Source organism: Rissa tridactyla, chromosome 2 (assembly GCF_028500815.1).
Source record: "Rissa tridactyla isolate bRisTri1 chromosome 2, bRisTri1.patW.cur.20221130, whole genome shotgun sequence".
Lineage (NCBI taxonomy): Eukaryota > Metazoa > Chordata > Aves > Charadriiformes > Laridae > Rissa > Rissa tridactyla.
The window spans coordinates 39,789,486-39,861,201 of NC_071467.1; the positions used below are offsets into that span (position 1 = coordinate 39,789,486).

Sequence of the window (71,716 nt, forward strand, 5' to 3'; positions counted from 1 at the left end):
CTCTCAAAATAGATCATTTTCCATTAGTATATTTGGCATTTGAAGAAGTAGTTTATGTCCAGATTCAAAGTGATTTGGATAAGTAGTTCTTTAAATATTTTAAATAAAGATGATATTTGGCATTACCGAAGTGCCTCATCAGTCCTGAAAGAAGTTTAACTTCCAATGAGAAATGAAGGAAGACCTTTGCGATGTTACTGCTCATGGCCAGGGAAGGGGGCAGGAAGGCACGTATGGCTGGTTTTGCAAGTATGAATTACAGACACTGTGCCAAATTCCTTGTGGAGACCAAGGCTTGTTTTCTCAGGTTATTCTTCAGCCATTTGCTGTGCAAGCACTCTCCTAATGTCAACCAGCTTCCTTAGAGCTTTGAAAAAAGCACAGCTGCTACAGACTTCTCAGCCAGCCAGTTGCCTCATAATTCCCCTGCCTTTCAATCCGACAGTACAAGCATGTAGCATAATTCTTTGTTCCCAACATTGCTTCTCTGGCAAACACCTGCCCAATGCCCTGGTGGGAGCTCTGGAGCCCTTCTAGCTGCCAGGAGAAACTGTGACACCTTCAGCCCATGGGCCACTAGGATGTCCCCTCCCTCTGCCTTGAAGGTGAAATTTTGGTGATCCAGGCTTCACTTGGCATGTGGTTTTGAGTGGAGCGCAGCTCAAAAGGCATTTCTCTGGTAGGAGAACAAACTCCTCTAACCCATATGGTGAGTGGGGAATAGACAGAGGAGGAGAGGGAGGAAACACGATGAAGGTGTTCCTGTCCTGTTTGCTTGCCTACGGTGGCAGGCAGGTGGCCGAGGGCCACTGTGCTGACACTCGCACAGCCCGTGCAAGTCTTGCCCGATAAGTAGGCCAGCAAAGGTGAGACCCATGAGAGGGCTCTGATGGCCAAGGCAGGTCTAGGAGGGCTTCAGCTCTGGGATGGGGGAGCTAGAGAGCTGAAGTGGGGGAGCCTGGTGGGAAAGTGAAGGCAATACTGAGGGCTGGGGAGGAATCGGAGGTGCTGCACTGGCAGTTACTGAGGATTAGGAAATTGGAAGTTACCATAGTTGGAATAGTTTTAGAGACACAGGACAAATTTAGAGTAAGCCAGGCTTCTGTTGTTCATAGAAAAAATGTTTAAAATTAATGTTGAGGCCGGGTGTGAAGGAAAAGCATGTGTGAATTGCCAGTGGTAGAGACTCTAGATACTCTTCTAAAAGACTCTAAAGGATGCACATGTGAACCCAGAGAATTCAGGACTAGTTATTGATAAATGCACTGTAGTCAAATGTAACATGTCATTTAGGTGTCATGAAACATCTGGTTTGCTCATGGCCAAAGCACAAATGCTCTTTTCACCATAAGGGTGGGAAGCAGAGTAATATATATAAACCAGGGTGATGTACATGAGAAGCTAATCTTTCACTCATAGTATGCTTACATCATGTCAGGCATTTTTCATATTTAAAACATAGTCTATGAAGAGACAGCCTAAGGATATTGATCTTACAGGAAAAAAAAAGAAGGATTTAGGTCACTGGAAATATATAGAGAAGAAATTAATCATATTTGTGCAAAGATGATTTACAGGACATGAAAAAATAGGCTTAATTATCTGCAATGCATATTGGAATAATGCTGATATCAGTAATCTGAAATATGCAGATTAGAAAATATTAGTGCAATCCTCAATTAATATAGATTTGATAGTTCAATGGTTTTCTCTTCTTTTTCTTTGTTATTGTAGTTCTGAAATGGATACACAAGTTTTATATATATACTATTTTCTTTCCTCAGTTTGTTGGTGCTGCCAAAGTTTAACACCAGTTTTATTTTTGTATCCGAGTATCTTCATTTTTCAATATGTATACTGACAAAAATTAAAGTTTTTTTTTTTTCTTAAACCAGCAGTCACATTTGGGTTGATCAGGTTAGTTGATTTTATTTAATTAGTTTATGTATTTATTGAATGATTGTGGGGGGTAACAACTTAATTCTTATTTTACCGCTTCTGTTTCATTTTCATGGCTAAAGAAGAGGCTGATAAAATATTTGCCGAGATGACGTCAGTGGCAGAATCACCAGAAGAACCACCGACCAGTGGCGCGAGTCTGCCGCCCAGGCAGGGCCAGAAGCACGGGCGGTCGTCTCAGCAGAGCGCCAAGAAAGAAGCCCTCTGCTCTGTGAGTCCTCAAAGAGGGAGGGAGCTACTGCCTGTGCCAGGCTCAAGATAGAGCATCTCCAAATCCAGGAGCAGAAGGAATGTACTCTGGTCTCTGAGCTTTAACGTCGCACTTACTGTTATCAGCTGTAATATGATTTGAAGAGAGAGAATTCAGGTTCAAGAGCTGTCAAAGCACCGAATGGATTGTATTCACCTTGGTAGGACCTCAGCTAGGAACAGGAAAGAGTTAATTTCTATTTCAGTTGGCATAAGGTTATGTAAATTTTTTTCTTGATTCAATAAGTAGTTTAGTTAACTTGTAATAACTTCTTGTAAAAACAACTAAAAGCAATAATTAAGCTTCAGGATCAAAAGAAGAAAATGTGGCTTTTTTAGTAGTTAATGTTAAGGTAGGACAAATGACGTTTGCTTCAGTAACTTTGTAAATTTTCCAATGCAAGCTAACTAGAAATATGTTTAGGTTAAGTAAAGAAATTTTTTCCCCTGCTGTGTTCTGAAATTACTATTAAACTAGGCCAAATTTGTTCTTGGTGTAACTCCACACAACTGAGCGATGTCAGTGCTTTACAAACATTTTCTGGGGCGATCTGTAAGACAGAAAGTAGAAAGTTTAGAGAGAAGTCAGCCTGAGGAGAGAACTGCAGAAGCATACCATGGTAGAAAGCCAGACCAACACAGCCGTTATCAAGGGCAAAAATAAATGTTTTGCTTTGCAGGCTTTTTAAAAACTGAAATAGCAGGTAAAGGTGTCCTAAAAGCATCACTTCTGTAGTTTTTCAACAGGCTCTCTCACAGAATGAAGATGATTAAAGAGGATGAATAAGCATGGGGTTTGCTATGAATTAAACATTGAGTATGTAAGGAAAACAAGCAAACAAAAAGCTAGAGTGAATGTTTGTTTTTCCAAAAAGAAGGAGGTTAGTTACAGGCCATCCCAGGGATCTGCATTGAGACCATATTATTTTTGTTTGGAAGCAAAATCTTTTACCCACTTAGTCTAAAAATAGGCTAATATGAGATGGAAATAACTCTGTTAGAAATCAAAGATGAGCTATCTTCCTCCTTTGCAACAAGACAGAGTTGATTAACTACTACTCTGAGATAGAGTATGGTATGTGCTCTGTTTTGTGATTATATTGGCTTCTCAGATACATATCAAATACCACTTATTTCTGAGCAATCAGTCATGCTCATTTAGGATTGTCACATCCACTTCTCACCTTCAAAACATTTATTACTGGCAACTAAAATATTAGCATGTCTGCCTGCCTTCCTCTCATGGATGATTAGCCAACAGTCTCCCCCTTGCAGCCCAACCCTTCCCTGCCTCTTTGATGCCGTGGCAGGTGTCATCTCTCTGCCTGTCATTTTGGCTATACCTGAACATCTATCAGGCTCCTCTGTGTCTTCATCCCTAGTTCATACCTCTTTTTTTACTAATTCCCCCTGCATAACATGTACAGGATAGAATTCTCTTTGTCTATTCACAAAACCGAACTTCTCATTTAGGTTATGGTTGTCTCATTTATTGAGACCTTTTTCTGGTCTTGTCAAAATCACACCCTTGCCCTGCTCACACCTACCCATGAGGCTGCTGTAAAGACTGCTTTGCTTTTTGTGCACAGCTGAAAGTGTTAGCTCTCTGTGTGCATCCTTATGCTCACATTTCTCTGTCACATCAAACCTAAGACTCTTATCCTCAAATCAACGCACTTTTTACTGCTGCCATCTAACCTATGGCACCAGCTGTTCTTTAGTAGTGAGCTAGAATTAGGTGCGGGTCCCCTTTTGCCCTCACTGTTCCTAAAAGCTCCACAAAAGGAGTTTTCTCCTTTCAGTCCCTCCTTGAAGCTCTTGCCTGGGACATTTCCAGGCTTCTCAAGACCTAGGTTGCAGACATGCGATTTCTTAGGCTTATTGTTTTCACCAGTATGGCTTCACTGTTTTCTTATCCTCTGTCTAACTGTGTCCTTTTGTGTCTTTTTTATATGTAGATGCATGCTGCCTGAGGCCAGGGACCAGCTTTTTCTGTGTCTGCACAGAACCTAACAGAATAGAGTAATGCAGTAAAATCAACCATAGTAGTAATACTATTAATGCATTCATATTATTCATCTTACATGTTTTTTCGGAGTGACAGACATCTTTTTGAGTTAACCTCTTCATGAAACTACCTTCTCAGTCCCTCTGTGCTCATGCCTTTCATTTAATTTCAACTGATATGATACCAGGTTCCCCTGCCTGGACAGCTGAAAGGACAGGGGAGGACTATTTCAATATCTAAGGATAGTTCTGTCCTCTAGCTACCTTCATGCACTAAAAGAAAGGAAAACATTGACAGAAGACAGAAGTGGCTGTAGTGTATTTCCTGTAATGGTGCCACTATGGAGACTCTGAATAGGATTAGTATAGGCCATACAGACAGCATCATCATTCTTTTTAGTTGAATTCACTGAAGAAACAATAAAAGAATCAAGAATAAAAAATACCTAATTCATTTATAATCTCAGCTGAGTCAGTGAATACCCAGTGATTGCCAACCTGGATTAAAGCTCATATGTCATTCAAGAACTCAAATATTGTTTCACTTGGCAGGCAAGGATCTAAGTAAACAGGATTTCCATGAAGGTAGCAAGGAAAGATGATGCAATGTGGTTATTTATTAGCTTTGGTTTTACTGTCAGGGAGATGGGCAAATAATGCCCTAATGCTTAGAATTTAAATGGGTCAAACTATTTGCACTGCTTAGTCTCTGCCTAACTTCTTTATAAGTTCCTAGAGATAAGCTTCTCAATAAACATAATAAATTTGGGGAGTTCTTTACTCTCTTTTGGCTCTTTGTACCCGTTTAAGCACTTTTGAAAACCAAGCCCATTCATTTAGGTTTTGCAGTAAAACTTTTCAGAAGATACTCCTCATTTAAACTGAAAGCTTTCACAGAGATCTACCAGTCTGGATTGAGTTTTTTCCTGAAATGTCCCATGTTGACTGTCTAGTCACTGCAAGAGCGATATCTAACTATACATCTGACATTTTAAATCCAAACCCAAATATTTTGACGCAGTATGCTCTCATAAGTTTTGGGGTATACAGAATAAAATGAAAGCAAATTTCTTAATCTTGGAATGTAGTAAATGGATGGATTTATTTTGATCCCTAGCTTAAACTAGTTATTTGGCAAAACATATAAAAAAGCCCCTGGCCTCAGTTAATTGTTATTAAAAAACAACAATTTAAAACTTTATCAGGAAAAATAGTGAGGGTGAGATGTTGGACCCACTGATGGAATCTGCATTCCATTTACTAGAAGAAATTAATTTTGATAGTGATGCATACTAGTCTTACTTTCACAATGCCCAGAAGACACAGGTATCGCATCTATACTTGTAGTCACTCTGCGCACTTTCCTCTGCAATCCTTCCTGCAAATACTTATCAGCCAGAATTTGCTCACACGTCTTGACAGCATCAGTACACCTTATCTACCATGGCATATAGCTCTTTGCTACACACCTTGCCTGTAGAAGTACTGCAAACCCAATGAAGACTTGCCTTGACTGTGCCCTTGCAACATTTTGTCTTCTCTGACATACCATATGTTTTAAGTGGTTATAGAAAATGGGAGATCTCTTACCCAATATATTTTTTCATTTGCGTGGATCAATGTAAAAACTTGTAGGAACAATGCTTCAATGTTGACTGTTTGGCACCAATCTAAGGCTTTTTTAGATTTTACTGTTAAGACAATATGTGTGAATTAAGGCATCTGATGTAACTTTAAAATTTTCAAGATTTTCAGACATTATCGTTGCTTTTCTGTAAGCTTTATAAAATCATAGAATCACAGAATCATAGAATCTTCATGGTTGGAAAGGACCTTTGAGATCATCGAGTCCAACCAAACAACCTACAATCTCTGCCACTAGAGCATGCCCTGAAGTGCCAAATCTACACGTTTCTTAAACACCTCTAGGGATGGTGACTCAACCACCTCCCTGGGCAGGCTGTTCCAGTGCCTGACCACTCTTTCAGTAAACTCATTCTTCCTAACGTCTAATCTAAACCTCCCCTGCCGCAACTTCAGACCATTTCCTCTGGTCCTGTCATTATTCACCTGGGAGAAGAGGCCAAAATGATAGACTCTCTTAAATCAGTGCCAAAACTCCTATCACCTACCATGTTAAATACAGCAAGTGGGATTAAGGCTACTCAAGTGATACAGCAAATCCTATTAAAGTAATTAAGGTTAGACTTTTAATATTACTTAGGTACCTAATTCTCCTTTTATCTGAGTTAAGATGAGGCGCATAAATAAATTTGCTGCTCTGGGTCTTAGGGGCTTTTGAAAATCCCACCCATCAATATACGATCCACCATTTTGTGGTGGACTTACAGATCTGATTTCCTGAGGAAATAAATGTGATCACATTGCCTGTCCATCAGTCAGTCTCCGATCTGTCTCTCCCCCTCACAATTTTTGAACCTGACAGATAATGTTGACTACATTTGACAGAAAGGCAAGGGCCCAAAGGTCCTTACAAAGTACAAGGACTGGAGAAAGGGCAGAGGCAACCTTCTCTCTCCCCTCAAGAGCCACAGCACGAACTCAGCTGTCCTCATTTCTCTCGTCTGCTCAAGTTTACCGGTCAGCGCATGTGGGTCACAGCCAACACAGCACCATCATCTCTGCCAGATGGAGGGTCTGACCTTGGCTCCAGGAACAAACCGCACAGAGAAGGCAGCTGCCACTGCTCTGCTGAGGATGGTGGAGCAACTTGAAACATAGGTCCACTGGAAACTAGGTGCCACATTCGTTTCATCGTCTGAAAACAGTCACTTGCGAACTTCCAAAAGCCAACAGTGAAGAGTAGCTCCTCAACACAGCTTCTTGAAAAATGCCCTTGAAAACCACTTATTTCCTCTGAAAGGGGATCAACAGAATTTCTTTAAAACTAGTTGTTGTCTGGACCTCCACAATTTTGCTGTCTTGCAAAGGGAAAAAAAAAAGGTGTGTCCCAGTGGCAGCAGCTGTACTGAAGAGTTGACTTTGGTGCCTACCCTGTAGAAAGTTCTCCAATCTAGATTGGCTCTGTCGTGTGCCACCAGCAGGAGACGCACTGTCATCTAGTCTTGGTTCACACTGGGTAGTATTTCTCATGCCCCAGGTGTACCTCATCTTGATCCCAGGTGATCAGCCGGCAGGACGGGTACCGTGTTGGGAGGAACGGAAATCTGTCCAGAGGCTGTGGCTCTAAATTGACTTCTCACACTTGGGCTTTTTTGTAAATAAAATATTAATGCCCAGGCCCATGAAGCCTTATGTCGTCAAAGCAGTGGACAACGCTATTACATGCTCAATAAAAGTACATTCTGAAAGTCAGTAGAGACGATTAACCTTCAGCTGGAAACAGAGAAGCTGGTGTTAAATGAAATTAGGTTGTCAATGGCTCATCTTAAAGATTTCTTTGTGTTGAGGCAGAACCATTTGGAGGCAGCACAGACCACTTTTTAATACAGTATGTGGTAGGAAAATTAGGATAAAGGAGTAGCTATTTTTCTCACCTACTTAAAATAATATTTGTAAAGAGTATTTATAGAGAGTTGAAACCACTGCGAATCTGGAATCAACCAATTTTTTTTTCCAGTAAAGACACAGCACTTATTGATGCCTGATTTTTATCTACGTATCTAAATAATGACAAATTAAAATATTTTTATTTACTTGGAGTAAAAGGCAATAATGCAATATATTCCTCTTCACCTCACAAACCTGTTTCGCAGTAGGGACAAGGCCTGGGAAATACCTGCTGCATTGATGCTTAGTACATAAAGAGATGTGAGGGCTTAAGTTATTGGTTTAGTCCAGGCATAATGTAAACAATGCATAGATTCTACCTAGCCCTTTGTTATAGCGGCCTGATTCTGGTCACAGCACTTATGTTTTGGCGGTCCAAAGCTTGTCTAGGTGAGAAGATGCCCATTGTTTCAAATAGGTGATTTGGTTACACCTGGTTGGCTTGACGTATCCTAGAACTGCTTGTTAAAATACCTTCAAACAGAATTGATTAATAGCATGACTTAAAAAAATAAAATAAACACGGGTTTCACAAGAGAAAATACTTACATATTTTTCAAAACGGAAAAAGAAAAAATAAATTGCAATACTGCATTTTCTGCACTGTGAAAGGGATCGTTATAATTTTAAATACAGTATAATGTCTGGGTTTTGTAAGAATTTATCTGTACAGGAATATTCTTGAATATAACTCGAACAGTATCAGTAGTAGCAGACCATAGCTTAATACATATCTCAGTGTTTTCCAGAAAAAAAATCATCTCTCTCTTCCATACAGCTTAGGGAAAATGACAGTGTTGTCTGTCTCTCATACTTTTACAGTATGATATACTGAATTCTCTTCTATTTTGAATCCGAATGACAGCTGCATATATTGATCAGGAGACATGATTTATTGAAAGCATAGGCAAAATAAAAAACTAAACCCTAATAAAATGCAAGACTCAAAGAAATTTAGTTTGCTGAGGTATATAGTATTATAATAGATAAAAAAACTAAAAGAAGGACAGGAAAAATGCATCGGATTAGCTGGTATGGAAGGGAAAGGTAACCAGGCATGCTTACTTTTTGTATTTCTGCATGCACAAATGTGTTCGTGGTGCACTTGGATACCTTTTTGCAGTATTTGCAGGTGCCCTTTTCAATGTTAAGTTTTTATTTACAGGCTTCGGCTTGCAAACGGTTTTCCCAGTGTCTCAGAGAACCAATGCTTTATATTCTCATGTGAAAAGCACACAGTAGATGTGACTCTGCTTTACTCAGAATCTTTAAACTCACAGATTTCGGAGGAAGGTGAACGTCTTCAAAGCTTCACAAACAAAGTTTGCCAGGTACTAATTAATTCCCTGGAAATCCCTAGTAGTCTTTGCTGTGCCATCTTATTTGACAAAAAAAAAATTTTTTTCTGTGACTCTATTTACAAATAGATCAGATCAATGAAAATCATATCAATGCAAATCTCGTCCATGTCATCCTTACTTCCACAGCATGGTAATCAGAAATATTCATTGATCACCAGAGAAAATGCAGACATGTTGAGGATATAAAATGAACCACTATTTTTTTTCTGGGGTTATTGAGCTGAATAGCACTGCGATCAGTTGCTTTCTAAGGTTTAAATTTCTACAGTAGCGGTTCTCAAGCTTTTTCGCTCCTGAAGCCCTTTCATTCTTCATCTTCCAGTACCCTTCTCATTTACCTGGAATCTAACCCACACTCGTAGCCCATTTAGCAACGTGCCTGATACGGGGTGGGTTTGGGTGTACAAGCTGATGATAATAAAATTATGATTACGAACATTTCAAAGCTGCTGGACAGTACAGAGGCAATGTCTATCTGAGAGCTGACTTGTTCCCTGTTCTGTTTTTATTACAGTCTAAGCAGAATTGCACTTTCCTGTTCGAGAATTATGAAGTGCAGTATTTCATGACCAAATCACTGGAGAACTTCAGGTGCCTTAGATAAGAATTATGTTGCCATTAGGTATTTAAATCCCAATAGCTAGGTCTTAGAGCTGCTTGTGTGACTGCCTAACCCAACTGCAGGGGCTGCATTTAATGGATGCCCAGAATTGTTCAGTCCTTATAGTACTAAGTAAATCAGTACATACCTCACGTATAAACCCCAGTTGGGTCCACAAACAGGTTCAAAATTAGGCTTTTTGTCAGGAGGCTGATATGGAAAAGGTATGGAGAGGAAAAAAAAAAAAGCAGGAAAAAAAAAAGGAAACCCCAGAAACTTTGAAGGCAACCCTTTTGTAATGTTTTCTCCTTCTTTTTAAGGTCAGATTTAGAAATGGCAAAAATTTCAGAAGCTTCTAAATGAAGTATTTTTGCTTGCAGTAAAAAAAATGAATAGTAACTTTAAGATCGTGATTTGACTGCACTTCAGTTATAAAAATGTCTTCTACATATATTTTATTTACAACATTTAAAATCTTGTGGGTTCAGACAATTAGAATCCTTGCATATTATAGGCTTATATAGTCTCTATGTTTGTGTAACGTCTAGAGGCTGCTTGTAATATATAGAGATCATGCTCATTTTTAAAGCTTTTCCTCTAGAAATAACTTAATTGGAACTAGAATAACTTTGTTCAGAATCTGTTTTATAACATTGGATATCTAGTTATAAATCACTGCTGAGCTTCATTCATTGTAATCTCCATCTATGTTTACTGACAACAGTACTGATGTTCTCTTATTGTTATTTTCTTCCTAATTTTTTCAGACAAAAACCTTATTTTCTTCCTAATTTTTTCAGAGACAGAAGACCTTTGTGGGAGGTACACTTCTGTTTTTAGACGGAATACAGTGTTTTAATTTAAAAGTAAACTTTTTTGGTACATCTCAGTAGTTTCTAGGTATTAAACTATATTGAATACATTTCTTATTTCTAAAGTAATAGTTTGCCAACAATTGCTGCAAAGAACTACTACAGATGTTTTATTTTTCCCTAAATGTCCCCTTTTTGAAGGACAAAAATAACATTTTTCTGTGCCTTTGAGATTTCCATGCCTCATGAAGGCTTCCAACGCAACAGCAATGTTTATTCAATGACAGGAGAACTGTTTGGCAGTCCTTCCTTCTGGATATCTTTGTGTATGACTTGTGAAATACATCAACAGTTCTTGGAGCAGGATCCTGAACAAAAATTCCTAGTCCTATATGCTATTTAGTAGCCTGATTGATATGCCCTCAACCCCAAAAAATCCTAATGAACGATGTGTACTATAGCTGAGGGACAGAGTGTTCTCATAGTATTCTTTTATAGCATTAAGGCATTTTTTTTGAGACAACGATTTGGAAGCAGAGAGAGGAATCAAACCTGGAAGTTTTACAGTACTGGCAAATGTTGTAACCATCAAGTTGGCATTAATATGAAACAACACGTCCTGTTCTCCAGTGACTATGTTTTAATGACAGAAATTTATTTCCTTTTTTGTTTGTTTTTTTTTTTTCCTTTTGACATATTTTAGTGCAGAATTCCAGCACAGGACTCCAAGATGAGCACATCTGGAGAGCGCAGAGTCAGCACCTAACTCCCTGGCTAGTAAAACTCCATTTAGAGTCATCTTCCCAGGCAAAAAATTGTTAAGTCAGGGCATTGGATACTGCTTCTGTGCCAGGGCTTGTATTTATTACCCCATGTCTCCTGCTGCGTATAATAAACAGGACAAAACAGTTGACAGTTGCAGAGTGCAATCAAGTTTAATACAAGGCAGCAAAGAACCACACCTTGAAACAACATGCTTTGATTGAGTAGTTGGCGTTAAAGGTAAAAGAAAAGGGAACGGCAAATCATAACCCACAGGCGGCTGCTGCTGCAGCTACACTGCAGGCAGTGACCATATGCTGGAATGCGGGCAGGAGAGACAAGGCGGGTGGATGCACAAATATTCACTCTATCGATGCCGCTTGTTGATTTCCCTCACAGCTTTCCAGCGGCTGCCAGCCCCAAGCAACCTGAGTTAGCATCTTTTATCACTCCCATTTTTACGCAGTGGAAATGTTGACAAACCGCAAAAGCGGCAAAAAAATTGTGAGCAGAGGTACCAGGGAGGGACGCTACAGCCAGCCAGACCAAGCACACGGTCACAGACAGAAGTTGTGAAACACACAGATGCAGATGCAGGGAATAACACGAAGTTTGCTGAAGAGCTGTTGTTTACTGGTTTTTCTTTTCTTTTTTTTTTTTTTTTTGGCTCCTCCTCACCACCAGTTTACAGAAGCTCTTCAATGAAGACCCAGTGAAATCAGTTAGATAAATTTAAACTAAAAATGAGTGATAGGTGGAAAACTGCAAAAGGTGAAATTAAAGCCTGAAATATTTAATCAAATATACAGACGATGGGCAAATCCTTCCCTGTATGTGTGGGCACAGATCTATTTGAAAGAAAGAAGAGACAAGGGTTAAGGAACCTACGGAAGTCTTTCCTCTTTTTAAACACATATAGTGCAATGCATATTCTCCCAGCCACCTGGCAGGGCTGGGTCTATCTAGCCCTTTTTGCTTCCATAACATGCCCAGACTTCGAGGGGATGCCCATAAATCTGACAGTAAATAAACCATCACTTCTGCAAATGCTTTGCTGCAGATGATTTATACTCTTGCTACAGAAAGACAGCAGGATAAAAGTCTTTCCCGTTCATTACTCACTCAGTCCTTGAGTTACCCTGCCACTTCCTGATCACGAATGTTTCTCATCATCTCTTCCCACACCAAGGATTGCAGTGTCTTACGCAGCAAGACAAACTAGATAAAATTTAACTAGAAGCTTGGGCTGTGCTTATACTATACTTCCCCCCCCCCCCCTTATTTTTACACCAAGGTGGTTTTGCAAATAATCTATGGTGCTGTAAAAGGAAAGACAAGTTCTCTGCCAGTGTACCTATCATCAACTGTCTGCTGAGATTGCTGAATTATATTATATTATAGAGCAAGACTTTTAAAGGCTATTGCTAAGTTGCTGAGTCACCAGCCAACCCTGCTAAACAGTATGTTATAAACTTTAAGGTCCAGTACAATAGGAAAAGGTTTGCCAAAGTTTTGAGCAAAGCAATCAGACAAGAAGAAGGATCATGGAGAAATTCAGACAAAAACCAGAAAGCATTTACTGCAACAACCAGACCTGTTACACCTTGGGGTTTAAGTTTCATTGAAAGGCTGACATCTTCAGCACCGCCACATCCTGAACTGAGGCATTCCTACAGTAGTGATTCAGAGAAGGATGGCAACTATTACACACTTTTTTTTTTCCTGTACAAAACGGTCAGCCTTCAGTACAGTAATGGGTTCTAAAATAAATTTTGCTTAGCTTGAAAGATTTATTTCTTCCACAGTAATATTCCAAAGCCCTTCACACCAGCAGACTCCCATGACAAACTGGGGCTTCCACTGATTGCTCTGTCTGCTCTGGATTTCACTGGAAGCTTGCGTTTGTACAGGACTGTTTTTTTTTTCATCTGTACATAATAAATACCAGAGTGATAAATAATATTTTTTTCCATGTGACATACAATTTCATGTCTCTCTAGTTAATAAATGGTAATGTAATTCTTCCCAAATACCTATCCATCCTGGAATACGTAATAAGCTTGAGGAAGAAATACTCAAATTTAATTTTTTTTGTTGTTGTTGTTACAGTAGGGTTATTTTGTTTTAGCTGTGGATGCTTCTTTGAGGAGAAAGGCAAGAGGAAAGAGCAAGCCATCTGGCATCCTTTAAAACAGCTCTCACAATTATTGTCTTGATTTCCTGACTCACACCTCTACACCTACACTTTGGAAATACGTGAATTCTTAATAAAAAAATCCAAGATCTGAAAATTAGATATTGCATGATGGCTTTCTCTGCACAAGTTTAGGCAAGTTCACTAGAACTTAATTTATAGAGATGCTGACTACCTGTTATCCTCACTCACTGAAATTTAGTGTTCACCATCTATAAAAGTCAAACTCTTAATCTTGATCCTATTGAAATTTGTGTGCTAATGCTAGTTTAAATGTGTGTGTGTGAAAGACAAGGTCCCTCTATTTATCCGGACCATTCACAGAAAAAACATGCAACTACTACTGCAGGTCTGAAACTCAAAAACCTTTTATGATTTTTTATAGTGTCCTGTAAAAAAAGGAGCACAGACTCGTGCTTCTTAAGGAAAAGACTTCAGTGTTGAGCTTTCTTTTCCCATTCCCTTCAGAAGCTTTGCTATGGATTTAATACTAACTTTCACAGCTCCTGTGTCCCCTGACCTTTCTGAACTTAGAATCATACAATCATAGAGTCATTTAGTTTGGAAAAGGATCATCAATTCCAACCGTAAACCTGAGACTGCCAAGTCCACCACTAAACTATGTCCCTAAGTGCCACATCTACACTTGAGCCAGGTTGATTGTTAGGTTTCCCTTGCACTGAGTACTACGGAAATACACAACAAATTTATTTCAGTAGCTTCAGGATTTCACCCAAAACTGTACATTAAGAGGCTGGAATCCTTGTAACATGCGCCCTGTTCTCAGTTTAATTAACCAAAGGACTATTTCTAACTTACAGATATATTTAATGCCCTAGAAACATCCCATAATATAATAGTTATACATATTTTCTTATTATATACAGCATATTGGAAAGGTGATTTTTGGGTTGTACGAAAGAACCCAACCTCACTGTAAATGTTTTTTTCACATGTCTTTGCCTGGAAAAAAGTACCTTTTGAGTCATAGATAATGTCTACAAAATCTCTGGAAAAAAATGAAGTCTGCCTGCAACATCAGTCTGTGAGCCAAGACTTCATTTCTGGTCTGAGTGCTCACTTATGCTGCATACCCAAAGCTGTTTCAACCATTTTGCAAATGCGCTCCGGGGATCTTCGGTGCAACTGGCCAGTGGATGGGAGTTTGGAGGGCATACCACAAGTCTTCACGTACAAAGACAGGTAAAGAAAAAAACAGCTTAAGCACATAGAGGTGAATTCTTTAAACTCCAGAAAGGTTTTCTTCCTGTCACCTTTCCTATGCATATACATATATGTATAGAAAATGTACATGTATGTCATTTTACAGTCAGTCTAAGGTAGTTGCCTACACAACCCTTGAACGCTTGCCACAGAAGACCTGTTAAAGTTATGATATAGGTTTTACATAGATGTAAAGCTTCTACTGAAGGAGGGCAAATTCCAGCTATCTGGGAAAAGTATGTTTGTCACAGGAATACATCAAAACGGAACATCTAAAAGATACTGCCACAATTTCAAGTCTTTGTCATAGCAGTAATCATCATAGTCCAAGGACACAAACAAGGCAAAGTTTACAAACAGGCATATTTTATTTAGACAGAGCTTTCAGGCACTTGAGCTCTTTTCCACATGTAATTAAACAAAACAAAAGCTTTACCTACAAGCCTCATCTTGCAACAGGTCTTAATTGCGCTGGTGAAGGGTCAAGTATTTGATATGTCAGCTCCTTTATGCGAAGCCCTGATGATATCACATCTTCACTGTCAGAGACAGGAGCTCTCATTAGTGTTACAAATTCAGTCTCACTTGTGAAATTTTTAATAGAAACCTTAAATTTCCAGATATTTTTGTAGCTCAGTCTTGAGGGAAATCACTGAAACTACCTTTGGTCAAACACGAAGCCAAAATTGCAATGTGAATTTTGTAGAAAAGCTAGCTAAAAGCTATGAGTTGCTCAGCTGAAGGGTGTTCTAAAAGGTATCTGTATTTTCTCACCCTTTATGTTTTACAGACAAAACCCTACGTTGTAAGAACACTGTGATGGCAAAACTAAGTGCTCAAAAAATAGGATGTGGTGTTTAAAAGCATTGTATGACCTTCCTGTGATATCCCTTTGTGTTTGTCCTGCCACCCATGGTTGGGTTACTCTTTTACATGCTATTTTTCCCATGGAAGCTCTGTGCAGCTCTGCCCAGAAATAACAGGTTTAGCACAACCCGCTGGTACTGCCCTCTCCACGTTCTGTTCTCTTTGTTTCTTCTTGTATTTCCAGCTTGCTTTTTCTTCTTGATCTAGGGCAGGTCCATACTTCCTCACACCTTCGTCCTCCCTGCCATTTTACAGGTCCACCTCTATATACCCTTGACCACCGCATCCATCCGTTTCCCAATTTTTATCTTTCGCTGCAACACTTTGCCCCTGCAATTACATCTTTCCTGTTCAGTCCCTTGAATTCCTGCTTTAATCTCTTTTTTTTTTTGGCATGATTATTCACACTCCTCCCACTCTTTACCTGTATGCATTTAGCGAGGTAGTTTTTGTTTTACAATCATAAAACTGAGGGGGATATTTGTAGACATTTCAGCAGTTTGTAAGAGTCCAAGAAATGGCTAGATGTAACCAAAACGCTAATCAAAAAGTACGTATTAAGTGTACACGTAGAAAACCAGAGAAGGGGAAGATAACCTGGAACAAAGTTTTGTAAACCTTTTAATAAGCCTAAGTATGCCTTATAAAGTGCATGTTAAATGAAGTAAGCTTTTAGCCTAAGTAGGCCAGAGAGATCTCAAAGGAAACCGAACCAAAGGAAATGGTTATCATAAAAATACTAATAGCAGCAATGAACTCTTCACCTTCGATAACGGAACTCACTGCTGGCCAGCAAAGCTGGACTAAAGCTGAATCCAATTTCCCCGTGCTTTCTCCAGGCAGAACGGACGTATTTCTATCACCGCATCTTCACGTTAATGAAGAGGTGCTCCGCGGCAGTTTCGCCCCAGCCCCGGTGCCCCTTTGCCCCGCAGTTCCCCGCCTCAATGAGAATTACAGAATCATAGAATGGTTCGGGCTGGAAGGGACCTTAAAGATCATCTAGTTCCAACCCCTCTGCCATGGGCAGGGACATGCTTTTTGCCATTTAATCTCTGAGGATGGATTATTTTCTCCCAAAAGGCAGATCACCCCCCTCAGCGGGTTTCAGGGCCGGGGGATGACCAGCCTGCGGCCGTCGGTGCGGGGCCGGGCCGCGCCGCCGGGTCTCCCTGCTCCGGGGAAAGAGCGGGGGAGCCGCCACAGCTCCTTTTTGGAGCTGTAAGCGAAAAAAAAAATCCCAGGAGATGGGCTTAAAGCGTAAAATTCTAAAAACCGGTGAAGCCCATAAAAGTGGAAAAAAAAACCCCAAAAGACTGACCGCTGCAGCCGCGCCGGGCAGGCACGTCGCGCACCTGCCTCCTCCCCTTCTCGCCCCCGTCCCGGGAGGGTGCTGAGGGGTTAAGCCCGCTCGGGGGCGGAGGCAGGCCGGCGGGGCTCCGCCGCGGCTGGGTTTCCAATGGGACCAGCGGGGCGGCGGGGCTGAGCGCGGCGCTGGCCTGAGGAGCCGGCGGCGTGAGGAACCGGCCGGCGGCGGGATGTCGCAGGGGCCGACGGCCGCGGAGCGCCTCAACGACCTGCCCGACCACTCGCCGCGGGTGCGCAGCGCCGTCGCTGAGCTGCGGCGGCGGGCGGAGGCAGAGCCCGGCCAGCGCTGGCTACAGCCCCTCACCGACTCCTTCCTGGTGAGGTTCCTGCGCGCCCGGGACTTCAACCTGGACCTGGCGTGGAGGGTAAGGAGGGGGGCCGGGGGTCAGCGGACGCCGCGGGGCTGAGGGGCTGCCGCCATTCGGTGAGGGCGAGGAGCGGGCGGCAGCTTCTCCCTCTGCGTGAAGAGCCACCGCGGCGGCGGGTAGCCAGGCGGGCCCGGCCCGGGGGCGTCGCAGCCGTCCGCTGGCGGGCCGGGGTCCCGCAGGCCCACCGGGCCTCGCACCCCGCCGCCCCCGGGGGTGCGGGGGCCTCGCCTCAGGCCCGGCGGGCGCGGAGGCAGAGGAGTCGGTTGGGGGATCGAGGAGCAGGCGGGGGGTCGTGTCTGGCGGCGAAGGGAGTGATCGGCGCTGCTCGTGGTGGGACGAGGCCAAGCCGGGAGTTTCGGGGTATAACTCATCGCTCGTCACGCGTGTCCCCGGCGTGGGGTCCTGTGGACGCGCGGCACCGCGACTGGCTTCGTGCAGCTGCCATCAGGTAAGGTAAAGGTTCTGGTAAGTGTGGTGCGGCCGTGTAACGCAGAGGTGACGGTAGGGCGGTGAGGTCACGACTCTGGACAGGAAACAATATCCTTTAGAGAACCTCCTTATCGTGCTTATCAGGCTCGGATTACCAGTTACTAGTAATGTTACCGGTTTCACCACAGTTTTATAGTTATTCTAACCTTAAGCTATGAGTAAAAACTTCTTCTCTGTTGGAGTTTTGTGGCTTACAGCATTCCTTTCAGGCTTCGGCAAGTTTTGGTACTTTCCTGGCTGTTTGTACAGCTCTTTGCCAATGCAGAGAATATGTGAGAGTTTTTAATTCCCAAAGGTACAAATTGTTATTAATTGTTTCTTTTTTTTACAGAAACTTTCACAACCACTAACCCTTCTGAACAGAAAGTATTTCCAAATCTTCCCAGGGCAAAAGCATGTATTCGCTTGTGCCAGCTGGAAACTGTGTTCTAGTGGAATTTGCCTTTGATGATATAGAATTGCCCAACAGACCTCACCTTCTACTTTCTGACTTCTCTGCACTGTAGTTTTTCCAAGTTTAGTTACCATAAGAGAAGATTGCTTGCATATGGATATATTGCAGGATCGGGGTGGCTAAACAAAAATGTGAGAAATTAAATTAAGCCCTTAATCACAGAGAGCTTTAAGAATTATATTTTGTGGTTTTTTATTTGGCTCATAAGACTTGCATCATAGCTTTAAACCTTTCCTCCTTAGCAGAAGAACTAGCAAGTCAAGTCAGATTCCTTTGAATATTTATGGATCTTGCTTTTACTTGAATTTCATGAGATTGTTGTATTTTATATATATATATATATCAGATGTGCACTAACAATTGTAGGACCGTGCCTTTTTTTTCTTTTTCAACAAAAGTTATTTTGTTTTTCTGTATTCCTTGGTTCCAAAAAGTAGGGTTTAATGAAGACAATATGCCCTCCTAAATGCGCACACCTGTTTGTATAGCAATTAGTTGTTATTGATAATCCTGTAGACAGGACAGTGGCACTTCAGAATTTGGCCCGTATGTTTCCACACTTTCTTATGATTAATTGTGAGATGTCTTGCACATAGGACTAATCTCCAAGACTGTGGAATCTAAGCTAGGTTTAGAGATGGAGTCTAAGAAGTAGCAAATTCCTGTACTCTTCTGGAGAATCAGCCCTCTAGAGCTGGGGACCTGTTTTGGAAAAATTGAGTCCTTTTAGAAGCTTTTCATAATTTCTGAGTCTCCCCAGGCTGCTAAGTTTCTAAATTTCTTGTTTGGACCCTTCTTTGAACTAAGAGATCCTGATGTTCAAAAAACACCTGTGTTTAAATTTCCATCTAGAATTCCAAGTCTTCAAATGCTGTAGCTACTTGTACTTAATCTTCCACATACCATCTGACACTAATTTCTAGGTTACTTCTCTTACACCATGGGAAGAAGAAAAAAAGCACTTTTTTTTTTTCCTTCAGAATGTGTTTATCTGCAATTGGTATATTAAAGCCCAAGAGAATTATTGTGCAAAAATCTGTGGTGATCATAAGATGTATATTGATCTTACCTGAGTCTGACCTCACGCAGAGGTTATGTTAGTACTTCATTCTACACAGAGCCCTCCTGCCATCAGTCCAGACAGTGGCTGCTCCCTCCCGCCCTGTTTTGACGGTGCCTCGCAGTTTGGAGTTCAGGCTGATACGGTCCCTTTTTGCCCACTGGGATGCTGTGTTCTACTGCATAGTACTTGTAGAGCAGCTAAGGGTTAATCAAAGTTTGTGGCGCTCTCAATGCTTATAACCAAAGGTCTTCAAGCTCTTGTCAAGCATCTTTCTTAGTATGGGCTCATACTTAGCCTTAAATAGGAATCAAGAGTCTGGCAACTGACCATACTCTTTACTGATGCATCCCTGGTTAATATTTGACAAAGATTTATTTGATTTCAGTTTATCAATATTTGGAAATGCTTCAGAAAAGAATAAGCAGGTAGATTGTATCAAGACATTTCATTTCTGAATCTTTTATGATGACTCATTCCGGCAGCAATCTTGTACGTTTTTCCACTGGCAATTCCAGACTTGCTTTTAAGTACTGATCTATTGGTATACGTCATTCTAGAAGAAAATCTACCACTGAAACAGGTAGCTGGAATTGAAGAACTCGAACAAGAGCTAGAACTGTCTGTGTTTTTTAAAGCCAGTCATTATTCAATTAAACTCAGTAACAGATTGTTTTCAAGTTAGAATAGAATTATTTTTCTGCATTTTGAACCACAGGAAGGATTAAACTTGGCCCAATACCTTATTTTAGAAAGTGGCTGGAGATGTATGCACTAACCTGAACCACTTGAGTACAGGCGAAGTGGGATACAGGCAAAGAAGAGGTGAAGTTAAGCAGATAATTTCGACAAAAGGATTTCAAATGCATGAATGTTATTGGTAGGAAAGTGTTAAGTAAGTCTCCATGAAATACTGGCAGATATTTGTCTCTAGGAATGAACAGGAAGTCCTTTGACACAGACTAACAGTAACTGTCAAACACCACGACAAACCTGCAGTACTTACCTCCCAAAAATTGACACTCAGGAAGAACAGTGTTTTGTCATTAGTGGATATTCTGTGCCTCTGTAATCCCTGTGGGAGATATAGGTGAGGATCAAATGTTTATGCAGCAAAAGATTTTAATCTGGATATAAGTTCATACCTGAGCTGAGCATGTTGTTTGCTCATTACTTTGTACAGGTACACCTACCTACTAGATTTGTGAAAACTGAGAAGCAGGGCCACAAGTCTCCATTAATTGTGCCAAAGGGTTTATATATCCCCTTATAAATGTACCAGCTACTTGTGTACGTTTGACTTCATTGTTGTGATCCAAAACATTGTCACTCAGATTGAGTAGTGACATGTGAAATCCGGAGAACTAGCATCTTCTTTCCTCCATGAATCCTTTTTCCTCGTGCATTTTATTATGTCCTTGTATTACATCCCACAACTCTTGTGTAAGGCTAGTTCTCAGTGACTGTCTTTTTGTGCTCAAAATAGATTATACTTGGGGGAAAAGAATGAAAATCTTTAAATTCAGTAAAAATGCAACATTGAAACCCTATGTCAAGGTATGTTTTCATAACATACTACTTAAGACTTTTGTAAGCATCGTTTTTAAGGCACTCAAAACTGTCTAAATACCTAGGATCCTTTTAGGAATACTGGCTCATACAAAGGTGTATAGCCAGACTTTTGTCTTTGCCCTGCATTTGATTTATGAAGGAATCAAGACTTCCTGGTGTGTTGTATTGCAAGTAAGTTGCTTAGAATAACTATGATGTACAAGAAGGATTGTTTTCCTCAGTGTCAAACATACTACTGAGTCTCAGGCATTATCTTTGAGCATCTTCACATCATTCAGATATAAATACCAAGTTTAAATCAGTTACTTGTCTGCTTTTCTCCCATTAATAGAGAGGGATTTCTTTGTTTTGTAGCACATGAATCTTGGATTGGATTAATCAGTAACTTTATCATCTCTGATGTTCAGAAGTCTGGAACTGTCCCCAACAGACCTCAGGACAAAACCTGTTGATTAATGCTTACCTCTAGACACTGGAGTTTTTCATCCAGCTTTCCCCATTTATCAAGTTATCTTGTATCTATTTTCAGATGCTGAGCAGATGCTAAGTAGGTTATTTAGTTTGTAAACACAGATAATTATAGATTGAGATGTTTTCTTTGTGTTATAAGTACATAGCCATTTTTTATACTAGCTAATATATACTCCTGTTTTTCCTGATGTTGGGTTGCTTCATCTTCTGTATCCAACGGATTGTTATATAATATTTATGTTTTTCCTTGCTGTCTTTACTAAAAAAAAAAATTAAAAATTATCATATTTTAAAAATTGCATGTGAATTTCTGTGCTTAAGTAATGTTAAACTAGAAATTTTCAAAATGAAGTGAAACTCTAAGTACTCACTGCTAGTTTTTGAATTCCGTTATATGTTTAAGGATTACTCATGTAAGTAGCCATGTGTGACTTGAATATGTCCAGCTGCTAAGAAAAGGTTTTCTACATAAGTAAAAATTTGCAGAATATGTCCCCAAACTAGCTGTAGATGCTGTGGAAGATTAACTAATGCTAACCTTTACTTCAGCTCTAAGTCATTTCAGGTAATTAATTAGGCTTTCAAAACCTGAACACTCTTCATCACTTTGTGGCGTTCTGGCCAAGGGAAGCATGTTTGGAGCTTAGCCATGTCATGTGTCTGAAAGGTGTACCGCTTGCCCATGTCATGGGAGGTGTCAGTAGTATTCCAACCATATATTTACTCCTCAATGGACTCACTAGAAGGTAAATTATGTCTTCCATAAGGATTTTGAGTGTGTCACAAGCCACAAACACCATTTCCTTTTTCCCAAGGTCCAGAATTTAACTCCTTGTTGTTTCCAAGTTGGGAAATGTAAGTATTCATGAAAATGAGAAACTAACTGTACTGACAAGATAGAATTATTTAGGATACTGAATGAATGTATAAATTTTTTTCTCATCTTGGTTTTGGCAGGTAGCTCTTCAAAGAGATGTTTAAAATGTTTATGTAATTGTTAATTAGGTTCATTAAGTTGTGGTACAACAGATTTTAGAAGAAAAGGGAGAAATGACAAAAGCTACAGATGTGTTTGCATACTTGTTTTGAGGTTGTTTTTGTATTTTGCTGCTGTTTAAGTGTCTGTATTGGAAAGATGAAGGAAAAGTTGTTGACAGTGCTGTCTGGTTGGCACAAAGTGGTTGGGATTGCTCAAACAATGCCCTTTATAGAGAGTCAAGCACTAACAGAGTGAGATAATCAGAGTACCTCATTAGGCCTGTCTTTGCAATCATAGTGAATTTCTATTCCACAAATTAACTTACTTTCCCTACTCCCACCCCCCCAACCTTGTTTGTTTTTAAGTTAGCCTAGACTAAAGCTGATTTAATGCAGTCATTTCAGTTTCTGAAATGAGGTGCTGAAAAATTCTGATTCTCTTAGGTCTTTTGAAGGTCTCAGGTTAGAGGTCTAAACTGTAGCTGTTCAGGAAATTTTAACACGAAATCTAAATTATTCGCCACAGCTATCCTTCTACCATCCAAACTCAGTGCCAGAGAACTTAGCATGGGTGATACAGCTGAGGGAGAATTTGGTTGATGAATTGAGAGGAAGCTTTTTAGAAGATAGTCATGCATAGCTTCCCGCTTACCTATGCAAAATGGCTTAAATAAATTTTAGTTGCAGGGCATAGCAGTTCATTTTTTTTACCACCACTTAATGAATATTAAAAGAGAAACAGTAATTAGACTTGGAAATTAGAACTACTGCATCACTGACTTAACTTTTCATGATTCACCTCCAAGATGACCTTTCACAGTTTCAGATATAATTCCTCTACGTAGATGTTAGCTCAGAAAGGATTGCCTTTAATTGACTCTTCCTTAGAGTTAGTCCATCGCTTTTCAACACACAGCTGTTTCTGTGCCTTAGATCTACTCGTTGATGATGCTGCTTTCCAGCCTTAAGAGCCAGGGTGATGGTGTGCCTGATAATGGACAGGATCTCTATTTTAGCGAAACAGGTTCTCATGATTTCCACTCTGTGGGAGGGAAATTGTCTAATGTGTAATGGACCCACTACATTGTTATATTCTGTCATTTCAGAGGGGTAGGAGGGACTTTGAAAATGTGCTTTAAATATGCTGATGATCAAATCTGTTTCAAACCTAAACCAAAATTATTAATGACTGTGTGTACAAAATGAGCTCATACTTGCAGGGGTAGGGGTGGATGGTGAAGGGGGAATGGTCTGCTAAGATTTTGCACATCAAAGTTTAACAAGCCCTGAAAGAATCGGATGCAGTATTAAACAGAATAATTGTAAATGTAACCTGAGTAAGAAAACTGGGTTTTGGATGTATTTTACATAGAACCTACTGGCTTTTTCTCTATATTCCAGTTTTCTTTTCTGACACAAAATTACAACTGCAGTCTATTAACAAGTAGACAAGATTCTAAATTCATCATAACTTACTTATTTGATCCAGTATAGCAACCTTCTACTACTAGGAGGGATTTGATTAAAATACACAATGAACTGATAGCTAATTTAGTGAACTAAACCTCTGACTGTGACCACATATTGAAAACACATTTTTAACTGTGCTCTTCATATAATACCTGATGGCTATTTGTCATCCACTTTTATTTTTTACAGTTATTGAAAAATTACCAGAAGTGGAGAATTGAATGCCCAGAAATAAGTGCAGATTTACAACCATCTTCTGTTCTTGGTCTTTTGCATGCTGGCTATCACGGAATCCTGAGATCAAGGGACCCACATGGAAGCAAAGTTCTAATATACAGAATTGGTGAGTGACAAAATTGCTTGGACCTGTTTCACACCTGGCTCTGGCACTGATGATTTTGTTTTGTTGTATTGTGTTTTTGTTGTTGTTTTGTTGGTTTTCGTTTCTTTTAATTATCACAATTTGAGCAGCAAAATGAAAGTATTTTATGGCTGCAACATCAGTGATTGGTAAAATTAGATAGTATCAGAATGTCTTACCTAGAAAGATAACATGTTTATGTTCCCTGTTAAAAATACCTTTACATTAATATGAAGCTGAGCTTATTGAGCTGTAACTGTTATATATAATTTGACTTATATACTGGTATGGCTAAAGATATACAATACTTTATGAAGAACTTATTTTCTTTATAGTGGAATCTTCATCTGTATCAAAAAAAGTCTTGAAGTTAAAACCCTAAAACCTGCAAGAATATGTGTTTTTTTTGGGTCTGAGTGTCCCAACAATTATTTGTTTCCAGGCAAATTTTCAAAGCCATGTGCTAAGGCTGGTATTGGTGCACATGCAGCACAGAGGGGAGAGTGAGAACAGGAAAAAAAGGTGCACACCTAGTCATGTACCAACATTCAGTTTAGATGTGAATGAGAAATTCACTGGGTTTTCACTGTTTAGATGTAGGCAAAGAGACCTGTCTAGCAACACTGAAGATCCTTGGTTTGTTTCATGCACTCCCAAAAGTCTTTTAAAAAAAATATAGTTAAATGATCACATTTTTAACATATTTCTTTGTGCTTGTTTTGGACAGAGAAATTATTTTTGACAACTTTTAAAGAATTATTTTAATATCAGCCGGTCTAGTAGAAAATGATTTGTCTCTCTGCAAAGTTGTGTTCTCTGAAGCTTTCATCTACGGTTAAGGCTCATTCCATGTAATTCTTTGCTCAGGCCTCAGAAAAACAAGTGAGGTTCACTGAATCTTGACAGAATTACTGCACCAAAGAAAAATTATATGAATGGATTGGATTGGTGATCTTTGGTTTCTGCTAACATGACTGTTACTGAATTAAGCTATTCCTGTCAAAACTTCGTACCGGAGGCTATGGCCATAGGCAGGACATACTACGTTAGGTGACATCTACACCTATGTACCATTAGGTGGTACCATCTAAAAAAAGAGTTCAACAGATGGGTGTTAGAGCAGACACACAAAATAACTTCTTTACTGTCAAATCTGTTTATTTCAGGACCTCTGGTATTACTTGTTGCTTTTTGTTCCTAAGAAGCATGTTAGAAGCAGTAACAAGCAAAATTACAGGTGTATGTGGTATTCTTGTGGTAATACAGTGCAATTTATTCACTTTTCAGGACAATGGGATCCCAAGTTATTTACAGCATACGAAGTGTTCCGTGTCAGTCTTATCACATCTGAACTCATTGTAAAGGAGATTGAGACTCAGCGGAATGGAGTCAAGGCTATCTTTGATCTGCAAGGGTGGCGATTTGCTCATGCATTTCAAATCAGTCCAGCAGTGGCCAAGAAGATTGCTGCTGTGCTCACAGTAAGTATAACGTACTGCTTCATGCTTCTTTGTTGCTGGAACTCCCTATTTGTCTTCTGTTCTGAGCTATGATAAATTTTCCTTCCTTAGGCCTTCTTAGAGTCTCTGTGGCTTGAAAGAACAAAATCCATTAAAAGTCAGTTCAGGCATAGGTTGTGCTTGATTTGACTTAAAGTATGTCCTTGTATAGCAGTAAATGTCCTTTAACCTCTGATGTTTTGTAAGACTCCACTTATAAACCTTTACAAGAAAAGGTTCATAAGACTCTTGTTACCACACAAGAAAAGCAGCTGAAGCCCGATTTTGTAAGGATCTGTGTTCGTTATCCTGTTTCATAGAATGGTTAGAATTGGAAGGGACCTTAAAGATCATCTAGTTCCAACTCTCCTGCCCTGGCCAGGGATACCTCCCACTAGACCAGGCTGCTCAGAGCCCCATCCAGCCTGGCCTTGAACACCTCCAGGGATGGGGCATCCACAGCTTCTCTGGTCAACCTGTTCCAGTGTCTCACCACCCTCACAGTAAAGAATTTCTTCCTGATATCCAATCTAAATCTACCCGCTTGCAATTTCATCTCCTCTCTTCCATTCTTTTGTGCATTAACTCAACATTCAAAGCTTTTTTTTTTTCTCTGAGACTCAGAGAAGATGAGAAATAGCATGTGCTAAGAGTAATTAAGAGCAAGACAGTACTAACTTGTTACCAGCACGGATGATGCTAAGTAACCATTCAGCTGCTACCAACAGAATGTATAATGTTTATGTTTTGCTTTGCTTTTTTGCCCCCCCAGCGTGAGCATTATTTTTTGCCACTCACTGCTGCCTCATCTCCTATTTTTCACAAAACTTCTAGGGGCTTTACTGTCTTTAAGCCTTGTTCATTCCTGTCAAATTCCGTTGAACTTTGCCAATGGATTTGAGAGTGGGGGAAAAAAAAAGAAAAGAAAAAAAAAGAAAAAAGGAACAAAATTGAAAAAGAAGGGGACAGAGAATTGACAGGCAAGCTACAGTGAGTCCTATAATCGCATTTCCCTTCAGAATTTAGGTTCAAAATCAGTAATAATAAAACTGGTAGCCTATGGTGTGTAAATGAGACAGGGAGATAATCTCTTGCTCTGATTTTGTAAGGTTCATATCTGAGGTTCAGTCAAAGCTTAGTCATTGAACTAATATCATTAGAACTTCAGCTGTTCTTCCTCTTTGAAAAGTTGCAAAACTTCGGTGAAACCAGTAGGTATTCCCATCTTCTCACATCTAGAGTAAGAACTATTGATGTTCATATGAACCTGGTCCAAATCTCATGAGAACAGGACGTGCGAGAGTGTTTCATTTGATTTCTGAGGTAGTAAACAAGCTGCTAGTAATTTTTTGACCTTGAAATAGAGCAGAAAGGAAGTAGAATAGGATTTGCAATTACATCTAAAGGTTTCAACCCATTATCTCAAACCAGGAAATTATTTGAATGTGATATTTCCATCTTGACCTATTTCAGATTTGTTGCATGTTTTTCAAGCTTCTATATGTTTATTATAGCTATGGAAAAAAAGGCGGAAAAAACTTGTATGTTTCCAGTGTTCTTTTCTAAGAAGAGAAGTAACTTTAACTCATTCATTTTTCAGATTCTTTTCATCACTTCAACTGAGTTTCTGTATTTGACCCAGAGATTGTCTTAGTGTTGCTTAATATGTTTATAAGTAAAAATTGAGGAACCTTAGTTTCAACCCTGTGTTCTTCTTAAAAAATGTGTCTTGCAAATTACTATCCTGTATGAAGAAACAGAAGTTAATAGAAAGGAAATACGTACTAAGGAGTGGAAAGCATAGTAACATTGGTGACATCATCTTGAAAAATCTGCTACCCCAGGCAAAACCAAATTGTTTTTCTGAAAAACATGATAGTAGACTTTACATATATGATAATACATACTAACATGCAATAAACATATAATCAGATAGTTTTAAGGTCTTTATCATTAAAATCTAAAAGGAGTTGCATTTAAGAAATGTGTGGGGTTTGGTTTTTTTTTTTTATCCATAGAAGAGTGCATAAAATAATTTGAGAAGAACTACTGTACTAGTAGGGAGAACTGTTTGTGAGAAGTACCATTTTCATAAGCAGAAAACCTCTGGTTGCAGAGCTAGTATAAGCTGCGATATGAATGGAAGCTATACTTTCTGCATTGCATAATGCTGTCTTTGAGCACTGCCATATTTTATTTGAACTTGCAAAGTATCTGGGACTTCTAAATGAATCTTGAATGCAAGTAGAAGTATTTGATATTATAAAAGCTGTATAGCAGATATAATTTTTATTTTCATTATGGCAGTAATCTTGTTGTAAAGTTGAACTTCTGGCTTGGGCAAATTCCCAGGAATTTCAAGGCTCTAAATTATATTTATAAGGGCTCTAAATTATATTTATAATTTATTTAACTTAAACTAGTAGCTTCAATGGTTTATATTTTTATATATTTACATATTATCCTTCAGGCTGTGAATTGCCAATGAAAGCACGTGGCTAGGGAGCTTTTTGGTAAATTAACAGCAGAATCTCTGCTGTGAATAATTGTACCTCTGAGGAAAGGCTGAGCACAAGCTTTGTGTACATAACTTGTGTGTAATTTGGTGAGGGTTTTCTTGTTTGTTGTTTTTTTGCTTGTTTGTTTTTTTTAATAGCCTCTCCTCGTGTTTTTTGAGGAATTTTGTTTGTTTTATTTTTCCTTTTAATGGGAGAAACTAGATGTGATTTTCTAAGCGTTGTTGCGGCAGTGTAAACTAAGAACACTCCAAAGTGCAGCTGTTAGCAAGGTCAGGAGGAATACCCTAACCTATGGACTAGATAGTTTTCACAGATTTGTCCTTAACAATAGAATCTTTTCAATAATATTTTCTTATGCTGTTTTTCATGTATGTTGACAGGATTCCTTTCCGCTAAAAGTTCGAGGTATCCACTTGATTAATGAGCCTTTATTCTTCCACCCAGTCTTCGCTCTAATTAAGCCTTTTCTCACTGAAAAAATAAAAGAACGGGTGAGTGCACACAGCTATTTCTTTCTGCCGCAAAACCCCTACATGACAATCTGCAGCACTTCCCTTAGGATCTGGTACTCCTGAGTACTGAAAAGCATAAATCATTTTTGTGTGTTAGTGCCGTATGGGCCTTTGGAATCAAATTGTAAAGCATTTGCAGTTATCAATAATGTGAGAGTTGCAAGTGGTTGCTGTTATCACAGCTCTAAAGATAAAAACAACTGTGACACAGGGAGGTTAAGTGATTTGCTTGAGGTCACACAGTGATTCTTCCGCAGGAGTAGGAAGAAATAGGTCCTGGATCTTCTAATGCTCTGCCTATTAATGACAGTGAGAAATTGTCACTGAACAGTGATGTTATGCTCCAAGTTGTGCAGAATTAGTAGAAGGCAACTTTTTAGTTCTGAAAGTCCTGCAGAGACATTTATGCATCAAAAATATGTCAGGCTTAAGTTCAAAATTTATTTCCAAATAGCTTCTTAGTTGTTCTAAATTGTTTTGCCGTTTTAAATCTCAAAACCCTGTTTGTATTCAGATGCAAAAGCACACCAAGAATTCTGGGTTTTGTAGCATAGCATGAATATTGGAGGTTTCAGCTGGCAGAAAATGAAATACAGTGAAGTGTTAACAACAGGACTAAGGTACAAAATAAGCAGCACTGTTTATTGTTATTTCCACTCTGAAGCCTCCTTGTCTCAGCACATGAATCTTGTGTATTGGCAGTACCCACTGCACTCCAGGATCAGATTTTCCAGGGTGCTGTTAGCTGTTATTTGCGGGTGCCCTTTTCCTAGCATGCGTGTTTTGTTATGGGAGAGGCAGGATTGTTTCTGCCAGCCTTGTGCAGTCAGTTCCTTGCCCTGAAAAGATGATAAAAAAGCATATTCCAGCAGCCTGATGCTGTGGCCCTTCTTCTCTCATGTTAATGCCTGTGAAACGAGCCCCTGTCACCCGATCAGCTCAGGGTATCTCAGACTAGAACTCAAAAAGCAGAAGAGAGGGCAGGTGGACAGTAGAGGCCTAAAAGAAAACAAACTAGATATCCCAGTTCATGGAATAGAACAGAAGCAGATTGGCTTGTCTCCTGGTTTAGAGTTCCAGGTATTATCTGAAAAAAAACCCTCTAAGGGCCAGTTCTGCATACCGTCATAGGAATAATTACTATTAACTCATTGCTCATTGTCTTACTTCCTGATGAGGAAATGTTAGATACAAGGCAGCCAACTACCTTTTGAGTGCATATTCTTGTAGTCTTTGTGTGATAATAATTGCAGAAAATTCCTGTCAAGTGTTAATAAGAGGCCTATAAAAGTTTCTGACTGGAAGTAATGAACAACACTTCAGAATAGCTACAATAAAGCAAGAAGAGAAAGAACCAAAGCCACAGTATTACAAGGGTTAAAGTGGAGGAGTAGCCCAGGATCTAATTTCAGTTGGAACTGAAACATAAGAACTGAGATACAGATTCTTCTGAATATTCTCCTTGGCACATGTCTGAACCTACATACATGCTACATAATGTTTTTAAAAACGTGTGGCAGGACCAGATAGTAATGGTCAGGAGCCAAACACTGCTCTTTTCTTAGAAATGACTGAAAAGCAAGTACGTGGTATCTGTCATGGCAAGACCAACCCCTAGCCTTCCCATGGTTTAGCTGGCTTTAACTGTATGGACGTAGTGTACCCTCATCAGTGTCACTAAACCAGTCTGGAACAGGACTGTAGTTAGTTTCGTCTCCTGTGCTTGCAGCTGCGTAAAATGCAGTTCTCTGGTTGTAGTCTGTGCTTCATCAAGCTGCGGATACTGAGTAGGACAGAGTTTGAGCACCCATGGGAAACTTGTGTACATGGTGGTACTTTTTTCTTCGTTTTAGGAGCTCATTATGAACAAGTACACTTGCTTAGTCAAACCAAGCTGGTGGCTTCAGCTCTTGCACCAAGTTTCTTTGCTGCCTCAGTAGTCTATCTTTTATACCCAAGTAAATGCTTTTCATGTTTTGTTTTAGGTGTATATGCATGGAAATAACTACATGCAGAGTCTGACCGAACACTTCCCAGTCAGCATTCTCCCACAGGAATATGGGGGGGAGGAAGTCTCCGTTGAAGAGCTGGCCAGGGAATGGACTGACTTTATAATGGCATCTGCAGATTATCTTCAGAGCATTTCTCTGGTTGCCCAGGAGTAATCTTACTAGAGTATTATATAAATTCTTGAACACTGGAAGTGGAAATAAGTTTAATATGAAATCTTTCATTTAATCTTGAAATTATTGTAAATGAAACCAGTATGTCTTTGCAGGGCACTGAGTACTATATTGACTGCACTTTTATACTAACTGGAGCCTTTCAGTACATACGTCTGAAGAGATTAATGAATTCTATATGTTTGCAATACTCTTTGTAATTGACTAGCTTCTGTGCCAAAAAGCTGAATAGTGCACTGGATATCAGAGATCGACACTGCTCCTCTTAAGTCTTTGGAGACAACTCATCCGTAATAATGCAGTCCAGAACCTTATGCTTAGATCTTGTATCTTGGCTTGTCAGGATGATAGGATACAAAACTGAACAGAACGTGAATGGGATAGACTAGTTTGTTGCGGAAGTATGACTACAGGGCTAATTCACAGAGAGTGAAAAGAGGCTGCTTTTTGGATTGATTCTCAGGGAAAATGACTGTTTTGTTAGTTTGTGTCAAATTGAAAACTAGACAGCAATAGTAAGACATTTGTGTTAACTTTTGTGCTGCCTGTGCAGCTTCCCTTTTTGTGCCAATTAACACAATAATCATCCGATTTTATAGAAGAAGACAGGGAAAACACCATGTACCTGTTCTTCAAAGAACAGCATGAATCAGGAGGAGGAACTGGTAAGAGATTCAAAGCAACCTTGAAAATTCTGATTTTCTTTATTCAAAGAGATACTGTCTATGGACAAGCTATAAGCAACTCAGATGATGATCACCTTTAATTCCTACTGTAGGTCAAGAGCTGTTAGCTGTTTACAGTATCTGTCTCTTTTGGAAGGTGAAGTATGTTATACTTTGTGTATCCGAACTTTAGAAGTATTTGTTGTGTGGTTTAAGGGTGCTTGTAGGTCACTGAACCTCAGTGTAGGAAATGCTGGGTATCTTCATTTTATTTTCAGAAAAGTAATTGGCAACTTGCCAGTCCATTGCTTCCAGTGCCCAACAGAAGATATAATTTTTGATTTCCATTGAGCCCTCTTCTTTATTTCTGTAGGAGTAATGAAAAAAGTCTATACTTACTGGAAACATATTCTTATTTTTTTAATGGACATGATTCAGATATGAACACTGCATGTGTGTAAAAGCTATCACTCATGTTACATAGCAGTATCATCCTGCAGTCCCCAGTATTTAATAGTCTAAAACATTATTTTACTTTTCACTCAGCTCTTGTTAAAAACTCTGTTAACGCGCCAGCTGCTGGAATTCATTTACCCAGTGTTTAATGCTGTTTTGTAATAAGCCGGGGGTCTTTGCATAAGCATTGTATATTTAAGCATTCATATGAATCTTCATATAAATGAATCCATAACAAATACTTTGTTTCTCAGGTAGCTAGAAATGCTAACTTCAGTTACTTTGGAATCTTAAGGACATTGGGATGTTATCTTAATTTATGCTTAGGGGAGAGAAATGTCTTATTTTAGATTATCGTTAACACTGTATTATTGCAAAAGCCATTGGAAGCTATTCTTTATTAGCAGGAGGAACATCTATGAAAGGTCCGTAGTGTACTTGGTGGCGGTAGTTCCTTCTGCTGTGGTAAGGTCAATGCCAGATACAAAATTCTTTCAAAACCAACAAGGACTTTTTAAATATTTTTTTTTTCTTCCAATTCCCTCATTTCCTCAAGTGCATTTTTCATTCTTCTCTTTCATATAGAGCCTAAATTTAAAGAAACATTTTTCAGATATATTTTCACATATTCATATATTTCATATATCTGTCTTTTTCTCAGATTGAACTATTTTGTGATATAAAAGCTCCTTAAATAGAGGAGTTCAGTGAAGTGCTAATTCTTCTTTATAAGAAAATAAACTAAGTAGTCAGGCATCTGGCAATTCTTCAAGCGTGTAACTCAGCTTCCAAATAATTTATGAACTGGAGAACTAAAGCTATTGTCTTAATTTTATGCCTCTTCAATTTTAATCCTTGAATGTAAACTGCATAAAGGAGTGAGCTGTGTTTCAGTGAACAGGAAAATTCAAACTTTTCCTTTGAAACCAGTCTCTAACTATTGCTGTTTTATGTAGCAGAGCCTTGACTTGTTTGCATATGTATAAGCACATGGACGAAATGTAGCCGTTTTTAAAAAAATCTTCATTGTGACTACACCGGCTCTGTGAACATAAAGTCCTAAATGTCTTTGGAAGTGCCTGGAATGTATTATTAAACAGTAACGTGTTTGCATAAGACAACAGTTAGAGCACTGAGTGCAGTTATTTTTGCATGAACTGTTAATTATTTTTTTAATGTTTACGTGTTACAGAGAAGGTAGGAACTCTGTGCGAGGGACAATTGCAGTTGCTGCTAATAATAAGGACACAAGATAATTAGGATTGCGTAACGAATGGCAGAGGTGTTGGTGCGATGGGTGGTGGTATGGTGCCTATGAGGTGCATAGTCAATAAAACAAAAAAAAAGTAACAGTCTTTTAAGTGCATTATTCCTTAAGAGTGTCAGGAGTGCCTCTAAAAAAAAGTAAGTTGCAAATATAATTTACTACTGACCATAAGCACAATGTAATGCACAATTTTTTTTTTCAATTTTGTACGTATAACGTCATTATATTAATAAAAACTTTTCGAGCGGAACCAGCCTCGCCCGTCAGTTCCTTCAGCGGGGGGTTGCGCGGGCCCCTCAGCGGGAGGCCGCCGTCTCCTCACACAGGTCGCGGGACGCCGGAACTACGTTTCCCAGCGTGCCCCGGGGCGCCGGGCGGGCCGGGCCGGGCCGGGCGCTGCGGGGCGGTAGGCCGGGCCGGGCCGGGCCGCTCGCTGAGGGGAGCGGTCGCTGCTGACGGGCCGCGGGCGACGTGGCCATGGGGCGCTTCGCGGGGCTTCCTCACCTCCCGGCCGCCGCTATCCTCCTCTTCCTCCTCCTCCGCTGCGCCGCCGCAGCCTCCCTCCTGCTCCGGAGCCGGCCGGCTGAGCGCAACGACAGACCCATCATCGGTAAGGGGGGTGGGGGCCGTGGGGCCGGAGGGTGGCCGTCCCTCAGCTGCCGGCGGCCGCTGCCCGGGGGTTACCGGCCGGCCCTGGGCGGCCTCGCACCCCGTCTTCGCCGTCCTGAGGGAGAGAACCGCTCCCATAACCGACATGAAACCGTGCCGGCTTCTGTGCGGAGTCAAAGGGCTCCTGAAGCGGAGGGGTGGTTAAAGCTTTTGTAAATAGTGTCACGCTATACATGCCTTGTTTAAAAATCCCCAAATAACAATAACTTATTTAAGTGAAGCTGTACTCTTAAGTAAATTGAGTCTTGTGGAAAATTGAGTCAACAGAATTGATAATGTGTGTTTATTTGTTACCTTGTGACCGGGCATCGTAATTGATGCCCTATTGTCTCAGTGTTTGTAATTCTTTCAGGCAGTAAATGTAACGCTGTAACCCAGCATGTAGGAAATGGGAGTTTAATTTTTCTTTTGGTGCCTAGCGTTTGCTCTTTGTATAGTGCTAACTTTCTTTCTTGGACCCTCCAGGGGTGTTGTCACAGGAATGTCACTTCGAGAAGTTTCGCAGATTTGGAAGTTCTTATATCGCAGCTTCATATGTGAAGTTTTTGGAATCTGCTGGTGCCCGAGTTGTGCCAATAAGGTAGATTTTTATATGCTTACAAGTGGGTAATAATTGGTTGATGTGAGGCATCTTAGAGGCACAGAAAGCGGTTGTGCTGCTTTTCTGAGTGTTTAGACCTCCTTAAAAACTATTTGAAGATTCCACAATTTGCAAGCAGTTTGTTTTAGAAATCAGAATAAAAGCAGACTGGAACATGTAATTTTTAATATTTCTTCTTATAACCTTTATTTGAAAAATACTCTTTTTTTGACCTTTAAAATTACATTCCATAGTTTGCGTCTGTGATTTTTGAAGTTAGCTATATTCAGTCACAATTAATTGTGCCCCCCCAAACACCCATAGATATCTAGATATATATACACATACTGTCTTCTGTCACATTATGTAGTCACAGAATTCAGGTAATGGAGAAAGGCCATTAATAGTTCTTGAAGAAATCAAAGTCCAGTTCTGCTCAAACTGTGGGTCACTAACTCCATGTGTTGTATTTCAGTTGTTGGTTAAAAAGTAGCAGAGTAAGTAACGCAACTGACAATGCTTCATAGCCAGCAGTTATTTATAAAACAGTAAATGCACTGAAGTCAGATGTTAAAATTATAATTGTCAGAAGTTTAAAACAGTACTAATGCCACTGCAGAAAATCGCAACAGGATATATCTACACAGTCCAATAAGGGCATCAGATAAGTGCCTGAATTAGAAGCCAGCGTTCTTCACGTAGCTGGTGGAGCTTTCAGAATGGTCACTGACCAGAAGCTTCATAGGTGAATGATGGCCTCTAATTCTGGCGACTAAGTTAGATGCAGCAAAGCTGGATGCTTTGAATATACCCAGTGTATCGGTTCTGTGCGAGTGTAGTCACACTGCTTTGCTGATATTTTGATGGTGCTGAGGTCTTTCTCATCTTTCCACCTGGTCTTTCCTGAAGAATGGGTGTGACCTACTGTTTGCAGCTCTGCCCTTCTTGGAGTCAACTGGAAACTGGAGTTGCCGGTCTGCAGGAAATAATAACCACGCCATTCATGTAAATGTTAAATTTAACGAATGTCTGCAAAGGGGTCTTGGAGTACCTAATCCTGAACGGCTCCAGACAGGGTTCTACTTTCAATTTTGTGGATTCTCAGTCTCTACTGAGCTGTGTCAAGTGAAATGTTTGATTTGATTTGGGACTATTTTATTCTGTTTAAAGCATGCTTTTGACATATTTTCTGTGTTTCTGTTCAATAACAATGATATTTTTGTGGTTAAATATGTATATTTCTTATGTGTTCTGTAACTATTTTCTTGGCGTTTCAGATTAAATCTTTCAGATGAAGAATATGACAAAATATTCCACTCTATTAACGGGTAAGTTTTCAGCACTGATTTTCTGTTGAAAGAAATGATGGTTCTGGTTTTGAGCTGTGCCATGTTATCAAGAACACTGTCTTTCTACTCTCTTGAGAGGTTGTGCTGAGCACTGCAGACATGTAAATATTTTCTAAGGCAGAGAGCACTATTTCATCCGATGTGTGTCTGCTGCCTTTTCTTTCTCGAGGAGCACGTGTCAGATAATCTGCAACAGTGCCAAGGCTCATCTTGGCATTCTCCTGTGCTTGTCTGCAGGCAGACAGAAGTGGTGTTAATAGTGGTTAACAGTTGAAATGAAATAGCCAGCTTCCTCTTTGTTAAATTTTTCCTCTTCCTCATTTAAGTGATCACCTAATTTTGGTATTTAATAGCACTTGCTATGAGTTTTATCACTGTTACTACCCTTTCTTCCCTCTTCCAGTCTTCTCCGTATCTCCTTTATCGTAAAAGTTTCTGATTTCCCATCTCTTCTACCCTTTTCTCTTGGTGTGCTTTCTCTCTTGCTACTTGAATGGCCCATCTTGCCTGTTGTGATTCTGTGGCTTAAGTCTAACTTTCCAGCTAACTTATGGCAACTGTCCACCCATGTGTTCTTCCGGCATTTTAAATGTGGGATAATGTGATCTAATTTAATGCATTTTAATTGTGGTATAAGCAAAGTCAAAACCTTTTATGTCTGCCTTGTGCTAAAAGTGCACTTCAGAAGAGTTAAATCACCTGATGCTGCACTTCACAGGCTGGATTGTGTGTGAGCCTGTAGCATGTGATTGCACTACTTGTAGTCACAAGATGAGCATCTTAAACCATGAATAGTTTTGTTAGGCTTATGCATATGCTAGAATGCTAATCAACAGGTGTAGAACTTGCAGATTTAGGCCTGTTGCTAAGACATGGGTCTTTACAGTCTTGTGGTATAAGCAAGTATAAAGCAGTGACACTTTCTTCCCTGTGGCTCCTCATGTTGGAGGCAAAATGAATGATTTCATCCCTTTCTCATGGCAGCCAGCCTCTCTTTTGTTGCCAGAAGACCAATGGGGTCTCCCATTCTTTCTACCTCACCGCTTACCTTGATGCAGAAGAGGGTATTAGGCAAGTAGATCCAGTTCCCTTATCCTTCTGTCTTTGCAGCGACTGGCAGCTGGGTTTGTGCTATGCAGGTGACCAAGGATGGTCTATATTTCCTCTTGTTGCCCTGTCAGCTAATGGCTGCCACAGCATACCTATGTGTAAATAACAAATAAGATCTCTGGAGGGAAGGACTTTTCATTCTGTGGAAACTTAGAATAAGAAAGAGATATATTGATGTTCCATGTTGTAAGAGCTTGGCTCCAGGTTCTTTGCAGCTGGAAATTATTTATTATTAAACACCACCTTCTTAAAATCATGACATTTACTATAGCAGAGACAAAATTTTATGAATATAAAACAACATCAGCTCTAATGAGTTAGAGATACTGGAATGCAGGTAGCCTGAATTTCAATCTGCTTATGACTATGTCAAGCCATTATCATTGCTACTTAATGGATTACTTCCTTTTTGCATTATCAGAACTGGCGACTGTTTTTCCTATTGGAAAATTAGTATTGACCAGTTTTTGGATTGAACAAAAGGAACAGGGGAAGTGAATTTTCTACCATTTCCATGTAAGGATCGCCTTATTTGTCTAACTAGACCTTGGTAGAAGTCTATAATCTGACCTGTTTTGAACCTACTTTTTTAGCTGTATTCATTTTTATATTGGGACTGGAGAGTAATCTGATTTATATTTTTGTGAATACTGCTCTACTTTTCCACCAAATACTTGGTGGCTTTCGCGTGATCCTGTGTATCATTCACCTTAAAATAAACCTGGTTATGAGGGTTTAAACTCACAATCACTCTGTAAATGCTTAGGATCATTTGAGGTGTTAGTTGTTTCTAGCTGTTTGTTAGCATCTCACTGATGCAGGTTGTCATTTCCAGAGCACAGAAACACAGAGTAAATTCTTCAGTCATTTTGATAAAAAATCAGCAACTGATGAGTGTGGCTTGAGTAAATCTAGTTGCGGTTCTGCTGCAGTGGGTTAGGGAGTGCTCACACATTCATTCCTGTTGGTTCTGTGGGTACGGTTCCAGTTACAGCCAGAAGAGACTTCCTTCATTTCGTGTTACTGTCTCTGATGGGACATGATTAATTTCTATGTCATCACATGTACCTGTGAAATCTGGTTAACTGTGTGTTGTGGTGTTTGGGTTTGGGGAGCTGCATGGAGAATTGCTGCTGTTGTTGAATTTCTTTTTTTTTTTTTGTGCAAGACTGTGCACTATTTCTTTGAAATTCTTTCTTAGATTGCTTTGTCTTCTTCAGCTATATTAGCTCCTGTGTGACCGAAGGTTACAGATAAACATACTTTTTTTTTTTTTTTTTTTTTTTTTTTCCTTTTTAATAGGAACTTTTTGGTGTGTGTTGTCTGCAATAAGCAGGTCACTCTGCCAGAACCACAATTCTTCTTTACTGAAATTGAACAGGACGAATTAAGATTGGGGCCAGGATTTTAAAGTGGTAGGGAGAGCCAGCTAAGAGTCAGGACAGGATTTGATGGAGTCGTGGCACCCAAGCCTTTTGTATACCACCTGAAATCTGTATGTTCTGTGTATTTTCTGTTTACTCTCCTCATGCTTATGTTGCATTAGGCTTGGTCGCTACTTTGTGATAGTAACCATTCTTCAGTAGAAGAATACTAAGATTTAGGATATGATTCAGTTAAATACTAAGACACCTAAACTTAGGTGTCTGCGTGTGTACTAGCTGTCTAAACTCACATGATTAATGGAATGCTAATCAGTACAGGCATTGGAGCCTACAGGGCTGTTGAACCTACTCACCAGGTGGGTGTCTGCTCTAGAAAACCTATTCAAGTCTCCATTGACTTTTCTGACTAGATCCCTGCTGTCCATAAGGGAAGCTTAAATTCCTGTCTATAGATTTCTGAAATGTAGATGTCTTAATCTAGACCTGGATCCTACCATTAAAACCGCTGTCAGACCTTTCTCTGTGTACATTGTCCAGGTTTCAGTTTGATCACCGTTGCTAATCAGATTCTTGGATGTTGCCTTGCAGGGTACTTTTTCCAGGAGGTGGTGTGGATCTTAAGACTTCAGAATATTCCAGGGTTGCTAAGATATTTTACCACAAGGCATTAGAGGTAATTACTAAGGAACAGTCTGTTCTTGTTTTTGTCACTGTTCAGAGATCAAAATGACAGGGAGGCTCATATTTTCATAGTTTTCCATTGGCATCCAGTGTGTTAACTGTAAGCCAGATAATAAGTAGCTTATTGCTGGCTTCTGCATAAAAAAATCATTTTGTACCTTAAGATTCAGACTTCTGACACCCTATCCTCTTATATGTTGTGTCATGGTCTTAAACTCCAAAGTTCTTCGGGTGAGAACAGTATCATTTATTCATTGGACCTGGAGCTTTATGGCTTTGTGGAACTTGCAATAAAGTAACAATAATTCCTTCCAAAAGCCCAGAGCATCCATTGCCATTAAATGTTGAATAAAGATATACGTAAATGTGATCATTTGTAGAAGTCTCATGACTAAAGTTTAGACTCAGAAAGAATTCTAGAGACATTCTCAAATAAACCAATTTGCAATAATACAGCATTAAGGCCTCCTTTCACATATATGTTACAGCTAGTAAAACACGTTTATTCTCACTTATCTATAAGTAGATTTAAATATATCTTTGGAGGTGAAGGTAAGGGGTCTACATTAGTTATGTTACACCATATTACCTGCTTCTTTGCATTGGTAACGGTAAATGTAGCAGATTTTTAAAGTAAATACTAGCTTAATTTATAACACAGAAAAAAGTGGGAGAACACTTGAAAGGCTATATTAATTATTTTTTAATATTTATATGATAGCTTTATTAAGAAAAGATTGAATTTCTGGGAAAGCTGTTTCTTTCAAAGAACGTCAGGAAGGCTCTGAATCCTTATTGAAGATTTAATTCTCTTAGAGCATAAGGGGTGGGTTTTTTTCAGATAGTAATCAACAAATTTGTCAGTAAAATTTGTGTTGTGGAAGGGAATGGAGATTCACTGAGCTTTATATACAATCCTTAAGATTTGTTAAGTATCTTCTGTTTTAATTTTGAATAAAAATCTAAATTTTCTTTCTTTTTTCCTCTTTACTGACTTTATTTTCAGCTAACATTGATTAAAATTGTCACAGAATCTATACTTTGGAAAACTTTGCCCAATTTTAGAGCCAGTTATGAGTAGTCCTTAAACTGTTACTGTGGTAGAAGTGCTCATTGACAGCGAGGAATTCCTCTTCTACACTTTCTGTTGACTTTCCAACAGCAGGGAAGGAGAGTACAGGCAGTGGCATTTACAGGACCAGTCAGCTGCTGCAATTCAGTAATTCGGTTTCCTACTCCTCAGTCACCATGGCACCAATGTTATTATTCTTTTGTCTGTCTCTGTCTTTATTCATGGTGATTGTTAGTCTGTCGCCTTAAACCTGAATCTTGCAAAGACTATCTCAGTTCTATGTAAGCCAATTAATCTCATTTGTCTCTTTGAAACTGCTCACTGTGTGAAGTGCAGCCTGTGTCTTGGTATTCGGTATCGGAGCAAGGGTTTCTTGTGGTTTGCAGTGCTGTTACGAAATTCTGTTGACATTTCGCAATGATTAACTGAATTGCTTATGTCATAATTTTATGATCAGAGAAACAGGTTTATTAGGTGGTATGTGTATTTCAGGTGAGTGAAAGGCAGAAAATACTTTTTGGTTCATCGTAGGTAACCCTTACTAATAAGCTGGATTTTTTTCTGTGTTGTTTGTGATGATCGTGTGTTTTGATTTTCATCTTTTGAGACCTAATCAGAGCTATAAAATATTGGCAGTTTTACTAATGTAAGGTGAGCTACAGTAGTCAAGAGTGCATTAGCAGGTACAGAATTGACTGAATTTTATGGGTTTTTTTTTTTTTTAGAGCGCATGAGGGCTCCTTTTCATTTTCAAATGTTCACAATGAGAAATGGCTTGGTCTGGCTCTGCTTTAACATTAACAGAAGATGTGAAATGATAATCACCATCCAAGTCAATAGAATTTTACTAGCTAGACAAAAACCTAAATTGAAATACTGTTTTCCAGCTTTTAAATTAGTTTTTAAAATATGACATCTTGGGTATTGCTTAATATATGCGTAGCCTCCAGGCTAATGTTTATTAAAAAAAAAAAAAAGATGGGGAACAAAAAGTTTACAGTTCAGTACTTTCTTACATGAAAGAAAGATGGTGGAGTTGCAAGTTCTGTGTCTCTAGCCATGTGTGATGGGTAGTCAGGAAGACTCTGCAGTACTATTAGCCTTCTTTCTGTAAATCTTCCACGTTTTGCTCTGAGAAGAAGTGGTTACGTTGCCTCTTATTACCATACTACCAGTAATGCAGTAGGGTAACATTTTTATTCTAAGCCTGTAATTTCAGCTTTCTCAAAAATGGCTTTTGAGCAGCAGCTCTTCGGGGGGTGGAGTGGTATGCATAACTTAAAAATGTTTAGAAACAAGTTAAGAAAGACTACTCAGATTTCATAAAACCGGGAGTTCTGAAACATTCCATTCTCTAAGATGTGCTTACTATCAGGAATAAACCATACAAAATGCAAATTTCTACTGTGTGTATGCACTGTGCTTAGTTAAGAAACAAGAAGCTGGTTGCTCTTTTGGCTTTCCTTTTCTCCTTTTTGCTTTCTTCTCTTGTTTTTGCACTTATCCGCCAATTTTTATTCTTTTGAAAATGATCGTCACTTTTTTATGTTGCTTAAACTCACAATTTATCTTTCTGGAACACAGGTACATACCTGCTAGTTAAATAAGCATATAAGTATGTCACTTAAGGCAGTAGCCATGCTAGTAATAGGATTTATGTTTTCTTAATACAGATGGGTGGGCATAGGTGTATGGACATTGTAAAGGGCCCTTTCTATGTGACCATAACGCGCTTCATGTAAAAGTATGAATTGTGATGAATAGGCTTTCTCTCAAAATGGTGACAGATTGGTTTGTGTCCCCTCTTACGATTGCCTTTTTTATAGAAATGTTGCCGTTTTGTGGTTTCTGTTTAGGCTGCCCTTGATGTTACTTATTTGTAGAACAGAACAATCAAATTAACATCAACATTAGGCTCAGTTTACTGCTTCGATAGATGTGTATATCCCCTAGCCTTCGTATTTTAGGAGAAAAACTAAGGGAGTCTGTGTTTATTTCAATTGTAATTGAACTGTTACAATTCCTCTGGTAGCAGTTTGTACTGCTGTAGTAGTTTTACTTCTCACCTACACAAGAGAAAGCAAAAAAAGTAGGAAGTTCTCTTCAGTCTTCTTTCTGTAAATCTTCAGTACTTTTCACTTATGTTGTTACTTTTTATTTTGAAGGCTAATGATAAAGGAGATTATTTCCCAGTATGGGGAACATGCCTTGGACACGAAGAGCTTACATACCTCACAAGTGGCGAAGTTTTACTTGTTAATACCAAGACAGATGGTTTTGCACTCCCTCTGAACTTTACCTCAGGTGAAAAATCCATTACATCTCATGTCTTGAGTTTTGCTGAGAGGGATTGTGTTTTGTTTGTGATAAATACACAGAGGTGAATGTTTGAGAGATTTCTGATTATTATCTTGCTAAATTCTTTCTTATTAAGTTGCCATGACTGTTTTTATAAAGTCGGTTCAACTCTGTCACTTTAAAGCAGAGATGTGAGCACAAGCCATATGGAACTAACAACAGTAAGCAGAAACCACAGTTGTGGCTCTGAGTCATTTGATAACTTGGACCTACAAAAATAATGTGGGTTTAGGTCCCTTTTTGTTACCAAGTTGAACAAAATTCATGGGTCCAAAACCTATCAAGCTCGAAGAGCAGGTGATTTTAAATTTTTCAAATTGCATCTTTCCTAATGATTAATATTAGCATTGCTGTCCCACTTTTACAGTATTGAAATCAGAGATATCCCTTAAGATACAGCTGTGCCATTCATCAACACTGGTAAAATGTAGCCTCTGTTGATACTTTATCCTTTAATTTGTGAGTAATCCATCTGTGGAACATGCAGCATTCACAAATTCTGTCTTTTGTACTCATTGTGAATGAGTACAAGTCACTGAAATGAGGGGCGAAGAATGGTGCTTATTTTAGTGAGAACTTAAGTAGCAAAGTTGGGTCCTCTCTGGGTCAAGACTGGAGGACAGTGGTAATAGCATATTGGAAACCTGTTGTAGTTATTTCACTGATTTTCCTTGCAGCCTATTCTAAAATCACAAAGTTATACTACAGAAAAAGGTTTACTTTAATACAGTATTTTATTAAATTTGTCTCCTGTTCAGTATTAGTCAATCTGTTAGCAGCTTGGGTAATAGACAGTATCCTCTCTTCATTTTTCTTTGTAATAGCTGCAAAAGACAGTAGATTATTCAAGAATTTCCCTGATGATGTGTTACGTGCATTTGCTACTGAGCCGTTGACATCAAACTTTCATATGTGGAGCCTCTCCATGGAGGTATTTGATCATTTTATTTCCTGAACACAAATGCATTTGCCCTGTTAAAACTAAAAATAAATGAGCAAATAACATCTTTTTTTCTTCCCTTCCTTGTCACAGAATTTCACAAAGAATGAAAGGCTTCGTAATTTCTATAATGTTCTGACCACTAACACCGATGGTGAACTGGAGTTTATATCTACCATGGAAGGTAGGGAAACGAATTTCCTTTGTAAACTGTGACTGTAACAAACTAGTTCTTTAGAGGTGTTTTGGCATTGATGTAATTTGTACTGGCCCTTGCTGTTAGAATAGCAGGGAGAGCTGCTGGTGCTCTGGCTGTGAGGAACATACTCTGTTTGCAGTATCTTTTGAGTACATATTTGTGAGCCTAATTAATTACTTCACTCACCTACTGTTACGCTTTAGGAATATTTGAGTGCTGTGATGCGAAGAGTACAGCACTCATCTTGTAGCATTTTAATCCTTCCATGGTGCAATGTGCCCGTGTTGCACCTTGCTTTCTGGCTGCTTACGCTCGCATTCTTGCGGTGCTCTGTATCCATTTGCTGTTTACAGAAAGAGCAATTCAGAGTGCTGAGGTAACAGCAGCATGCCTCATTACTTTAGCAGCAATACTGGTAATTGCCCTCCTCCAAAAGCCTTTTGCATTACTTATCTTGCATTGTGTATGTTTTGCACCAGGCTTACTCGGCTCAAGAAACAAGTTAGCTCTTTAGGGAGTGGTTTATCTTGATCGGGGCACTACTAAGAGCTCTACAGTAAGGCCCAGCTGTCAGCCCATGGGATTCATCTGTACAGCATACTGGCTGTCCTCCAGAACAGAGGAATAGCAGCTTGATCAGAAAACCTGATTAGGCTAATGACAGACATCTCCTGTGCCTGCAAGCGGTTTATCACAGAGCAATCATCAGCTGCCGTTCTCTGTAAGAGAGTTAAGGACTGGCTTCCCCTTGTGTGCATCAGGGCAGGCACAGCGTAGATGGGAGCTGCCCCTGGATTGACTAGGCTTTCAAGGAGATCCCAAGACTTGGATCTGTCCCATGGAACTGCCAGGAATATCCTGTGTGGCTGTGAATATTTTATGTTGAGTGATGCTGGCAATAGATAGGAAGTTTTGAGACCAATACGTTTGTAACATTATTTTTTAATATGTAAATATTAATTCTGAAATGAATAATCAAAAAAGTGATGTACAAAAATCTTCTTGCACAGAAAGTGACCCTTCTTTTACAATATCCATTTTTTCCTTCAGTTCTACTGCGACTTTAACAGAGTTTCAACTTGCTGTTTAAGATTCTGTGAAACTGTTGATAAGTGAAGTATTTTTGTAGCTTGTGCTTTGAGTTTATTTTGCAGTAAGACTAAGCATATAATTCTTAAGGCATAGACCTTGCTTACATGCTTTGTATTTGTTGCAGCATACAAATATCCAATTTATGGTGTCCAGTGGCATCCAGAGAAAAATCCTTTTGAGTGGAAGGATTCACCTGGCATTCCACATTCCCCATCAGCTGTAAAAGCAGCCTATTATATAGCTGACTTCTTCATTAATGAAGGTAAAAAGTTATTATCTAAAAATGTCATTTTTTAGGGTGAAATGTTAGTGAAAATCTTTGAAGAAGACAGACCTCTCTTTCGGTTGTCAAAGTTCAGTACCTCTTACTGCTTTCTAAGAAGATTACTCTGCAAGCTTTACAGGCTTATAAAAAACCAAGGGATACTAGAAATAGAATGGCTTAGTAAAAGTGACATCAAAAGGCCAGGCATTCCACAAACTCTTTTCAGTAGGCTGGCTCAAAAGTCTTGTTTGTGCTGTGACTTTCTATCATTTTGAATGGTCACTGTAACATTTTAGCCTTCTTTCCACAAAGACAACGAAACAAAAAAAAAATACTCCATTCATAATTCCAGAGGTTTTTTCAGTTCCAAACCGAGTTATAATCATTAAATGTATTCTCAGTTTTGCTTGCAAAATATATGCACCAAGACTATAAATACTGCTTGGGCAGTATGTGGATGTATAAAAGCTGTGAAATGTAGTGCCCAACAGTGGTATACTATAGACAGCACAACAAGTTTTTGAATTTTACAGAGCTTCTAATTTGTTTGTTTATACCCTAAGAAGCTGGAAGTAACTAATGTATAAAATGTTGATTATTTATGACACTTCCGGTGTATTTGCTATAAATAAGCAGGATATAAATACAAGAGTATTTGAAGGGATCAAGCTCGCTTTATTCCTCTATTTATACTTACTAAACCATTCTGCTGAAATACCATTTTCATATTTTAAATTGAATGTTTATGAAATTGTCTTACCTGATTGATTTGGACTATGAAGAACATAATCAATAACCTAATTGAGTTTGGTCTCTAGATTTCATCTCTAATCAAGAGAGTCATCTAATTGGAGAAAGCAGACAGTGATTTAAAGAAATGCAACTTGTGCTGACCTGGTCAGTGAGAGTGTAGAAATAAAAGTTGTGCTTCATACAAGTTCAGGGCTCTTCCTTGCAGAATGTAGGCCTACTCTCCTTTGTGAAAAGGTAGCAAAATATGTAAAGTTCCTCGTCAGTATCCATAAGCTTCCTGTATTTTAAGAATTTTGATATAGTACTTAGGAGAGTCTAAGACAAAAATAGAGGGTAAAACAGGAGAAAGTATAGTATGAGTCTGTTTTTGTAGTCTAATACTAGAATGCAACATATTTTCTAGTTCTGTTTGCCACATTCTCTAGTATCTGTCTACACACTGTATTGCAGGCAGAAGTAAGCTTGCTCAGGCCATTATCCAAGTAAATGTGGCAAAATAAGCGTCAACTCTGCCTGTAAGTCCTGTTGAGACAGAGTGCATGTGACTTCTTTTATATATGTATACACATATATAAGATATTAGTAGTGCATAGTAGCACACAGATGTGTCACTAGCTTTTGGATCTGTTGACCTTCAATTCTAGTAGAGCAAACTTGTGTCAACCAGCTGTATGTGAGTACCGCCGGTCTCAAATACCAAATCATGAATTATTCTCCACTACCTCCCCAATTTGTGTACAGCTGCTCCTACTAAGTACTTCATATCATAACGCTGCAATGAGTAATTGATGTTTTTAGCTACTGTAAGGCAGAATGTCTTCCTTAACTTCGCAAATAGACCACAGGGTGAAAACTGTAAACTGCTTTCAGCTGGTAAAAAGAGGCTTATCTATGGTCACTTAATAACTAAACCATTCTAGTGAAATAGCATTTTCTTATCCATCCATTGTTAAGTTTAACTTATGTAGGGTTGCCAACGTGGTAAACCAGACGAGGATTCAGATTTTGTTGTCCTCACCAGTACAGTCCACGTTAACACTGCAACTTTCAGTAAGCTGATACTCTGGAGCATTTCTTTCAGTACTGCAAGTTCTGGTATCTCTGGTAGGTACTTCCAGTACCTCATGGATAAATATTTTTTTACAGTCTTGGCTTCAAATTAATAATAAAATTTCTCCCTCCCCAGTAATAAAATACTACCATAACCAGCTTTCTGAAGATGTATCTTCACAGTTCTTCACATAGTAGTTACTGTAATTCTGTTTGCTGTTATGCTACACAGAATAACTTACTTTGCCAAGAAAGATACTGTCAAAGAGGAAAACAGTAAAGTGATCTGTACTTTTACAATGTTTTACAGCCCGGAAGAGCCTGCACCGTTTCCCCAGTCAAGATGAGGAAACAAAAGAATTGATTTATAATTATACTCCGATTTATACAGGAACATTTTCTTCATTTCAGCAAATCTATTTTTTTGATTGAGTGTTGTGTCAAAGGTGCAATGTTACTATTTATAAATGGAATTATTTGCCAGCATTGCATAATCAAGCTGATATAGCGTGACAGCCAGAACAGTTCTCTTCCTTTGCAATGATTTATCCTGTGTTTCTTCTGTGCTGTTGGGCCATTAATATAAAAATTTACATTCAGTAATGTAATAATGGTCTTGGATCACACTTTAAGGTAAGGTACAGAAAAATGTGTTTTTCTTCCAGCGAAGAGGTCTTGATTATGCTTATAAACCTGAAAGTAATTAGGTTATTACAAGGAAAAACACTGTATTCATATATTTTAAAATATGAGAGTTTTCTTTGTAAAATGTTGTGGACTATGATACTAGGGGCTTTGATACATTGCTTAGTAAAATCTTATCCTTGTCACATGATCTAACAAATGAGACTTCTGATCTTGGGTTTGTCGTAAATATGTGTATGTGACCAAGTTCTTGACAGGGACTATTTTGTCATTTGAAAAAATGACCAACATGGTAAAGAGGTATGATATCAAAACGGCATTTTTGCCTAAAAAGCACATGCTATATCCCATTTGTGAAGCTGTTTCTCTTGTACATTCAATATTATTTGGAGTGCTTATACCCTGTGACATCTGCGTAAATATGAGGATGCAGTGTAAACTAGACATTGCAAATATCACATAAAATAAGTCAGTTTAGAGGACATAGTTAAGTGCTGATTCCACTTTCTGTTCTTTTCAAATTCAGTTTTATATGTCCTCCAAGAATTTCTGTGAAAGTGGAGTCAGCAGACAGATATGAGATGCAGACGTCCGTTTCTTTGTATTTAAAGGAATGTAAACCTGATTTTTTCATTACATAGTCTGACTTTTCCTGTAGCTCCTGGCTAGAATTCTCACTTTGAGTCAAGAGGTAGTTTGCCATTAAAGACGGTAGTTTCTTTCTGTCTTGTCAGATAGTTTAATGCAGCTAGAATTCAAACAGCAGATGAATGTATTTGAGAAACTTATTAATGTTGACATAATGTGGTAATAGCAGTTGCATTCAATACATTGTGATGCCTTTTTTCTTTTTTTTTTTTCTCTTTGCTTTACTGCACACTTTGTGAAAATTTTGCTCAGTAGTTTTGTGTGGTGTCCAAAAAGGAACTAAGATGAGACAGTCAAACGTAAATCTCCTCTATTGCACAGCTTCCAAACTCTGTTAACATCAGTGGGGATTTGGAGTTTATGAAGAATTCAGCTTTGTACCTCAGCTGTTTTATAGTACCTTATATGCTCAAGTACCATATCTGAATAAAGCTGGTACATTTCTCAGGTTTTTTCAAGTAAAGTACTCTCTAACTTGTTCTTTATCGTGAAACAACTACATAAGAGAATGTGAAATGCATTAGTTAAAAAACTATAAGGAAACATTAACTGTGACTACCAGAAAGACACTACCAGGTAATTACAAGCATAAATATGCAGATTATTTCTACATTTGTCAGAGCAGCCAAATCCAGTAAATGGACCTCTTTTTCAATAAAGGTGACTTTATTATATTAACTTTATTAGCTGACTCCTAAGTAGAACTGAGAGTGAAAAGAGGATTATGCTCTACAGTTGCTATAAATGCCTCAGCTAAGGTAGTTACAAACCAAGTCCAGTCTTCTTTTTCAGGAATAGCCCTAAGAATTTGCCTAAGTAAGGAGGGCAGGATTTACCCTTAAAAACAGGGATCAGTCGTGCAAGTGAAACATCTGCTATAACTGCAAATGGTAGTAATTAGTTCCTATGTGTGTAACTATAAGGAATATTGTGTGTAATATGATGAGGGAGCAGTGTCTGTATTATGAATTTTTTTTGTGTCTTTCCTTTGTATTCTTTATCTTGTAAAGCCTTGTTTGATGGTACCGATGATTTTTCTATGATATACAAAATAAACTTTTATTCAAGCAGATGTGTATTTTTGTTCCTTTTAAATACCATGGATGGAGCCTTAACAGTCATTGTCTTTTTATTTCCATCTGTGACAGTCACAAATCGGGAGGCTACTGTAACGTGTGTCCGCTTGGTATGGTCATGTCAACGAGTCAGGGTCAGGATAAGACCTGGCACAGACATGCCTACAGCACCGCTCAGGCAGGGACCCATGCCCAGAGCCTGAGCTTCAATGCGCTTAAATGAGGCTGCTGAACAAAGGGGCAGAAGCTTTCAGCAAGGCTGCCCACAGCTCTTCCTCATGCGGCCCTGTCACAGGAGGCTCATCCCAGGCGTGATGTCCGAGCTTTGGGATGGTTGGGAAGGGGCTGCAGAGAGCTGTGAGCAAAGCAACTGCTCTCTGCAGTGTTCAGTGCCCTGTACTCAGCACTGGTGAGACCTCACCTTGAATGCTGCGTCCAGTTTTGTGCCCTCACCACGAAAAAGACATTTTGATGCTGGAGCACGTCCAGAGAAGGGCAACGAAGCTGGTGAGAGGTCTGAAGAACAAGTCTTATGAGGAGCAGCTGAGGGAACTGGGGTAGTTCAGCCTGGAGAAAAGGAGGCTGGGGGGAGACCTTATCGCTCTCTAGAACTGCCTGAAAGGAGGTTGTAGCGAGGTGGGGGTCAGTCTCTTCTCCCAAATAACAGGTGACAGGACAAGAGGAAACAGCCTCAAGTTGTGCCAGAGGAGGTTTAGACTGGGTATTAGGAAAAATTTTTACACTGATCAAGCATTGGAACAGGTTGCCCAGGGAAATGGTTGGGTCACCATCCCTGGAGGTATTTAAAAGATGGGCAGACACAGTGCTTAGAGATACGGTTTAGTGATGGTTTTTGTCAGAGTTAGGTTGATGGTTGGACTAGATGATGTGAAAGGTCCCTTCCAACCTCGGCAATTCTATGATTCTGTGGAATGTGAGCTTCTCTCTGTTCCTTTTAACACCTGACATCTTCCATCAAGCTAATCAGAAGCAAACTATAGGAACCCAGAACTGGCTAGCACTCACCCAATAGAGGGGTTAAAAATTTGTTTTAAAGAAGTTTCTGTAGACCTCTCTGCTCTGAGTGATTTACAATCTGTTTTTTCATTGCTCAGGCAGAACTTCTAACATAGTTTTTAGGATAAGTGCTGGAGAGAGAAGAAAAGGAGCCTGTGGCCATACTCTCAGCATACTCAGAGTATGGCTTATGAGCCTAATCTTGCTTCCTGCTGTGTGGGAAAAACATCCATTGATCAGCAAGGTAACCCTGCGTGTTTTGCAGATTATATGAAAAGATCTTTCACAGGGAAAAATTTGAAGTGTTTTCCTTTGTACTATTCTGCTTTTACCACTAGATGGCCTACAAGAACCAGTATTTCGTGCAATTTTGTAGTCGGGTGTGGTGGTGTCTCAAAAGTTTGAAGCCACACGTTGAATAGGGTATTCATTGTACTGTGGTATTTACTTATATACCAGGATATTTGGGATGTTGAGGAAGAAGAAAGGAGGAGATAGAATAAGACTGGAATTTTATTGGCATAACTGGCCAGATTGGCAGAATCGCAGGAAAGAAATAGGGAGTGCATGATCATAGAATTATTCAGCTGGCATTAAATATTGATTTCGGTGAATATTTAAAACATTTGAGCATTAGTTGGAGGTGACTGGAACGACATCCCTATTTTCAGGTGGTTGTTCCTCCCCTGTAGCCACAGAATCTGTCTTGGTTCCTTTTTCTGTAGTTATGAAACTAGCTTGTGCGAAACAGAGGGACAGTTTGAACAACCAGGAAGAACAATAATGAATAGTTTCCCAGTGGTGTATTATCCCTGCATTGCCCCTGGGAGGCAGGAGTCCTGAGGGGAGAGAAGTAGCCATGAGTGTGATCAGGGAGCTGAAGACTGTGGGCCAGTGCACACTCAGGAACGGCTGGGTTGGGAGGGTGTACACAAGAAGATTTCACAGTCATTTTTATCGCAGTACACAGTCACTATTGTCACCGTAAATAATTTTTTATTTTATTTTTTTCTGGGGTTGGTTTATTTTTCTTCTGCGGGGTTCGCTTGTGTGCACCTGGTGGTGGTGGTATCAGAAAAGCTATGGGAGTTGGCTAGCGTTCAGCTCCCATTAAGGTTTCTGAAATGCCTGTTCAAATTATTTTGGTTTGAGTACTTACATGGAAGGCAGATTGACAGATACGGTGAGGTGATTGATTACCCTCCCTTGTTAGCCTCGTGTTTTTCCGCTGGGCAGGCCTTTTTCCTAATCCAGTGCTTATTTATAGGGCAAATAGTGAGGAATATCCTGCCCAGGGCCACCTGTCGATCAGGATACTATTCCAGCTTTCATCACTTCCTCAGAAAGTTTATATCTGTTTCATAATGTAAATAGATTGTTTTTAGACCCAACTTCCTCTATGAGTTCTTATATAGCCAAAAGTTTCCAAGACCCTTCATCCAAAAAGTCCAGACCATCTAAAAATAGCCATCGCCATTTGAAAAAGCACTTGAACAAGGCATTTGTTCCAAACTCAAGCAAAAACCCCTCAGGTTCTGTTCTTTTTGACTCTTGGAAATGTAGTGAACAAACACCCCTTGCGACTAAGCTTTTTCTAAATGAAAGGCAAAAAGCAAACAAAACAAAAGGCTGAAGGGAGTAAAATCTAGCAACTGTTGCTTCTGATCATCAAAGCGATCGCGTTGAGTCCTATTAGCCTGGGGCTACGTACCTCCCAAGCTTCCTTTGGTCATCTACTCTGGAAGGTGTTTCACTGTGGTTTTGCAGTTATACAAGTCCGAGAGCTGCTTTTATAAGTGTGTAATTTCTTACTGCTTTCCTGAAGAGTAGATCAGCAGAAGCAAAGCCTAAACTAGCAATTTTCTAGCTAGGAGCACATTAGGAAATTACTTTCTCTCTGTGACCTTCTTGAGGCACCAACATAAACAGCTTGGATTCACCTTCTGAATTCAACTTCAGAGCAAGAAGTTTAAACTGCACATACCTGTACTTCACTGGGATTTCACGGAATCATGGAATCACGGAATGTTTCAGAGTTGGAAGGGACCTCTAGAGATCATCGAGTCCAACTCTCCTGCTAAAGCAGGATTGCCTAGAGAACATTACTCAGCAGTTCTCACACCAGGCTAACTCCTAAGGGCCTGCTTTTTCAAAAAACAATGAGACATATTATTGTGACTAATTAGTCAATAATTATTATCATATTAATTACTAATTGTTAATACTATTGTATTTTTATTAATAATAATGTTGGCATTAGTGTTACAGAGGAGACACAAAGTATGATGAATAGTTTACAGGTGATTTCAGAGATTTTTCCAAAGAGGCCCTGGCAGAATATAAGTACTCCAAATATTTTGGCCAGACCCACGCTCCCCCTGGATGGAGTTAGTCCTTGCAATCCTTCTAGGCTTCCAAAATAATCACTAGCATTTATATCATTGTACCACTGATGGAGTTTGATGGAGGCCACTTCCAGCCTCTTAGAGCAGATCTAACCATGTCTTGTACTTCCAGGGGAAGAACCTTATTACCTGATTTGCCTTAATTTGAGGAATTTGTACTGATTATCTCTCATTAATATTTGCAAGAAGCATCTCAGTCCACCCTTTCAACCAAGGGTACCAGTAAAACTTTTGTCTCTGGAGTTACACCTACAACAGTTTTGTTTGTTCTTTATGTTACTGAACTGAAAACAACATTTTCCTCTTACTAGAAGCAGAAGCTGGTTCACCCTTCATCCCCAGGCTCTGAGCTTTACTTCCGGTTTCTCATCCCCCCCAAGGATGAGTTTGAACACATCTTTGTAGTTTTCCCACTTTGGATCTTGCATCCCATGCTACTTTGCAGCTCCTTGGGGAGCTTAGTTACTGTACCAGAGCTTCCAGCCAGCAGTCGCTTCCACCGACAGCTGCCATAGTCATCCCAAATTACTGACTGTTCCACTTCAGATGCTTGCAAAGGAGGGAATTGGTTTCATGAACATTCTAAGTGCTTAAGCAAGCCCAGTAACTCCCTAGCCAGTGGCCAGGATAGCTGGAGCCCAGCCTGCTGCACCGTGCTGGGGGGACGGAAGCAGCAGAAGCAGCAGCCTGTGCTGCCTGAAGCTGCAGCTCCTAGCAGCAGTCCTAGCCTGAGCTATGTGTACTTAGGCACCCAGTACTTTAACATAAATGTCTTTCATGTCCTTTTATTCTTAACTGTCAATGCTCTTGCCCTCCCTTAGTTACATTTCCTTCCCTAAGAAAGCCATTCAGAATCAGTCAGCAGTTTCCCCTTTATTTTCCACACCCAAGGTGTCTGAGACACTTGAAATGAATGAATCTAGACTAATTTCCAACTGTTTTGACTGAAAGAGAAGTGAAACTTGGGCTGTGGCTATACTGTGGCTTTTAGGCACACCTTAGTGCAGCGAGTAGGGAAAAGTTCTGGTACAGATGAAAATGTATCTTCATGCATAAATTTTATTTTAAGGGAAGCTGATTCACATCACTTCAGTGTGGGGAATACCAATCCAGCCAATAACACCTGTTTGAGCAGCAGGGCTTTCTGGGCATCTTTTGTTTCCCCAGATTCCTTCCTTGAGCATTTTGATAGCGGAGTCCAGGCTATTTTATAACAAACTACCCTTTTGGCAACTGTTCCTGCAAAGACTCAGTGTAGACGGCAACAGTCACACCAGGGCTTTGGTGCTAAACCCAGTGATGTCTCCTTCTGTGGCTTGGCTTCTGAGGCAATCAGGCCACAGCGCTGTGGGGGGGAAGAACGCAAGTCACATGGCAGATGAGGTTCGGCAAGTCAGGGTTTCACGAATCACACCTAATCTGTCACGTCTCATCACATTTAAAGAATGTAGGAGAAAAGCAGAGCAAGCCCGAGACTCGTAGAGTACGAGCTTCATAGGGGCTTGGGGGCAGGCTTGCAGACATGACATCATCCCCATCCTCTGCTCCGTGGATATCCTTCCCAGCAGGAGGGATGTGCACAGATGAGCACGGATGTGCTTCCTTACTACTGCCCTACGGCTGCGTGGCCCAAGAAGGATGGCGGTGACTGTGATAAACCACCCGTGCACTCACTGGAGTTGAATCCATGCAGTGGCATTGCTAAGAAAGCCGGTGTATGTTTTGAATTCCCAGACATTAGCCTATTTGGTGTGCTGGGTGACACAAGGCAGATCTCTCCTGGGATCAGTTGTCCTCAGGTTGAGGAGGGGGAACATGTTTATGCCATGCCATTAGGGCTAGGGTTTACTGTGAGAAGAAAAAAAATCCTGTAAAAACCCCACAACCGTCTTTAGACCGGAACTTGATTGTCCTGCTCAGTGCTTAGTTACAAGGCAGATGACCCTGTGTGGTAAATGAAGGGGTAAATGGACATTTTTCTTACGGACTTTGCTGCAGCCTCTAAATCACTACCACACATCATTTTTATTCCTTTTGCACAGCTTATCTAATGCTAAGCTTGCCGTGAATTCATTGCGCGTTTTTAAACTCCTGACTATAATATTGAAGAATATAATCCAGACAGATGGATGATTAATTATATGAGAAGTAATTAAAAAGAAACATGATATCTCATACTTTCGTGAGTAGCAGTGGTTTTGGTAGTTGTCTTGTTCTCTGTGTCCTGTAGAATGTATTGATAAATTATAATCTAGATACTGAGACTTCAAACCAGACAAGAAAAATTAAAGAGTTTCATTTATGCAATTTGAAATTAGACTGGAGCACTAAAAAATAGAGGCAATTAAAATTTGGAATGTCTCATCTGCCTGATTAGACATCCAACAAGATGCATGACTGACACTCCTCTCCAATCTTCATTTATTTTTTAATATTAAAAAACTCCTCAGATGTATATAAGCCATCTGCTGTTCTCAGATTCACTGAGCCTTGCTGTATTATGCATCTGCAAAGCATTTTCATTTGATGCCATTAACTATGGAAATTTGCTCATGAAAATTTCCAGTAGAAAAAGCTGATGCTTTCTAGACATTTCTGATTATGGCCCAATCTTCTTTCCTCTTTTGTCCACAACCACTCTATTTTGATCATTACAGCTAAGCTGCAGACTGCTTTGATGTGAGAAAAAAAAAATCAGCTGAGTGACAGCTGGGTCCTTCTCAACATCCTTGGGCCACTAAATATCTTTATTTCCCTAGCACACTGCAGAAATCTCCACCTGGAGATGGGGCCGCTGCTCAGCCAGTGGACTACAGAGCAGGCTGGAGGTGTGCGGTGAACACCATGGTCTAACAGTGCCAGGGTAAGCAGGAGAGCATGACAGCGTGAAGGGAGTTTCAGGTGGAGAAGGAAGCTGTGTTGGTTGACATGGACATCAGGCATCCCAGGGAGGGACTCTCCTGGGCGAGCATCCCAAACGGCCACCTTGACACCCTGCTTCACACCCTCTGTCACAAGCTGAACCATTCCTTAATGCTGTCATTTTCCCTCCTGGAAGGGCAAGGAGAACCTGCAGCACTTCCTGGGCAGAAGCAGCATTGGAAGGCAAAGTGGGAGGAAGCCCAGCCTGGGTCGGCTTCATCCAGACCTGCCAGGCAGCTGGTGGTGAGCCGCCTCTGCTTTCTCTGCCTCCATTTGCTTTCCTACCTACCGTGCCTTCTGTCTGCTGGAAGCTGTTATATGTTTGTACAGTAACAAGCGTGCTGGGATTTGCTGGGACAGCTGCTGTAATACAGCAAACATATGGAAATGAGAAGGAATCCATCAGTGCCATAAAAGAAACTAGCCCTTAGGTCCTGGATGCAAGCTGAAGCGAGACGTGGCAGTTGCAGTCAGTTAACACTGTGAGTTACTTCAGGCGCTGGACTTCCCGGTTGACTCTTGTTTTTCTTGATTTGAGCAAGTACCCGTGGCTTTCATTCACCTGCCTGCCTGCCAGCTGCAGCTTCTGGAAGATGGATATCCTTAGAGATGATTTCTTCTCAGCTCTCAGGATCAGGACAGGGATGAAACAGCAGTTTTCAGCAGGTAACTGCCATTTGACCTTCAGTGCTGATAATCTGCTTCCACCAGCAAAATGCCAGGAGAAGGCCACGCACGAGGGAGATAAATAGTCCCTAAATGCTCTGCTGCAGGGAGCCTGTGTGTAGCACCAATTCTGTGGGTCTCTTCAAGCCCCCTGAGGGAAAAAGTGGTGGTGGGGAGGTACCACTCTGAGGAGCGAGGCACAATTTCACTGTGCCAAGCCCCATCACTCTGTAGAAATGTCTTTCTCTAAAGAAAGGTGGTAGCTCACCCTCTACTCCTCCACCCCCCAAATCAGTCAACCCCAATTAGCTGCATGGAGGGGAAGTCACTGGTGCCACACAGCAAAGGTTTCGTCTCTTTCAGGAAAAAGGTGAGATTGAAATGTGCAGCTTCTCAGTTGTGAAGCATGCGACCAATTTTCAGGTCATTCCCTATATGACTTGGGCTCCTCTTCACCTACAGCTGCACCAGCGCTTCCCATTCACGTTGCAGGAGCAGCCAGAACTTGACGCAGCAATGTGGAGCGCAGTGAGCTGGACACATCTGAAAAGGTGGATGAGAAGTTACACAAGCTGATGGATGCAAGAGATTTTACCAAGTGTCTTGCTGGGTCCAGGTATATTTTATGCACTCGTATTTCCCTTGTGCTTTTCCCTTTTGTCATCTGTGTCTTGTACAACCCTCCCTCTTCCTCATTCCTTGCAGAGACGCAGCAGAAGAGCACAGGGAAGTCAGCAAGCTCTCTGTGTTACTGGTCACACAGCAGCCTCTCCTCTTTGACTCCAGTGTTTGACTGCACAGAGAGCAGGATGTGCACTGCACGCAGTCTCACAATCCCACTGCAAACTCAGAGAAGCCAGCACCAGAAAGTAAGTTTGGTGGTTTTTTTATTTTATTTTATTTTATTTTATTTTATTTTATTTTACTTTATTTTATTTTATTATTTTATTTTATTTTATTTTATTTTATTTTATTTTATGGTCACACCTTGTCCACTGAATGTACAGAATGCAGGTAATTAAACCAAGAGGAGTGCAAATGCAGACCGCCTGGCATATGCACAAAGAAGTGCTCCAGTTTATGATGGTGTCTTCCCAGACTGAACAGAGATTTAATCCAGCACGAGCAGCGTCTGGAGCTCCCCATGTATGCTGAAGGGATAGGCTGCCTGTCACTGGGGCCAGTTTCAAAGATAGAGAACATCCTGTCTGTGGGTTCACCCCAATAAATACACGCTATATAGCATTAAACATGCCGTGTCCAGGGTGCACGTGGCCTAGGGACACAGGATTTAAGATTTACTGTCCTAACAGTCCGTATGTTCATACTGAACAAATCAAGGGTTCTCAGTTTACAGCCAGATCCAAGCTAATGCTCACTACAAGCCAACCCCCACAAAAGATTATGAGGTTACTAGAAATCTGGGAAATATCCCAAGTCCTCAGATGATGATCCCAAATGATGCCAAGCAGGTGTAATTTCTGGATAAGGAGAAAGGACACATCCAGGAGCAATGGCCATGCAGTAGTCTGCACAGAGGATCCCCATAATTTAAATTCTGTTGCACTACATCAGCCTTCGTGCTATGTTTTCATAGCACACCTCTTTATTGCAGTGTGGTTTGCAGTAAAGTCTTTTTGTCTGCTTTGGAAAACCATTTAATAAACTCTTCTGGAGTTTGTTTGATTTTGCAAAAATCACAACAGCAAACCGATGCAGTAGTGAGTTTTGTTGAGGACAATAGGATCTCACGTGGTGCTAAGAGCAGCAGGTACAGGGAGTACTCTCGCTCACTTACTTTTTGATTGAGCACTGAAGTGGAAGCAAAGTCTGGGGACTGCGGCAGATTTCCTGACGGTTTTTTTAAACTGCTTTAAGTGTTCAATAGCACTTTTAACTACAATGAAGAATCATACATTTCTGCTTGGGTCTCGTAATGTACTACATGGAGGGTTTTGTTGTTTGTGGTTTGTTTTGTGGTCTGTTTTGTTTGTTTTTTTTTTTTTTAAAACTTCACTCACTTTTCCCCTAGGGGAAAAGAGACATAGATAAAACCCAGTCCTGTAAATGACAACACGTTATTTTTATTTCCTGAAATCATCTATGCTTAATTAGTTTATCCAGCTGTAAATGAAAAAGAAACCCCAATGCCCTTCAACAACATGCGTTCATGTATAGCTCCTAAGAACTCAAATATTTTAGTTTGTCTGTAAAGAACACCCATTAAAATTGTGTGTGAATAAAGTGGCGCAATCTTTTCATACTTAAAAAAGTACAAATACCTTCCTCTGTTTTATAAAAGTGGGCAACTTCGCCCTCAACCTGCACACACTCATAACGTGCCTTAAAAAATGCCATCAGAAACCTAAATGTAATGCAAGAATCTCACTTTCTCTGCTGGCTTCCTGCATAGCTCTTTCTCTTCTCTTGAGTTTGCTCCTCGCACAGCCCATGGAGTTAATCTCTCTGTGACTGGCATATTTTTCTAAATTACCGCTTCCCCCCAAATATGGAATATTCCCTTTCTTATGTTTTCTTCTTTGATGTGCCTTTCAAAATTCTCATCTTTTGCCCTGTTTTCCATGATTTATGTCACATGCCGTATCATTCCCTCCTTTTGTCCTTGGTTTTTCTTTAAAAGAGGAGGAGCTTTTATAGCTCTTCCGTTAAATGGCATGATTCACAGGATGGTTTTGATATTGCCTTCTCTATTCGTTTTTTTTGGAAAGGCACTCATGCTCAGAGCTTTCTTCATGCTTCACCTCACACCTCATTTTATCACCCCTATGTCTGTGTCCATAAAGTGAAGAAAATAAAGTGCTCAAGAGAAGGCAAGGGAGACCTTATGGCCTGTGAGCTTTCCACCCACTCTGAGGTTAAGTGCAGCCAAAATTCAACCTCCACCCCATATAGAGGTCTCCCCGTGTCCTGTCCATCCAGGCTGAAGGAAGAGGAGCCCTGGGGATGTTGAGAGCCCCCTGCCCCTGCCCTGGGATCCGGTGTTGAGGATGATGTGTGCTCCAGGCACTGAAGCTTTGCAAAGTGGTTGGTGGTACCACAGCCATGCTGGTCTCCGTGTGACATATGTGACATACAGCATATTCAACAAGTTGAGGAGAGCCACCACTGAGGTTACCTCAGCACAGAAAATCAAGTGGGCCAGGCCCCACTCTAACTTTTTGCTGAAGTGGCCCTGCGCAGCTCATTCATATGCTGCTAAAACCTAAAGCAGGGTGTACCCATCCACAGTGACTGCTGGGGACAGGCCCCAGACCACACTTTCTCCCAGTCTGGGCCAGCCTTGCTGGGACTTTGAACTGGCCTTACCCAAAACCACGCCAAGGGGTTAGTGACAATGCCGCAGCAATGATGGTCAAGGATTTACGCGCGAGGCCCTGTCCTACATGAGTATACTAGGCAATACAGAGCCTGAGCAGCTGCTGTGCCCTAATCTTTACCAACCACAGCTGTGGGCAGACCCTGGCCCACCCCCGTCACACTGGACTTGGGGGGATGGAGGGGAGGGGAGAAGGAATTTGGCACCAGGTTTGCTTTCTGAAGGAGGTACAGCCTTGGTCCTTTGTGTTTGCAACTCTCTGATAATTCCCATCTGGAGTCAATGGTACTGGAATCTCAGGAAGTGACCTGCGAACTACTGGTATGGCTGCCATACAAATATCCTAGTTCGTAGTCAGCGGCTCCACTAAATAAAATAAATCAAATCTGAGCAAAATCCGGTTTCTGTGGGCAAGTGCTACATAGCTATTACTATTCTCATTTCACAGAGGAATGTGGTACCACGAGATTAAATATTACAGTCCAAGTTCTACGGTGGGACTCCATGTCACATCCACAATAAAATTTGGGCCATTAGGTTGAAGTGTTACTAGCAGGCAGTGTTGCTTCTTCAGAGAAATCCCCGTGTCTTCTCTTTTCTTGAAGTTTCTGTGGCAAATACAGCTAGCAGAATGCCTTGCAATTTCCTAGCACAAAGGGAAAAGGGCAGCATTTTCTTCTCTGTTTTCCAGTAAGGCTTGGACCTCAGATGTATTAAAGTAGAATAAGTGAGCACATCTACTGAGGAAGTCGAGTCTTCATTCTTCTCCAGGAGGACAAAGACATATCTACGCACCATTAATTACTAATGCGTTGGCCCAAGCAGGTTTTCATCTGTCATTTTAAATGTCATTATAGAGGATGTGAGTGTTTTCAGAAGATAGCTTTTGGAGTATATATTCCAAGCAGATCCAGGAAGTCATCTGTATGTAATTTGGAAGCAGAAACTCTATTTATTAAGGAACCCCTACTTCCCACATACTGACTGATGTTATGCAAAATTATATGTCACACAGAGCAGACGGAGAGTCATAATAGCTACACTGGATGAACAGAATGAATCTCAAAAGGTAGGAAGCTGGTCTTGTAATGCATTATTCATGGATGGCCAAATTAACCCCAGAAACTGGAAGAATGCACAATTTATAGCTTTTTTCCCTTCCCGAAGACTCTGACTCCAATGTCGCATTTGCTGCACACACGATCTCCTTGTTTAAGCAACCTGCAGAAAGAGTTTTCAGGCCGATGAGATATTTCTGCATTGCAAGTTTAAAAACTGGCATAGTTACCAATAAACGTATTTTGTTTTGCTGTAATAAACAATTGCTTCTGAACAGGAAATAACTGGTATTTTTTCTGATGAGGCTGGCATTTTAATTTTTTTTTGGGTGGTAAGTCATCCTTTGGGAATACGAACCAGCACTTCAGAGAAATGAGGACAATCCCTAAATGCATCAGTAATTTTGTACTTCAGATTACTGCTCCAAGAAGTGCATTCCCTGGATAAGGGGGAGAGAACCCATCCGTAGCCTTTCTCGACATACAAAAGTATTTTATTATCTCTGAATTAGATTGCATCAAAAATAGGGCATGGCCCTTATTTTTCAAACAACTACATTAATAAGAGAATCTGAATATGCAAAGTGCAAAGGGTGCCTGACTTTCATGTTCACTTTTACAAAGTGAACCACAAGTCTCTTGCTGAGACGTAAAGCAAGCAAAGTTTCTCCATCCTCTGACATGATGGAAAGACTTTAGAAGAGGACTTTTAAACTATGTGTAGTCATTTCTCATGTGTCCTGGGTGGGTTATCAGCTTTGTGAGTTAACCAGGTCATAGAAAAAAAAACCAAAGGCCTAACTTTTTGATGCCTCATTTTCAGTTCTCAAGATGGCATATGTGCGCCTAATTAGTAAATGATTTTTGCTTTAAATATGTTTTTGCTTTACCTAGATTTCCTCAGATACTCAGGAGCTGATCATACTCTGAACTGTCTGAAGCTGACTATGCTTCCATGAAAGATCAGAAAAGTAAAAACACAGGATTTGAAGTACATTTGTTTCACATTCTTCCAGCCTGACTCTGGGTTGGACTGAGATGCCCAAAATAAGTGCTTGATTACTACAAACCTCATACTGGAGCAAGAGAGAGACACAGTTCCTTTCCTGCTGCTCCTTTGATAACGTCAGGTGATTGGACTCCTAAATTTAGATATTTCGTATAGAAAAGCCTAAACTTAAGTGAGATTAATCTATTTCTACTCAAACATGAGCCATCTGAGTTCAACCCATTGGTTTTAACAAATATTTTCCCCAAAGTGACTTTAGCGTAGCTGAGGCTTGAGGCATCACCAACTGGATGTACTGCAGCTACCAACTGCAGGTCTCATTGATTCATCAAAATTCCATTTCTACTACATTGTATAATTTATTATGTAAATGTAATCCAGTCTTTGCTAGTGTATATTATGAACTCCTGACGGAAGTTAAAATCCTAATCTCCTGACGTTCTGGATTTTTTTTTACCTTAAGACTTTTAGGTCATGGTAAAATCCAAGTCCGATAAATAGGTGTATATTATACACATCCATGACTGGAATTCCATGTGAGTTATCCAACTGTAAGTAAATAATATTTCCTGTTACTGAAGTGAAAGAGGCAAAGAGATAATACTTCCTGGAGTGGATAACATTGTGTGCTTCCAGATAATGGCAACCTACCAAAACCAGTTAAACATGGGAATATAGCTCCACCGGAGGAGTTATTCATGGGACGGTACCAAGTCAGATTTGGATTCCATGGTGTATTATCAATATTTGCAGTAAAACAGCAAAGTCGACTGTTAAAAGGAGATGCCTTTTTGCAGTGTTTTCTCCTTATGTATTATATATAATTCACAGATTTATCTTAGCACTCTGCAATGATTGATCTCAGTGGGACGTGCGACATTTCAGCAATATGTACCAATACATGAGATGTGCTTCTCTTTTCTCTCTGCTATATTTTTGAAATAGCACTCGACAGAGTGTGGTGGTATTTCTACCAGTAACCATGAGGTGGCAGAACATGCACAGCAGAACAGCAGTCAAACCTTCCTTTTAATATTCCTTGGTACATCGTATTTCTTGGGAGATTACATTGTAATGGTGAAAGACAGGCTGTAAAACCAGTTGCGCTTTTAGAAATCCTACGCTACTACAAAAGCACTGACAAAGATACATATTTGTGTATGTGTCTGTTGTGGTGCTTTTCATTCTAGCAAATGATCATTTTGAGCATACTACTACATGACGATGCTAAAAATAAAATCACAATTTTTTCCCCCTTTTTTTTTTTAAGTTTGCTTTCTACTGTCTAGTTTTGCTTTTAGTGTTCTGCCTTTTGTAAGTCTGATTTATTCCTTTTCCAAAAGTCTCCTTTCCTTCACAGGGCTAGCCTTTCCAGGCTTGATTTTCCTTTCAGGTTATTGTAATATGACATAGATTTGGTGAGTTAAGAATAGCCACAAGTCCAGTGTCTTACTAAGTGGGAAGATTAATAGGAGTGTCTTTTAAATCAGATATATATTACACATCTGTTAACTACATGCCTGAGTTTAATACTTTCCCAAACACACAGCTTAACTTAACGAGGTGCGGAGTCTTAATTTGGATAAGAACATCTTTATCAGGGCATGAATTTAATATTTCATCATCAAAAGTGCATCAGAAACTCATTTCTTGAGCACAGCTTTTTGCATTTTCTTTCTTGAAGAAAAAAGGTCAAAGATTCTGTAATCCTAAATAAAATCCAGCACAAAGACTTGTAGATTTGGAAAACTCCCTGGCAAGCCATAAATCAGCAAATGGACTACATGCCACGAGTCTTGCTTCCCTAGTAAACACAATTTCTATTACAGCTGTATCATTTTGATGACTGGAGCACCTTAGGATAAAGAGACGCAAAAGGGAAGTCAAATGCAAAAGGGAAGACATTTTAAGCTGTTGGTGGAGCATACTTTATACAGGAAAAATCCCTATCCTCCCCTTCCCAGCCCACAGAGAGAGGAACGTAAGGATGGAAGAGATGGGGCCAGGACACAGGTGTTGCGTGAGCCTTTGTCAGGGGCTGTGGGAGGGGGATTCTTGGCCAGGGGAGGCAAGCTGGGAGCCGCAGGTGATGGCCAGACTGGTAGGACCCTGCCTGTATGGATGGAGCCCTGTGCCTCATGAGAAGAGTGGCCACCATCCAGAGATCACCAGCAAAGGTGGCAGTGACGAGGCAGGTCCGAGGTGGAGCCGAGAAGCAGCATTGGCAAGTTGGGGTGAGGGAGGTCGCTGGCAAGGCACAGGCATGGCCCCAGCACAGCTCAGGTGAGCACCACAGCCCAAGGCCTGTGTTTGAATGCAGTTTACTGCAGCTCCTGAGCAAAGCAGGGAAAGTCCCCGATGAGGTCTCCCAGGGCTGTTTCCCAGTGGGCTGCTGCAGGTCGCAGAGCCCAGGGTAGCCAGACCCCCTTTCTCCTCTTGGAGCTCTGGGCTCCTCTGGGTTTCCTCCAGAGCTTGCCAGCCAGTGCTGGCACCAGGACGGGTGCTGGGGGTGGTCCCATGGCCAGGCAATGGTCTCCACAGATGTTTCTCTGGTCTCCAAACACTCCAAGGGACTCTCCCTACGGCAGTCTAGATACAGCCTCCCCTAAACTTTAAGGAAAACAGGTTTATTTGAATTATAAGGCCTTTAGAAACCAAAACATGACTGTGAATATGTATGTGTAAGAGTGGCATAGAAGGTTACTGGTTATCACACACCTGAGGATCTGGCGGCAACCTATAAGCCAGGCAGCTTTACTTGCTAAGAAAAACAACACATTGCAGTGTGGATTATTAATATCAGACCAAGGTTGTTTAAACAAGTTATTGGCTTGCATTTGCCCCAGTGCTTGTGACTCTCTACCTGCTTGCCACTCTGGTTCTGGCTACGCAGATAAAGCAGGATAATACACCCTAGTGACGTTTTATTGAACACTATGGGCCAACGTGGAGAGCTGACTTGTTTGCTCATGTGTAACACAGTTCTCATTCCAAATATGTCACATGCTAGGAAATGCTGTAACCCTTCCTTGATTCTCTACTAATTGGGCACGTGTGCGATGTTGTGGAAAAAGAGAAATTAGATTACTCTTGGAATTGCATTCAGCCAACTTACAATTCAGCTTCAGCGCGTCTGCTTGGCACTGACTTACAGGAGTGTTTTGAAAGCATGGTTGCATATGGCTGGTGTGAAATAAGTAGGAAACTGGGACTGAAAGCTTAAAGAAGTTATATTGGGTCCTAGGGGGATAAGCAAAACAAGGAGAATCTTTTTTGCCTTCTCGGTGTTATTTATGCATGACTGCTGTTTAGTGAGGCTGTCTTCAGAGTGCGTTGCTGGTTTTGAGAGGCAGTAGACCACGTAAGGGCAGCTATTCCACAAAGCTGTCACGTCCAGGACTGTGTTGTGTCACTGACCAGCAAGTACGCATGTGGAGGCAGGAATTAAATCCAGGTGTTTAATTTGTTTTAAATCAGAGAGACACATTCAAACTACAACTTGTGTGAAGGAAATGGGAAGTATGGGAAGAAACAATCATTTATCAGCAGTTGCCTCTCAACACGGGGAAAACAGTGCATCTTATATGTAGTTGGCAAAGAGAAAGCAGGATGGCCTTAGCTGCTAAATAATTATTTAGGGTCCTGAGCAGCCTAGTGCCCCGTTCCAGTGAAGCAGAGTGCTGCTGGTACTCCTGGGTGATCAGGGCTGCTCTGGCATGCTGTGCGCACACCACCAGCAGCTCCAAGGGGCAAACCCTGCAACAGTGATCTTGATATGAAATATCTTCTTTATGTGCCCATTTTCACAGATCTGAATTCCCTGATTGTCCATAACGCATAGTTTACTCATGAACCCTCCACAAATTACTGAATCTTTCAGGCTGATCCCCAGTTGTGGTTGCAGGGATAGTCAGCTCCCTGGGCAGAGAGGAGAGAGACACCACCTCTTTAAGGCTGCCTCCATGACAGCTTCCTCCACTTCATGCAGCCCCAAGCCATCAAACCTCTGACATGACCTCAGGATCCAACCCAGCCACCCTGCTGTAAAAGTGCGATTCTGGCAGGCAACGACATGACTCCATCACTAGGTCAGGAACTAAAAAAATAGTTTCTATCAAAACACTCAGCATAGTGGGTAAGAACTGAATTAATTTGCAAGAAATATCCTGCTGACATGGGAACTATACATGGAAGGAACGTTTTACCAACTTGAAATGAAACTTCTTCAGTGCACAAAAGAGCTCCCGGGTTGTAATTTGTTATAATTAAAGTAGATGAGGCTGATACTGGAAGGAGGCAAGCTAATTAGTTTGGGATGTCAATTTTTGTTTGCCACTGTCAAAGTCTGTTAAAGGAACTTGATAGATTGCTTGATTGGCTTTTTCGACCAGATAATCCCCACGTGAAAGACAGGCAGCCGGGTGCAGAGAAGAACACTGCAGTTGCCATTGAAAAAAGGCTGCACCAGCCACTGCGGTACTCGGAGGGGACAACGGTGTTGCAACCCCTGAGCTGTGGACAGCTGGATGGAGAGGTGAAACTCAAGATCCAAACATGCAGCAGAGCCCTGCACAGCAGTTTTGTGAACTAAGAAAGCCTGCACTCAAAGTTGTTGGAAAGAGACAAACCACCAGCTGTTTGGGCTAAAATCTGCCATTTTGGGGGCAGGACTACAGGCTTTTGAGTGGTCCAATTATGCGTTCTCAGGTTTTAGACAAGAAAAGTTAGTCTTGTCACATGTTAACCAGATGACATAGTTTCAAACTATAGTATTCTTATTAAGATACAGTAAACACCATCTTCTTAATATGCTCTACTACCCTATTGAAAGAAAGCAGGTGTTAATTAAAACCAGGCATAATTCCCGTGGTTTTAACTGATATAGCTCTATTAAAAATTATTTATAGAGTTAGTGTCATATCCTAGCACTAAAACAACCCCTTCAGCAAATCCAGGCTATGAACTCTTTCATTTCAGAGAGTTCTTTCAGATCATACTTGAACTTAAAAAAATTCATTTATTTCAGATTTTTGTGTCAAAAATCTCTATGGATAGGAAAGAGATGGGGGCATCAACCAATAATGCCTCCAGCAACACCAGAAATTGTAATATATAATCACTCTATGTCACTGTACCAGGCAAAAATCTGTTAATTCCTCAATATAGTTCCTGTTTTCAGGTCCAGAAGGCATCAGCTGCTCTTTCATAAAACGGGTGGTTCCTGGCTCAGTCCTTAGTGAATGTGTAGTGCCATATTTCTGCATCATATTTCTTGTATCTCCAGTTAAAGTACCATTGCAAATCTGATTCTCTGTAAAACTTGAATTAAGCAGCAACTTGGGGAAAAGGAAAAAAGTCTAAAAGTTTGAAGGACAGACCTTCAGCTGTTCTAGGTTGCTACAGCATGACATATTAATGCCACCAGAACTGATAATCTGCTCTGAGGTTTTAGGATTGTCAGCAAATTCCGTTTTGCAGTACAAACCTAGTCATTTCCTGAAATTGAATGTTACAGTTAAGATTAAGAAAACTACCCAAGTATATTTAGAAAGCCAACACTTAATTCCTATGTAGCTGGCTGATCTGGGACTCACCTAACACCTTACTGAAAGTATGTTTTACAAAAATAAAGGAACTATTGCTCAAGGCTTCCTACAAAAATGTTAGCCAATATGTTCTACTATATTGGAGAACACAGCAATTAACATTCAAATCCATTTATTATTCTCACGGCTTTTTCCCCAACATGTACAGATTGATTGGTACTATTTTTTGTGTCTCAATTTAGAAGAGAACGACAGTTTCCTTCAGCATTGCAGTGTGCATGTTGGCTTGTTCTAATGAAGACAAATTCCTCTCAATCAGGATCGTTCTGTTCATTAAGTGAGACAGATGGCAGGTGCGCTGTATTGGTAACGATTCCGAGATTTTAAGCGTATTTGGAATATACTGGTTTGTGTTCCCCAGCTAAAATGCGATCGATATTTCAGATGGAAGAGAAGTCAGGTTCTGCCTTTGCAGAATTTTTGTGGCATGTACACAGTTCTTCATTAGCAAGCTGAAAACCTGAAGGACCCACGGAAAGGCAGGGTTTAGACGCATTCAGACAAATTTGTGAAACGTGGTCCAGCAGACGTGTCTGTCTTGGTGGAAAATGAAATAACACGCTTCCAAAGCTGTGCCAGAACAGAATGTGGATCTGTGCACGCGGCAGGGAGGTAGCACTCCTTCCCTTTCCTCCCGCCTGGTTCTGGGGGTAGCGCTGGGTTCAGTCGGAGGCCTTTAATCTGCCAGCCCGTAACAATTAATGCAGGGAAAATAATGCTGAAATGTAAAGCCCAAATGGGAACCGCATTCATCATAGGAATCATCATGGTAGATGCCCACATCCTGAACTCTCTCTGTAATTGAGAAAGTTGAGGCAAAGCAGCTTCTGGAAACTGTCAGACACTGAACGGTGCTCAGATATGCCGAGTTCTGGAGCTATCACAAACACAGAAGGCTGCAGGCCTACGTAGACATCGTCACTGTTTAAGGCATCATGTAAAGAAATGAAATGATCTGTCATACTAAGCAGAAGTAAAATATTACAGAAGTAGGTAAAAATGTTTTCGCCTCATTAAAATATTACAGCTATAAAGCAATTCACACTGTATCTTCTTCATGATGCCTCAAAAATTATATTATTCATATTAGTTTTGTGACAAACTACCTGTTTTTTACTGCTGAGTTCTTCAAGATAGGACAAACCTGGCACTTTGCAGTATTCTAGAATATAGGGGGAAAGAGTGTATGAGGGAACACACAAATACACAAGGACAGACGGCATTATCTTCATACAAAGCACCCCTCTTTTTGGCACTGTCTGCCTTCACACACAAAGATATACCATTTGAGGTATAACCAGTCCTAGGAATACTATGAAAGGTTTTTTTTTTCCAGTTGTTGTTTGTCTTGGCTTTGTCTTAACACTTACTTCACACTCGGTTTCAGGGAAGGTTAACCTGTGTTCAGGTTGTGTTTTCTCCAAAGAAGGCGAGGTCTTTGATTTAACTAGCTGTGAAACAGTTGGATGCACCACAAAAGCCTTGACACCTAAAAATGATAGACTCTATCTCCTTTATATTTATTAGCATCCCCACTGGGTTTATATGGATAAATAACACAACATTTAGTAGGCAAAGAATCAAGACAAGCCTTCTTCTAGCTCTCATCTGCTCAGACTTTAAAATACATGATTCAAGAGTAGACTGCAAATTTAGGATCTAAATGTTGTTGGACCAGAAATTACCAGCTGAAGACTGTTTAGGATATTTATGAAGGAACTTAGTGGACCTCTTTTCAGTTTCTGGTGGAGAGACAGAGATAAGCGTATCAGAAGTACCATCCTTCCTGACAGTGCCGCCAAAGAAACCACAAAATGAGAAAGCGTAAACCCAGAAACAGACCCAAAACCCTGATGAGTTTTCCACTGAATGCTGAGGCACATAGGCTCTGCGGAGAGACGTAACTCTCTGGGGCGTGTAACTGTGCACAGCACTTTATAAAGTAATTAAGAAGAAAGAAACAGTGTTCTGTTAAAAAGACTGCCAGTTCCCCAGAGAAAATAGCTTTGTGTATCACTTTATGCTAGTGGTGACAGAATAGAAAACAAAATGCCACAGAGTTACATCCATGTTCTTTGTCTAGAAGTATTTACAAATAACTTTACAAATTTTTACACGCATTTTCAGGTTTGCTTGTGTACTTTTAAATTAAGAGCAAAATTAGTCCCCAGAGGCTTCTAAGGCTTCAGTTGGTGCCTTGTACTGTACATTCATGCTTGGCTTCTTCCTGGGAGAAGGGAGGAAAAGAGTTTGAAAATGTGCAAACCACAGGCATCTGAAGAGCCCTGGATGTAAGGGTTCCTAGAGACCGACATCCATAGAGCGGTCGTCCTGCTTCCCTTCAAATCAGAAACAGATACTGGTGGTGGGCGAAAGGGATTAGGAAAGGAGAAGAAGCCATATATGAATTGCAATAATCAGATGAGTACATTACTGCTGGAACATCTGAGTAAGAAGAGTCATAGATCAATTCCTACTGCATACGGCAGTTCAAACAATGCAAGGAGCGGACATTGTGAATTCTAAATACAGCATTGAAACAATCTCTTGTACACTGTTAGGGTTTGACTCCTGCTGCATATTTTGGAGTCAAAATTACTGTTTACTGACACAATCTTGACCAGGCGTAGTATGACTTTATCGGTCAAAAAATACTGACTTTTTTGAGAAAGACACACCCTTCTCCTAGTTTTCACAGGTTATTTTGTTTTCATGCCTTAACACTAAATGTTGTAAAAATATTGAAATTAAAAAAGAAAAAATTTACAATTTACAAGTGTCCATATAAGTAAATTATTCAAAAATTCAAGATCATCTACAAGGATCTACGAAATAACAACGCTGATAATGACACTGAGCCTGTGGGAAGAGCAATCCACATGCCGTGAGAAACGGATGGTGGATTTCTTCCACAGCGATGAGTCACAAGGTTGGTCTTTTCTTCTAAAATCTGTTTCTTCAGCTACAGCGGCAGAAGTCTTGAGTCCATGTTCATTACTTACTTCGACCTAAAAAGCAGAATATATGAATTACTTACAAATTTAAACCTATTCTGTTTATCTTCTAATTTGTGAGATGTAAATTCACACCTGCTGCCAGGTTAGTAACTCCTGAACAAATGGATAAAACACCTCTGGTCACTAATTTCCTCAGCTGCAAGACCCGCATATAAGGTCAAGAATGAATGGCTGGGTACAAAGGAGTAGCTTTGTATCATGCAACCACAAAGGCAAAAATCATTTGTGGAAAAGCCCTGCAAGCGGCGAAACGTGTCTAAAGCTCACATAATCATAGATTCTTTTTAGCATAATATATTTTAACAGTGTAAGATGTATTTTCACAGGTGACAAAATTCAGACATGATCTGACTACAACATGTTGCATTTGAGCTGGACTCACACTATTTATAGTCCTCACCACAACCACATGCCTGCTGAATCTATATATATATAAAACACGACTCACAGTAAACCGTGTTCACTTGTGTAATCTTGGGAAATCTATGATGGTCTTTCGTAGCAATTTTACAGTGGGTAGAGTCTCAGGAGAAGATACAAACAGGACAGGGTCACACAGACCCGTCACAAAGAGGTGACCTCTCTACTGGCAGTTTCTGAGACGCTGAATCAGTCCCACGCGCAGAAGTTCGCAATGTCCCTAGAAATGCTAGGAACATCCCTAATTGGAATTGGGGACTCAGTGTCTGTCCAGACAGGGTTGCCTAAAGATATATTAGTAGCACTGGATCAGATGTACTCATCCGAACCGGAATAAGACACATGTAAACTTTAACTTCTGCAAACCATTAATAATAATAATAATAATAATAATGATAAAAACCCTAATGCAAGCCAAAACACAACTTTTTTTTTTTCTTCTAATCCCCATGCTTTTCTCTTTTCTGTGTAGCAGTTTGTGAAGCAATTCTAATTACTGCCAAGTGACCTGCCTATTGATATTGTGCTTGAAACAGAAGAAAACACAACAGTTTTCTTCATAGTCCATGTGCTCTAGTGCCAATGAGAACTTTTTTTTTTTTTTTTGCCCACTCCCTCTGTTGTCTCCTGCCTTACACACATCTTAATTGAAATTGTGTTCAGGGCAAAGATCCTTGTCCGGTAGCCTAATGGAGTTATAGGCAGAATGAAGAGCAAACATACAAGCTATGATCATTCATATTTGCATTAAAAAATGTTCCCTGTGAAAACAAGTTCTTTAACCTCTTCTCAGGGGTGAAAAGGAAAACTAATCTTAGACTTGCTAATCATGAATAATTATGGCAGCACTAAGCAGACATTATACTGAATATGAGGACTCAACAAAACTAGACTGTCTTCTACATAGTTTTGATGAGGCCACAGAACCTTGTTTTTTCAATGGGCTCTGTTTAGTTTATTCATGAATGAAATAAGGGGAATAGAAGCGGTGAGAAAAAGGGAATCACCTATAAAAAGCACCACACTTGTAAACTTTTTCTTTTTTAATTTCAATATTTTTTCCCATGAGTAAAGTGGTAAGGATGGCAAAAGATCTGTAACCTTTATTAAGGCTTGGAAAGTATTTAA

At 40.2% G+C, this 71,716-nt stretch overlaps 3 protein-coding genes across 4 annotated transcripts in view; 2 read left to right on the forward strand and 1 right to left on the reverse strand.

Annotated features, from left to right (window-relative positions):
* Positions 1 to 17,030: 17,030 nt before the first annotated feature.
* Positions 17,031 to 33,505, forward strand: TTPA (alpha tocopherol transfer protein). Of its 2 annotated transcripts, none has more exons than XM_054192924.1 (5): positions 17,031 to 17,252; positions 23,987 to 24,140; positions 25,446 to 25,639; positions 28,557 to 28,667; positions 30,674 to 33,505. In XM_054192924.1, exons 1-5 carry the CDS (start codon positions 17,106 to 17,108, stop codon positions 30,851 to 30,853), a joined length of 786 nt encoding a protein of 261 aa, XP_054048899.1. In that variant the 5' UTR covers positions 17,031 to 17,105; the 3' UTR covers positions 30,854 to 33,505. The 2 variants fall into 2 exon arrangements, with proteins under 2 accessions (XP_054048899.1, XP_054048898.1); XM_054192923.1 differs by having other exon boundaries at positions 17,032 to 17,300.
* Positions 33,506 to 33,640: 135 nt separating this feature from the next.
* On the forward strand, positions 33,641 to 49,127 carry GGH (gamma-glutamyl hydrolase). The gene is made up of 9 exons (XM_054192409.1): positions 33,641 to 33,869; positions 34,394 to 34,508; positions 35,786 to 35,836; positions 38,941 to 39,025; positions 42,271 to 42,409; positions 43,288 to 43,394; positions 43,497 to 43,587; positions 44,819 to 44,956; positions 47,073 to 49,127. Exons 1-9 carry the CDS (start codon positions 33,737 to 33,739, stop codon positions 47,192 to 47,194), a joined length of 981 nt encoding a protein of 326 aa, XP_054048384.1. The 5' UTR covers positions 33,641 to 33,736; the 3' UTR covers positions 47,195 to 49,127.
* Positions 49,128 to 69,976: 20,849 nt separating this feature from the next.
* Positions 69,977 to 71,716, reverse strand: part of NKAIN3 (sodium/potassium transporting ATPase interacting 3) — a 375,633-nt gene continuing 373,893 nt past the window's right edge. The window contains exon 8 of the mRNA XM_054189416.1: positions 69,977 to 70,159. Coding sequence (XP_054045391.1) covers positions 69,977 to 70,159 — 183 coding nt within the window. The remainder of the gene's footprint in view (positions 70,160 to 71,716) is intronic.

What these genes read in the sequence shown, in the direction of transcription:
- TTPA (XM_054192923.1), top strand. Translation starts at nt 17,106, where the DNA reads ATGTCGCAGGGGCCGACGGCCGCGGAGCGCCTCAACGACCTGCCCGAC. An exon ending in AGATTGCTGCTGTGCTCACA is followed by an intron (nt 25,640 to 28,556) that starts GTAAGTATAACG and finishes GTATGTTGACAG; the next exon opens with GATTCCTTTCCGCTAAAAGT. An exon ending in CTGAAAAAATAAAAGAACGG is followed by an intron (nt 28,668 to 30,673) that starts GTGAGTGCACAC and finishes GTTTTGTTTTAG; the next exon opens with GTGTATATGCATGGAAATAA.
- GGH (XM_054192409.1), top strand. Translation starts at nt 33,737, where the DNA reads ATGGGGCGCTTCGCGGGGCTTCCTCACCTCCCGGCCGCCGCTATCCTC. An exon ending in CAACGACAGACCCATCATCG is followed by an intron (nt 33,870 to 34,393) that starts GTAAGGGGGGTG and finishes TGGACCCTCCAG; the next exon opens with GGGTGTTGTCACAGGAATGT. An exon ending in TGACTTCTTCATTAATGAAG is followed by an intron (nt 44,957 to 47,072) that starts GTAAAAAGTTAT and finishes AATGTTTTACAG; the next exon opens with CCCGGAAGAGCCTGCACCGT.